Source organism: Melospiza georgiana, chromosome 24 (assembly GCF_028018845.1).
Source record: "Melospiza georgiana isolate bMelGeo1 chromosome 24, bMelGeo1.pri, whole genome shotgun sequence".
NCBI lineage: Eukaryota > Metazoa > Chordata > Aves > Passeriformes > Passerellidae > Melospiza > Melospiza georgiana.
This window is the reverse complement of record NC_080453.1, coordinates 8474275-8542119: the sequence shown is the minus strand read 5'-3', so window position 1 is coordinate 8542119 and position 67845 is coordinate 8474275. Positions and strand designations below refer to the sequence as shown.

Below are 67845 nucleotides of genomic sequence, written 5' to 3'. Positions count from 1 at the left end.
TAGCATTTCATCCTTTGCTAAGCCCATCATTTCCCCCATGTTTGCTTTGTGAACCTTCCAGAATAATTCCACTGAAATCCAACCATCAGCAGCCTGTGTGTCAGGGCTGGTCCTGAGCAGGAAGAGGGAAAAAATTCCACATTCAAAGTCAGAACTAAGCCTCCAGTGAAGATTTCCCAGGGGTAGAGAAGAAGGCTGAGGTTCCCTGCAGCCAGGATGGGGCAGCTGGAGCTGCTGGAGGTGGCAGTGCCAGGCTGTCCCTGGGCTCTGTCCCCTCCTGCCAGGGCAGGGCTGTTTCCAGTTCCTGGATGGCTGCACAACTCATCCCACAGAGCCCCAGCAGCCAGGGGAAGGAAGGGAGACTCTCAGTCTCAGAATATATATTTTTGTTTCATTTTGGGGCTAAGGGATGTTTTCTCATCCTCATTGACCTGCTGCACTTATGGATCAGTGGTTTGCTTTCCCATGGTGCCATCTGTACCAGGAATGCCCTGTTACAAGTTTTAATCTGTTTTTTCCTTCCTGGGCTGTGTCTGTGCCCAGCTCCCGGCCTGCAGCACTCACAGCTCTGCCAGAGCAGCTCTGAGAGCACAGGGGAGGAGCTGGGGTGACACTGCAGCACTTGGTGCCTTCTGTTGCTCCCAAGGGTTTCACAAAACCCAACCAGCTGCGCTTTCCTCACAGTGCATTTCCTGCAGTGCCCTTCCCCAGGAGGGCAGACACGCATCCCTGACTCAGGGAGGGTTGCAGGGTTTGCCCTCCTGCGCTGAATCATTGCTGCACGCAAAGGGAGCAGTGGAAAATGGGGGAGTCCCCTGGGGATCCTGGGAGTCACAGAGAGGGGTGGGTGAGACACGATGCCATGAATGAGAGCCAAAGTCACCCCAAAGCATTGCACAGAACCCCAGAGTGACTCAGGGTGCAAAGGGCCACAGTGGGGCCAAGCAGGGTCATGCTGAAGCCCATTGCTCAGCATTGTGTCCAGCTGGTTCCTGGATAAGAATATTTGAATATTGATGCTCCACGGGAGCACACCAGTGGGAGAACACGGGCACAGCTGGGTGATTTACCCAAGGATAAAGGGCACTCCTTATCAGTCCTCTGCAGCAGCACCATCCCTGCCTGCACCCTAGAGGCACCACGAGGCTCCATCCACAGCAGGGTCCCAGAGCACTGAGGGTACAACCCTGTCACACACAGTCACAGTCCTGCTCCTGCCCCTGGGCCCCCAGGCAGAGGCAGAGGCTGAAGGGGCAGGAGAGCAGAACCGGGGTGTGCTGTGCCCCCTGTGCGGTGCCAGGATGCTCCGGGAATCACTCCAGGAGTTTTTGCTGTTCCCCAAGTTTTCAGCCGCTGTGGCTTGGAGAAAAGCGCGTTTTGTTTGCCAGGCAGCGACACCTCGTGGCATCGGCCACCCCAGCGCGGGTGGGGACAGCGGCACAGGGTGGGGACAGCGGCACAGGGTGGGGACAGCGGCACCTCGGCCCTCCCGGGACAGCCCCTGTGGCGGAGCGCAGAGCCCAGCGCGGGTGTCCCACAGGACAGGATGGTGACCATGGTGATGTGACGGTGATGATGGTGATGTGATGGTGATGATGGTGATGTGACGGTGATGATGACGATGGTGATGTGATGACGATGATGACAATGATGACGATGATGATGATAAGATTCCCCTCTTGTGAACGCTCACTGAAAATGCCGGTCACCTGGAGGAGGAGCTGCCCGAGGGCTCTGAGGCAGAGCCCAGTGAGTGTTCCTGGAACGCTCCCGCTCCTGCCCGGGCTGATGGGGAAGCACAAGAGCCGTGCCTTGGTTGTGGCTCTGCAGTTTGGGTGCTGAAGGGGAATGGACCCTCCAGACCCTTCACTTTGCTGTTTTCCTTAAAAAGGATTACAATTCTTCTTTTCACAAGAAAATCCATAGAAATTAAACGAAATTAAATTAAACAGAGGGAGCAAAACAGCCAGGGAAACAGAAACCCGCGGTGAGAGGAAATGGAGATTTTGGGAGGAAATGGTGACTCTGACCCAGAAGCTGCCACTCCCAGGTCCAAGGGTTGCCAAGGGCTGTCTGCTGGGCTGGGAGAGTTTTCCACCTGGGGAAAACTCGGGGAAATCCCTTTGTCCAAGCTGCTGTAACTGCTGTAAAGTGAATTCCCTGATCCATTCCTGCTCTGATGGCTCAGGCCTGGGTGCCTGTGGTGGAGGGCAGGAGAGCTGAGGTGCCAAACAATCCCTGCTCCAGGGATTTCCCCTTCTTCTGCAGCGGCACAGCCATTCCAAGCACACACCTGGGCACCTGGCAGCATGGCAGAGATCCAGGTCCTTCCATGTGCCCACATGGGAGGGGACAGATCCCTGTCCTATCTCTGCACTTTACCCCCCCTCAGCTGTAAAGTGCAGTAATTCCCTAACTCCCAAAAAACACTGTGCTAACATAAACCAGGAGCAACTCTTTGATCTCCTGTAAACAGCAGGCCAGCAGAGTCTCCCATCCCACTGTTGTTATTGTTGCTAGGTTATTAATAGCTCTCTCCTGCACTGAAACTTTATTTAAATGCTGTTAATATTTCACAGCCACGCAGGTAAGTGCCAAAGGCCACAGTTTCACTGAGGAGTCTCCCTGAGATGTCTCACAGCCCTGTGCCAGGGCTCACTGGAGGGCGCAGTGCTGCAAGTTTCACCTGTGCTGTCCCTCAAAATCCTCCCACACCTGCTCCTCTGCCAGGCACACGTGCCGGGCTGTACCAGGAAGAGAGGCAGGGCGCATGTGTGCACTCCTGGGTTCCTCAGTCCTCTGCAATTCACACAGGAAACACCAGAGAATGGGTGAAGGAAAAGCATTTGTGTCAAATGGGAAGTTCTGCTTTGTCCTGTGTGGCTGGAGGGTGGGAGCCCTGATGGCTCTGTGTGTCCTGCAGCAGGCTCGAGGTACGTGAACACCTGAGTGTTACTTTTCTTTTCATTATATGGCTTTGCTGGTAGGAGGAGAGAGAAGTTTCGATCAGTTTAAATGGGAATGATTCACATAAAGTGGAATATTCCACGGTAAAGAAGCGACAGTTTAAAATCTGTCTGTGGAAGGTGTCTTGCTGAGGGCTAGTGATGGGCATGGTGATCTACTGGAAAAAAGAGGGGCAGGAAAATACACAGGACAAACCTGCAGCTCTGAATTCCTGATGGGATCTGCCCTTGGAGGACTGGATTGAATGAGAAGTGTGGGACAGCTGTGTCTGCCCTGTCCAGGGAGTCAGGCAGAGTTTGTGGGTTGTAAACCAGTGAAATGCAGTGAGAGCACAGGGAAAGCAATTGGAAATCATTAACCAGATTGTTCATACAAACTGATTCCTAGTTCTAAAAGCTGTTGAGATGAAGATGCTTTATGAGAGACAAGGAAAACATTGCATCACACCTGCTGCCAGAGCCAATTTCCAGCCCTTAATGAAAGGCTCAGCCTCAGACATTGACACCACCTCAGTGAGAACCCAGTGGCACCTCCTGTCCCAAAGATACTTTTGAATCATTCACATATTTCCCCTTTTGACCAGGTCATGTTCAGCTTCTCCCTCCTCAAAACGTGACCCTGCTGTCCAGGGATTTTGCCATGATTTTGACCTGGGCTCCAGGGGAAGGCTCTCCCCCAGATGTGACCTACACTGTGAGGTATGAAAGGTAAGAGCTCCAAAGCATGTCAGATCAAAGGGGTGGCACAGGGACAACTGCTGGGCATCTCTCCTGATTAATGAGCGTCCTAATCATCAGTGACCTCCCACCAAAACAAAACATGATCCAAACTCTGAGTCCCACTTGCTCCCACCCTCCCAAACCCTTCCTTCTCTTGCTCTGTAAATCCCAGCAGAACGTGTTTCATATTTTGGTGTGGTTGTTCCTTCCAGCCAGGACCGCCTGGACAAATGGAGGAAGGTTCCTCACTGCAGGAACATCCCCAGGTCCTTCTGCAATCTGACTTGTGCCCTCTCCAACCTCTACGTCAAGGTGCGGGCTCGGGTGAAGGCGGTTTGGGGCCAGTCCCAGTCGCCCTGGGTGAAATCCCAGTTCAAGGATTACTACTCAGATGGTGAGTGCCTGCCAGGTGACAGCCTGGATGGAAGGACAGACACACAGACCACACCCCACAGGGGTCCAGGGGCTTTATGGATGGCAGAGACTTGAGTGAGCAGGAGCAGTGACAGGCTGGGATCATTTGAGGATGAATTTTGTAGCAAATGTCAGAATTTGTTCATCAGCTGAGCAAAGTGGCTCCCAGGATGTTTTACAGAGGTGTCCTCTGTGGCTGTGGCCACTGTCCCAGTGGCTCTCTGGGGTGTCCTTTGCCTCCCTCTTATCACAAGATAACAGCTGGAAGTGAGGACCAGCCATCCCTGCTGAAGGTAAGAGCCAAGGCAGCCCCATTCTCAGAGCTGCTCCCTCCATTGCAGTGGAACTGGCTCCCCCTGTGCTCACCCTGAAGGTCAGGGACAACTCCATCCACGTCAGTGCCTCCTTCCCTCTGCCCACCTGTGTGGAGAACCTCACCTGGAAGTATGACCTGAACCTCTGGGAAGCAGGATCTGAAGACAAGGTCAGTACCAGTGGCTCTTTTTAGATGAAATGGAGGAACTGAAAAAGCTTCAAAGTTCTGGGCAGAGAGAGAGGGACTGATCCAGGGCCTGGAGGAAATGAACCAGCCAAACCAGAGCCAAACCAAAGCCAGAGATAAAAAGTAGAAGTGTGTGATGCATCCTTATTTTTTGGTAGTTCCCTCTTTTTATCAGGAAGGGGAGTTTACACTCCAGTCAGTCTAAAGGGCTGAGGTTTAAAACAACCAATCCTGGTGCCCCTGGCAGCATTCCCTGGCACAGCAGAGCCCAGCACTGCTGCAATCCCCACCTGGACCCATCAGCTCTGGGGGGATGTCACACATGGGGCCACACAAGGGATCCATGGGCTAAGGTGGTACAGAAACACCACCCCAATAATGAAAGAATCACCTCTCCAAGCCTCTGCTCTGTCTCTCAGCAGAAGAAATACGAGGGTTACTTCAGGAAGGACACAGTGACCATCAACACCACTGCCCTCAGAGGCAACTACTGCTTCAGTGCCAGGGCTGTCTATGAAAGCATCAACGTGAAGCACAGTGAATTCTCCCAGCCTGTGTGTGTGCTGTTAAACCACAAAGGTATGGCCCTTCTCAGGACAGGATGTGGGAGACATCCAGTGGGATGAGGGAAAGGCAAAGATTTCCACTAAAATCAGGTTTTCACCACAAAAACAAAGCTTCCTGCTAAAAGGGACTGGTTGGATTTTCTGGTGAGTGATTCCTGCTTTCTGTAGAAATAGTTTCATTTTAAAAGCCTGAAATGTTTTCTGAAAACTCTGAATATTGTATATCAGTGTAGAGCCCATAACTCCTATAAAAATACCACTCACAAGAGATTATTTCTGTCTTTTTCATCAGCACAGTGGAAGTTCCCACTTCTGGTTGTAATCCCTCTGTTGGTCCTCCCCATCTTTGTGGCCAGTCCCTTCATCTGCTGCCTGGTGAAGCAGGAGGCCAAGCAAAGGAAGATGCCTCAGGTTCTGGTATGGTCCAAATTCTGGAATCCCCTCCTGGCCCAGAGCCTTGCTGGATTTCAGAGGGTCACTGGGGAGGAGTGGGGGGTTCTGCACTCCTCAGTTTTACATTTGTAATTCCCATTTTTGAAATAACCTTTCTGACATCCAGATTTTTCTTTTGGAAGCATCACAGGCTCACTGTTTGATTCCTTCTCCCTGTAGGATTTCTCTCAGTTTAAAGCTGCTGGACCAACCTTCCCCCTGGGGCTTGGTGAAAAGGAATTCTGCAGTGATGATCTGAGCTGCTCAGAGGAGCCAGTGCCTCAAAGGAGGACAAACAGAGCTTTAGGAGGACACCAGCTGCCATGGAGGGCTTCTTTCCCATCATCATCATCACTGTCATCATCGTGGTCAGAGGATGAGGAGGAGGAAGGCAGCAGCACTTTGATCCCATACCATGAAATGCCTCGGTATCCAAAGAGAGGTCTCAGCTCTCAGCCAGCCCCAGCAGCTCTGGGGGAAATCCTGGATTCAGGGTCTGGAGATCTCTCTGTGGCATCCGTGCTTGACCTCAGAGCCCTGGGTTTCACCCTCCTTGCAGAGAGGAAGGGTGAGAGGGACACCTCGGGGTCCCAGGCACACAAGGAGCCCTCCCTGTACCTCTGCTCCTCCTTGGACAGGATCTCCCTCGCTGATGTGACGTTCCCAGGAGCCCCAGAGCAGGGCCAGGACCATGGACACGGGGACAAGAGGCTGGGGACGAGCCCCCTGCAGCCCCTGCTGGGGGGGATTGGTGCTGAACCCCACGAGCTGAACCCCAGGAAGGTTCCCCATTCCTGCAGGGGTTACCAGGAATCCATCCCTGATCCCAGCAGGCAGCTGCTCATCCCCCTGTGGACACTGCAGCTGGCAGAGGATGAAGGCATTGCCAGTGACTGTGGCAGTGACAGCTTCACAGAGGGGACCCCTCCCGGGCCCACAGTGCTCAGTGACGCTTTTGGGACTTCAGGTACAGAGGGAAAATGTGATCCAAAGCTGCAATTCCCAGGCTATGAGCACTCACATTACTTGGGAAGGATCTGAAGTGCCCAGCAGGTCTGGGCAGTGCCTGGAAATCCTGGGGAGCTCCAGATGTCCAAGCAAGGACCCTTGAACAAGGACAAAAACTGATGTCTGACCTATCAAGGCAATGGCTTTAGGGACACAAAAGTGCAATTTATTGCTAAGTCACCTCTGTGCTGTCACTGTCAGGGGTGGGGAGGCAGGGACACCTCTGAGGGAGCCCCAGCAAACAGACCCACTGCCTGTGGGTCACCTCAGACTCCAGAACAAGGGCCTGAAAATGCAGTGTTGTGCCTGCACATGCATCTGGAGCACATTTTGAATTGCTTTGTATCACTTTTGCTTCCCTGTAAGTCCAGAGCTTGAGTGGAAGTTCCTTACAGAGACATTCAGCAAGATCTGGTTTTTGTGGCAGGAAGAGTTCTCCACCTCATCCTGCAGAAATCACCTTCTGTGTTCCAGCAGAGGGAACTGAAGCCAAAGTGTGCAGCATGTTTGTTTATTTATTTTTTATTTTATATTTATTGAACTTGAAATTCTTCCTGCTGTGCAGAATGTCTGAGAGCAATAATATTTTTATATAAATCTCCATGTGTACGTGGTTTTGTTTTCCAGAGCTACAAAGGGGGACTGCAGCTCATCCTGAAAAATAATTGCCTTTAAAACAGGACCCCATCCTGGGCTGGAGTGGAATTCTGAAATTCCCAGCCAGGTCACTTTGGTCACTACTGAACAAAGAATGCCAGAATGGTTTGGTGGGAAGGGATCCTGAAGTTCATCCCAGGGCACCCCTGCCATGGCAGGGACGCCTCCCATAGTCCCAGGCTGCTCCAAGCCTGTCCCTGGCACTGCCAGGGACCCAGGGGCAGCCCCAGCTGCTCTGGGCACCTGTGCCAGGGCCTGCCCACCCTCCCAGGGAAGGATTTCAGTCCGGTATCTAATCTAGATCTCCCCTCTGGCAGTTTACAGCCATCACCTTTGTCCCATCACTTCATGTCCTTGTAAAAGCTTTTTATACTGCAGTATGAAAGGGAGCCTTTGTGTAAAGGGCTCACAGGAAAGCAGAGCAGTAAAAGAGAGAGGGAAACACTCCCCAGCCATTCTCTGCACGCAGGGAGAGGGCTCAGATGAGGGGAGGCTGTTGATGGAGGGTATGAAAGCTGAAATCCTGTGAGAAGCAGGAATAAAGAAGTGAGGGGTGGTAGGAGGGAGTGGGAACTGCTCTGCAGCAAGATTTACTCCTTGAGGTCCTGAATGAAGTCCAAAGGAGAGGTGGGGAAAGGATTCACCAGCTGGACTATTCCTCTGTCCTCTGCAGTGTCCTTAGGTTCATCCTGCATTGTTATCCCTCCAGTTCATTTGGAAAGACACCGATGATCCAAACATAATCACCACCCAATTTCTTGTGCAATCCAGGAAAACTCCCCAGGGTTTGATTTACAGGAAGCTCTGAAGTTGAGTAACGTCTGCAGAATGCTTTTGGCATGTCCCAGCTCTGCAAACCCAGCCTGGGATCAGCTCCTGCCTTGTCCAGGGGCTGAGGGCCAGGCTGCAGGCCAGGGGAGCTGCACAGGAGGTGGCAGCATCCAACTCCTCATTTCCTCTCAGCAGGGCTTGGAGCTGCTTTCCTCTGCAGAAGGGTCAGTCCTGGCCACAGCACAGTGCTCCTCTCCCACAGCAGCTGCTCCAGGTGTTAGCAAAGCATCAGGGAATCATTTCCTTGGAAAACACCCTGGGGATCATCGAGTCCAGCTGGGAACCCACCCTGGCCCCAGGGCCATGTCCACACACGGAGGGTTCATGCCCAGCACTCACAGGTTTGGGGCACTCCCCACACACTGTGAGGAAATCAAAAGTTTGAAAGATAAAACCGTAATTTTAAACTTGAAAGTCGAGTTTTGGACATCTTCAGGTCCCCAAAGATTCAGAGAGGTGTTTCCTGGGCTATTCAAAAGGAGACATCTTGTTAGAAATAAGGGCAGAGGTAAAGTTTGGAGTTCTGTTGTCAGAACTGAAGGCTCAGGTGCACACCAAGGCTCCCCAGCTCTGCCCCATCACCCAGCAGGAACGTGAGGGAAGGGAAAACAGAAATACTTTTATCAGGCTGTTCAGGAAACACCCTAACAAACTGTTGTGCTTAATTAGACACTGGTGCATAGGTGTGTCTGCTCTGACAAACCTGAGGCCTCTGCCTTTGTCCAGGTGAGCTGAGAGAGACAAAATGCCAGTGATGCACCACGGCAGGGCTGAAGCACAGAGCCCTCCCACAGCCAGGCAGGGCAGGGAACAGAAACAGCATCAGGAAATGCACAGAGGAGGAGGGAAGCAGAAGGGGTTTGTGAATTCCATCACATGTTTGGTCACAGGATAGAGCAGTGAAATCAGCATTCAGAAGCACGCAGGGTTTGTTGTTTGAAAACATAACATCACCCTAAAAGCTGCACACGTTATGGGAAAGGGACTGTATCCCTTTCTTCCTGTCCATACAAACTCCCAGTTCTTATCACGTGGATTCAGTAACAGAACTTTACACTGTAAACAGCCACAAAAATAAACATTGCAGGTGTACAACAGTCCCTGCAAAAAGCTGTGGGACAGCGGGTGCCCCTCCTGTGGAAAGGCCACCACTCTTCTGCCTTCTGCCCACATCAGGTGAAAAACCCCAGTGCTCTGGCTGACTTTCACTGTAAGAAAGTATTCAGGAGTAATTTTGGAGGAAATAGGTATTGAACCAACCAGGTGCAGAGCTCTAAGTTTCAATGTCTGGAGTTGTAACAAGCTCAAGTTACTCGACCAGAAAAGCAAACCTCAAACCCCAGGAACCTCAGGGAGGGCTTTCAGGCAGGAAGCTCTCAGCAAAAAGGTATTTGGCTCTTTTTCAGGAGCTGGGGATTTTCTCAGCCTCTGGCTCGTGCACCTTTGTACAGTCAGGTGTGCACTCCTGCTGTCACTCTGCGGTGTCACACATGCGCAGGGCTCCGTGCAGAGCCAGGGAAGGCAGGACAGGAGCTCTGCTGTGCTCTGTTACTGAGCAACAGATCCAACCTGGCCTGGCAGGACAGAATTCAGCCAAAAGGTGATTCACCTGCACACAGGAGCAGCTGCCTGCTCGCACAGCCCAGCCTGCAGAGTCATTCATGAAGGGATTTCTGATCGTCCTGGCTGGAGTTTCGGTGCTGGGTAAGTCCTGAGCTCTGCTCTGCTGTCGCTGGTTGTGGGATTCTGTTTGATCCTGGAGCCTGCTCTTCACTCCTGTTTGCTGAATTATCACCTAAGAATGAGCTGGTGTCTGAGTTCTGAGTTCTCTCTCCTTGTGGTAACTCCCATGTGTGGCTGGTACACTCGGCACTTTCGGGATTAGTAGGGAGAGGGAAAGATTCCTTCACTTCAAAGGGTTTGTCACTGTGCTGGGACCCAAATCCTACAGCAGAGAAGGATTTTCACTGGTGTCAGGGGCCTTTGGATCAGTCTCCTCATGGCTTCAGCACAAATGAACACAAGAACAGTGCTGATTTTAAAGGAGGTACAAACAAATAATGGGAGCTTAAAATGAGGGAGTCACCGGAGAGTGGATGGGTTGGAAGGGACTTAAAGCTCATCTCATCCCACCCCTGGCATGGCAGGGACACCTTCCACAGTCCCAGGGTGCCCCAAGCCTGTCCAGCCTGGCCTCAGGCACTGCCAGAGATGGGGCAGCCCCAGCTGCTCTGGGCACCCTGTGAACTATCAGGGAACAATTTCTCCCTGATATCTAATGTAGCTCTGCCCTCTAAAAGCCATTTAATCCTACCCCAGATGTGACAAGCTCACTGCTGGCTGAATGAAGGATAAACCTGCTCTTTCCAGACCCAGCTTTTCAGCATTCAGCCCTGCCATTCATCTGCTGTGTCTGGCATCTCCTCAGCCCAAGGGACTGTCACACTGTGAAATATCCTGGATTTCCCCTGCCCACACTTGACTGTGCTTGTGTTATGCTGCTTTGCATAAGTGTTCCAGCATGGATAAATGTGGGAAGACAGATTTCCTACTCCTGATAAGACTGGGGTATTTGTGACTCAATTTTCAGGGTGCTCAGACAGGGGATCCCACTCGTCCATACCCACACTGCTGCTCCTGAGAGCCTGGCATGAGCAGAGGCAGATGTGGGGCTGCAGATGAAGCCAGGAGAACATCTGGAGCAGGCAGCAGCTCATTTCTGCACCACTTCCCTGCCCAAATGCCACACACAGCACTGAGAGGGGATCTGTGCCCTTCTGCCTCGCCCTCCTCCATCCAGCCAGCAGATTGAACTGCTCACACCCAGTGCTGGTCCTTGGGGGAAAGCCTGGAGAGAGGATCCAGCTGGGATTTATTCTCTGTTCAGTGTGATCCTGTCCAAGGCAGCCCCACCCCAGGGCTCAGTTTGCCCATCTGTGCTATTTTCATTTGCTCATTTTTCACATTGTTCACTGCAGGCTGAAGCCCTCACATGCCCCAGGTGTTTATCAGTGCCACAAACCCAGAGCTGAATAATGTATAAACTATTTACTTTTGAGGGTCTGCCCATAATCTGAATTCAGAGTTTATAAATCCTGAACTTAGAAACTCTTGTGGATCAGCCTTGGAAAATTTTGCTCTGTGTTTTCTCATGATAAGAGACACAAAACCCTTGAGGGCTTTTCTGCAGCAGCTCAGAGCCAGTTTGCTGCAGGAGGGCCATGGTGGGGTCCTGCTGTCCAGGGACATGTTTGCAGGGACAGGTGACATTGCTGACCCCAAAGGAAGAGCAGCAGGGCTCAGAAAGCAGGGAGCTGGGCTGAGTTGTTTACTGTCACCCTGGCACACCCAGGCCAGAGTCCAGACACTGGGTGTCACTCTGTACAGGCACTTTCCATCCAATAAAACATGGAGCACGAGAGCAGAATGAAGCCACATCTTCAGGAGGTGACACTGAGCTCTGCATGTCACTCCCTTGAGCAGGGGCAGAAAGCAGAGACATCCACAGACCTGATTCTGGGCTTGAAAACAGATTATTGGTGTTATTTTATCACCCATATAAAGGCTCTTAAAGAAACTGGACTAGAAATTCAAGGATTCTCTTTCTGATTTGAGTTTTCAAGTTTTTGAGGCTTTTCTGTATAAATTCCTCGTTTCTTTGGGATGAGTTGTCTGCAAGAGTGTGATGTGAACACAGTTTGAAGCCTTGTTCTGCTCAAGCTCCTTCTTTTCAGCCCAGATTTAGCAAAATGCCCCAGGATCCAATTTTTAATACAAGTTTCTCCGCTCCTCCAGGAATTGTGACTACAGAGAGATCATCATGTCTGAAACGTGCAGCATTCTCTTCCACAAACTTTGAGAACATCCTGACGTGGGAAACAGAGGCAGATATTCCCCCCGGCACTGTGTTTGATGTCCAGTACAAACAGTATGTGAAGTTTGCTTCTTTTGGGCTGTTCTTAGGGGTCTCAGAGAGAGAAGGGCCAAGACAGAAAAGCTGATGTGGCTGTTTCTCCTGTATTGTGGTTCATATAATGGTTCATATAATCCTATGAATATTTTAGGATTATTCAAAGTGGGAGATGATGCTCATTTAAGCAAATATTTTACATCTTGGGTTGTTTTGCTCCATATTTCAGGATTATTCAGAGTGGGAGATATGATGCTCATTTAAGCAAATATTTTACATCTTGGGTTGTTTTGCTCCATATTTCAGGATTATTCAGAGTGGGAGATATGATGCTCATTTAAGCAAATATTTTACATCTTGGGTTCTTTTGCTCCATTTCTGAGCTACTCTTGCCTTCAGCAACTTCCTTCTCTCTATTCCATTTTGCTCCGTTCCTGTCCAACCAAACGACCCCAAATCCTTGTTTTGTCCTCAGGTATGGAGAGAAATCCTGGCTCAGCAAGCAGGAGTGCCAGAGCATCACCCAGCTCTTCTGCAACCTCAGCAGGGAGACAGAGAACTTCACGGAGCACTTCTACGGGCGGGTGCGGGCGCGGGGCTGCTCCTCCAGCTGGGTGCGCTCCGAGCGCTTCGAGCCCCGCAAGGAGAGTAGGTACCAACCCCAAACTCCTGCTCCTGCTCCTGCAGGGCAGCATTTCCCCACAGCTCAGACCTGCCAGGCTCTGTGTTGCTGGGGGGAGTGAAGCCTTGGAGGTTTGGAGGTGAATGAGGAATGGGCAGGGTCTCAGCTGGGAGCTGGGGGTCAGAGAAAGGAAAGGCCTGGTGTGATGGGAGGGAGAGCTGCTGGTGACAGGAATGGAGAAATGAGTAAGGGACATGATGGGCAGCCTGAAAACAGGGAGTTCAGCAGCTGTGAAATGGGAACATTGGGATAAGAATCCATTCCAGTGGGTACTTGGTGTCCCAACCCCAAAGTGAGCCCTACTGCAGACACAACACAGCCTCTGGGGCCTCATTGGCCCTGTGGATTAAACTTCCCACTGAAAAATCACCAAGAACAATTCCAGATGGCATCAGCAGCCAATGGCTGTGAAGAGCCTTCAGACTTTGGTGCTTTTGGCACCAAAAAAGCTGTGAGAACTTGGATTAAAGCCCTTTGCTGCGCTGGGTGTAGCATGTGACTGTCACAGAGACCAGTGCAGGCACAAAGCCCTGTAAATGTGGTGTAGGATGGGAACTGGGATTTGAGCTGTAACCTGTGGTGGGATTTCAGCCCTCACACACACAGGAAGGAGGACATCCTGCACAGGGGCAGGGAACAGGGAGCTGGAAAAGCCTGGGATGAGAATTCCTGGGCACAAGAACCCCAAATCACCTCTGTCTGCAGAGGCCTGACTGCTGCCATGCTCACACAGCTCAGGCCCATTTTGCACAAACAGAAATGACATTTCAGCGAGCCGGGGTGTGTCTGACAGCACTGACAGAGCCTGCTGTGCCTTCCCAGCCATCATAGGCCCCCCCCAGGTGGAACACGTGCCCCAGGCCCGCTCCATCAGGTTCCTGATCCGGCCCCCCCTGACGCCCCTGCGCGGGGAGGACCAGCAGCAGCTCTCTGTGGAGGACATCTACAGCAAATTCGGGGCTGTGGATTATCACCTGATAATATTCAACCAGAGGACACAGCAGCAGGTAAAGCACGGCCTCGGGCTCTGGGATGCTGTAAATCCCATTTCAGATGAGATGGAAAAGGATCTCAGTTATGGGGGAGATTTCTGATGTACAAGGGAAAGTCTTGGAGTCTTTAACTCTCAGGACAACAGGAATTTGAGGCTTTCTTCTTAAATCCAAAGGACTGTCTAAGAGTACTGTATAAGTAGCAAAAAGTAAAACCCTTGGTGACTAAAAATTATTTAAGTAATTCAAGTCTTAAGAAACTGAAATGCAGAATTAAATACAGAAATAATGGAAAACAAACTCATATAAATATGATTCAGAAAAAAGCAGAGTTCCATACATACAGAGTAATTCTAGCCCTGTAAGACCACATTAGTAAATAATATTTTATGCTGAATTTTGCAATCTGAATTGAAGAAAATTTCATCTTGCCCAAATACAGATTTTACCTTTCTTTTCAACAGTGGACAAAGAATGAGCACAACAAAGAATTTGAAGTTTCCAACTTGGACCCAGACACTGAATACAACGGGACAGTTTATATCTGTCTGCTCCAGAGAAGGAGCAAACCTCAGGTGTTTTGGGTCAAAACACTGGCAGGTGAGGCTGCTAACTGTGCTGAAAGCTGAAAAGTCCAGATGGGATATTGGATACACAAAATGCATTGATTTTCAGCACAGAATGTTTTAATAATTAAAAAATTAATTCTGTGAGACTAAACCTGTGACATCACTAGCTAATTGTGACATTTTTCTAATCCAGCTCTTTTTCCATTTGTTCTTTCCCCAGACAAGACGTGGATTCTCTACTGTCTGGTGGCCCTGGCCTTCTGTGCTGGGCTGGTTTTTGCTGCCACTGCTTATGTGAGCTACAAATACATCAAACAGCGCAGTGCCCAGCCCAGGGCCCTGGTGAGTGCCCTCAGCCACTGCAGCTCAGCCTGCAAATCACAGAATCCTCCCTGCCTGGGGCTGGAAGGGTCATTTAGTCCATTTAGATCCTGTATGGGATCCACATCTGTCACTGTCCCAGGTGTTCCCAGCCCCAATGTCCAGCCTGGCCTTGGGCACTGCTGGGGATGCAGGGGCAGCCAGAGCTGCTCTGTGCCTCAGCACTCTCTGAGTAAAACATTTCTCCCCAGGATCCAATCAAACCCTCCCTCCTTCATTTAAAGGGTTAAGGAGCTTGCTCTAGGCAATCACTGCAGATTCCTGGTATTTTAAAGTGCTCAGAACCTGCCTCAAACTGAGCCCCTCGGGTTAGCCAGTTAAACCTGGGGCATCCTAAATCCCCAGTTGCCCTTGAAACCCTGGGATTCTCCCCTATCCCTCATCTCCCACAGCAAGAACTGGGTTTCATGCTAATGAGCTCAAGGATTTTCATGCTATTTTCATGCTGCAGGGCTTAGGCCAAATCTTGCAAAAGTGAAAGCAGGAGATTTTCTTCCTCATGTTTCAAGGCTGCTCAGTTGATAGACAATGAGAAATGTCTGTATTCCTGGGAATGGTGATTTTCCAGCAGAAAAAAAAAAAAGCAGCAGAGCTCTTTTATCAGCAGAGCAGATCCCTGGTGGCTGTTAGTGGATTTTACTGACACTTCTCCAAAGAAAATGCTACAGTAACTACAGCAACCCTTCAAGGTCACAGCTTCTTGGTAATAACTCTGCTCTTTGATCTCCTCCACCAGGACTTCAGAGGGATTCCATCCTTCCAGCCTCTCACCCTGACAGTGGAGCACATCATAAAGCCCCTCAGCTTCTCCAAATCTTCCTCCTTCATCCCTGAAGTGCAGCTGGCCCAGATGAGCCAACACCTGGACTGGTCCCTGGAGCCAGCACGTCCCTCCTGTCCCTACCAGCAGCAGGTGGATGTCCCAGCAGTGCAGCTGCCCCCTCAGCCGTGCCAGGTGGAAATGCCAGCTGCCATCACTGCCTACACTCCTCAGAAAGCCGAGCAGGGCATTGCTGCTGCCCCAGGCAGCTCCAGCCTGGCCCTGACCTATGGACTGTGCGTGGAGGGCACGGACAGGAGCTCCCAGCCAGAACACAGGCTGAAGGAATCTTCTCCAGACCTGAAGGAATCTTCTCCAGATGGTTCTGAGGATGGAGAGCTCCGAACCCACGGGCTGGGAAAGAGCTGCAGCCACTGGGGTTACAGAGAACAGCGGCCAAAGGTGGCCCTGTGGAAGAGCAGGGACAGACTGGAGTCAGTCGTGATCCAGGGGAGCCCTGGGCAGACGCAGCTGCTGCTGCAGAGCGAGGAGCTGCAGGATCCCGAGCGGGCGTCCCTGCTGTCCCTGTCCCTGCTGGAGCAGGGGGGATGCTACCGACAGCAGGCAGCCGTGCCCCTGCTGCTGCCCGCGGGGAGAGCTGCCCGGGGCCGCGCCGCACAGGAGGAGCTGCTGCTGGCACCGCTGCTGCTCTCGGTCCGCACCGGGAGCCACGGGGAGCACTGGGAGCTGCCAGAGCCGTGCCCAGCCCCTGCAGCCCCAGCGCAGCTCCCAGGGACTGCAGCCGTGCCAATGTTCCCAGCAGCAAAGGGGCTGGAGCTGGGCTGCGCTGAGCTCGGCGTGTCCCCGGCCAGCAGCCCGGACGGGGACGGGGACAGGGACACTCCTCTCACCATGCTCTTCAAGGATTTGGACCTCAAAGTGCAGTGGGATGAGGAGAGCACGGAACTTTATTAGGATGAGTTAATGGTATTTAAATGCAGATGATGTTTTCTTGTATGAACCAGAAGCAATGCAAACCCACCGCTGGTCCTGGCTGTATGAACAGAGCTCAGGGCTGTCACCCTGCTCCACTGTCACCCTGCTCCATTGTCACCCTGCTCCACTGTCACACTGCTCCACTGTCACCCTGCTCCACTGTCACCCTGCTCCACTGTCACACTGCTCCATTGTCACCCTGCTCCACTGTCACCCTGCTCCATTGTCACACTGCTCCATTGTCACACTGCTCCACTGTCACCCTGCTGCATTGTCACACTGCTCCATTGTCACCCTGCTCCCCTGTCACCCTGCTGCATTGTCACACTGCTCCATTGTCACCCTGCTCCACTGTCACCCTGCTCCATTGTCACACTGCTCCACTGTCACCCTGCTCCACTGTGACCCTGCTCCATTGTCACCCTGCTCCACTGTCACACTGCTCCATTGTCACACTGCTCCATGGTCACACTGCTCCATTGTCACACTGCTCCACTGTCACACTGCTCCATTGTCACCCTGCTCCATTGTCACCCTGCTCCATTGTCACCCTGCTCCATGGTCACACTGCTCCACTGTCACACTGCTCCATTGTCACACTGCTCCATGGTCACACTGCTCCATTGTCACACTGCTCCACTGTCACACTGCTCCACTGTCACACTGCTCCACTGTCACCCTGCTCCATGGTCACACTGCTCCACTGTCACCCTGCTCCACTGTCACCCTGCTCCATGGTCACACTGCTCCACTGTCACACTGCTCCATTGTCACACTGCTCCATGGTCACACTGCTCCATTGTCACACTGCTCCACTGTCACACTGCTCCATTGTCACCCTGCTCCATTGTCACACTGCTCCACTGTCACACTGCTCCACTGTCACCCTGCTCCACTGTCACCCTGCTCCATGGTCACACTGCTCCATTGTCACACTGCTCCACTGTCACCCTGCTCCACTGTCACCCTGCTCCATGGTCACACTGCTCCATTGTCACACTGCCCCATTCGGTGCCTTTGCTGACAGAACTGCTCCCTGTTACACTGCCATACTGCACCTTTGCACTTAAACACGGGTCTTTATTTCTGCATATTCTCAAATTGATCATGAATTGGATTACCTTAAAAGATCAGAGAAGATTGTTTCCAATCCCAGATTCAGTTTACTGAAAATCTAGCAAAATTCCCACACTGTATGTTCTCTTTACCAACACCTAAAATGGACGTGGCTCCCTTTGAGGAAATTCAGGTATGCAAACCTAGAAGTATTTAATGTACCACGGTGCAGTAAAATAAGTAAATAGTTACTGGTGTTCTACCCTTGGATAAATGACTACTGTTACTGGTGTTCTACCCTTGGAAAAGAATATTCCACCTTCCTGGAATGGACTTTGCCTTCAAAGGAGTCATTGAAACTGGGTAACAGCTGCTGATGCAGCAGTTCTGTGATATTTGTCCCTGTCCCCTGTGCTTTTTAATACTTGTACAAAGATAAAGCCTTTTGTAATACCTGGACAAAGATAAAGCCTTTTTCATCTCAGCACAGATTAATGCAGCCTTGGCCTAGTTCTGAGCTTTCTCAGCTGCTGCTCTGCAGCAGTCACACATTCTGCTCCTCCCTGAGATCCCCAGGGATGAAGGACCTGGGATCACACTCCAGGCAGGGATGTGAGGATTGCAGCACTCCCAGTTCAACCCTCAATCTCAGTTTATCCCAATCCCAATCCATGCACCAATAATCCACCCAGGAGCCCAGGGAGGTCTGGAGCTCTCCCTCCCACCCCTCCCTGCTCCTGGCACATCCTCCAGAGCTGCCATGACCATTGTTTGGGAGTCAAAATCCTTGGAGCACCTGGACCTCCACCAAAAGGAAGCTAAATTCTAATTCATTGCCAGAGGAGGTGATTATTTTTCATTCAGAGGAAAGCACAGTTCAGCCTGTTCATTTGCACTGCTGTGGTGAAAAACGTGTCTGAGGACATTGGTTTTAGAGAAGTGAAAGCATTTACAGGAATAAGCAAGGCCTGACTGGTATGGGGAAGTATTTACTCAGAGACCAATCTGACCAGGGGTAAAATTCAGCTGCTCCCACTCCAAGCGCACTTGGGGCTTTTCTCAGCCCAGGAAACCTGAAGCTAAAGGTTAAATTCCACTATTTTGGGGTGATTTTGCAAATAAGCCATAGGCTCATGAAGTGAAGATTTTTGATGATTCAACCCAGGATTTAAGGAACAGTCCTAGAAACTTTCCAGGCCAAGGTTCTGAGCTCCAGCCCCAACAACTGCTGAAGGGCCACAGCCCTGTGAGGCCAAAAGGGCAGAATTCCAAGTGTGCTGGAGAATGTGAGGGTACCACAGACTGAAATACGTGCTTGGCTTGGGCAGTGACCAGCAGGACATTCCCAGGGAGCTCCCTCCATTCCATCCAGCACCAAAGGTCTGTGGAATGTGCTTTGATCTGGTTCCTGTGCTCTGTGCCCCGAAAACAACACACAGAGAAATGCTGCAGCTCCTGGAGCTGTTCCCAAGGGCTGGGAGACACCAGGGGTAACATTTTTTTCCATGAAACCCCCCTGGAGAGGCATTTAAAGCCAGTGATGCCAATTACCTTATTCAGAGTTGCAGATCTTGTGTCAACACTATTCCCAGTGATGCCATGCAGGGAATAATCAACATTTTGGGTGGTGTTGTGAAACACAACCCCCAGCACAGGATGGGTATGGGCAGAGTCGTGTGGAAGGGATGGGGGCCTTGGGAGAGCATTTCAATCTGCTGCTAAAATGATGTTATTTTCTATTTTTAAAGCCTTTCCAAATCCCTCTGCAGAAGCCCTGCCACGGGGTCTGATCATGCCCAGACTGTAATGAATGTCTCATCCTGCTGCAGGACAGGTGGGAACTGAGGAGAGCCCAGGAATGGATTTTTAGAATGCACAGAGGTGCCCAAAGATGCAAAGTGTCCCCAAGCTGAGACATCCACCCCTCCTTCGGGCCCTTAAATACCTTCAGGGCTGCATTAGCCCTGTCTGAACGAAAGGCAGGAATGATTCCAGCCCCAGCCCATCCTCCCAGCAGCTCCCCTGCCCAGAGATCACAGCAGGAGAGCCCTGTCCTGCTGCAATATCCTCGACTTCCTGCTTTCGTCATGCCTTAGTCAATATTGATTTTTGAGGCCTGGATGTTCTGAGCTGAGGGAAATTGATTCTCGTCTCATGAGTCACCTCCTAAATCTAACACACTGATCATCCCTTCTCAAGCTGTTTCTCTTTGGAAAACCTTGGAAAGAAATATTGATGCTGTTGAATTTTCCTGGAGCAAGGAACACATCATCCCTGCTGACCTCACTGCCTTCCTCTGCTCTGTCACAGACACATTTTCTGAAAAATCCTTTCCTTAGGATTTTTATTTCCTGAAAATCTGAGAGGCCTCAGGAACAAAATGCAAACATTGATTATCTGCTGCTGTGGAATGCAACAGGTGCATCTGGGATTGGTCTCATGTGCTTGTTTCTAATTAATGGCCAATCACAGCCAGCTGGCTGGACTGTCTCGGTCAGTCAAAAACCTCACTGTCTAACACAGGTGATAGGTGTTGGGAAGTTATTGTAAACATTGTACATGCAGTTTTTAGTATAAAGACATAACACTGCCCCAGGGACAGGCAGAGTGCCTGGAACTGTCCTGCTGGGTGGACCTCGTCAGGGCAAAGAAAGAATTTTATAGATAAGATCCAATAAACAACCCTGAGACCCAGAAATGAAGAGCTCTGACTCCTTCAAGCTCCAGGCTGGGAAAAGAGACTTTCCAAGTTTTCTCAGGGTCACTCTGAGCAGCTACAGATGCCCCACTGGGCAATAAACGCTCCCCTTGCCTCAGGCAGCGTGTGTCCCCAGCAGATGTCACACCGGTGACAGGTGAGTGCTGCAGCTCAGTGTCACAAGGCAGCAGAGCAGCAGGTGGCAGCTGTAACCCTAGAGCACAGCATTGCTCTTTGTCTCCCAGCTAAATCTGGGAGCTGGCACTGCTCGCTCCCCTCCCCAGGGATCCCTGCCCAGGGCTGAGCTCTGCAAGCCAAGGATCCCATTCCCCCTCCCTGCCTGTTCCTTTCTTTTGGCACTGGAGGGTGTTTGAACACCATGAGAAATCACTGGTGAGTTTTGAACAAGCTCTGGGAGGAAAATCTTACACGAGGGACAAAAGGAAAGCTCCAGGTTCTGGAGACAGAATGAAGGAGTGCTCTCAGAATCTCAGAATATCCTGAGCTGCAAGGGACCACAGGGATGATTAAATTCAGCCCCTGGCCCTGCACAGACACCCCAACAACCCCACCTTGTGCTTGACAGCACTGTCCAAGCCCTCCTGGAGCTCTGGCAGCCTCGGGCTGTGCCCATTCCCTGGGGACCCCCCAGCACCCTCCGGGGGAAGAACCTTTCCCTAAATCCAACCTAAACCCCCTGAGGCAGCCCCAGGCATTCCCTCAGTCCTGTCCCTGCTCACAGGGACCACAGATCAGTGCCTGCCCCTCTAAATAAAATAAATTTTGTAACAGAGGGTTGATGTGACAAAGTGAATGAAATTATTAATTTTAAGCAGAGTAGATGATAATTACACCTTACTTCTCATAATGCAAAATTCAGGGAAGCACAGGATTGGCCATGGATTCAAAACCTATGGAAGGGAAGTGCTCCTTCCCTTTGACAGCTCAGCTCACTCCAAAGTGCTTCAGACTGCCAGTCCAGTCCCTCCTGTTTATTCTCTCCTAGGAATGTCACAAACACAGCCAGAATGTCACAAACTCAGCCACAAATGAACTTCACAGCTGAAGTCTGGTGCTGATCCTGCTGGGTTTCATCTTTGTTGGGATGGTGAAGCAAACAAGATTCCTAGAAATGGCTCCTTGGTGCTGTGCCAGATTTAATGGTGGAATTAATTCCCACAAGAAACATCACCTGCTCCTCACATTGCTGGGAGGGTTTTCCCCAAATGCTGGAACTGCAGGACCACCTCAAATAAATGGAAATTCATCAGTCTCTGTTCTCTGCCCCAAACTCTCAGACACCACCATGGGCTGCTGGACACACAAAGCTCCCCTGCTCTGAGGCACCAAGCCTTTGTTTGCTGGAAGAAGGAAATAAAAGAGTCTCAGCCCACCAAAACCTGCGAGCTGCGGGAGCTCCTGGTGCAATCAGAGCCTGCCAGGATTTGCCTGGAGCTGGCATTCCCTAAAGAGATGCCAAAGCAAATGCTATCCCTCTGTCAGGCAGCAGTGGCAAGGTTACCCCCAGAGCCATTCCTGGCCAGGGTTAAACTCTCCAGAATTCAGTTCAGATGCTCTGTGAGCTCTATCCCAAAGGAGCAGAGCACACTGCAGGGCTCTGGACTCTGCAGGCACCTGTCCCTGCTCAGATCCCTTGGCCAGGCAGTGATTTGGCAGAGTGGGGGTGCTGTGGGCACTGAGGAGCAGTGAGTGTCCCCATTGTCCAGGGAGGGCTGGCAGGGCTATATTTGACTGCAGGATGGGCACTCCAACATGGGGAACATTCTTCTGGGGAGAGTCATCCTCGTGTCGCCACCAGCAGAAGGAAACCTCCTTTGTCCCCTGCCTTGCCTGGAGACAGGGGCTCTCCTGCAGCCTTCACTGGGTGAGTGTGGTTTATCTGTAAATAAACTGCTGTTTGTGCTGCATTTTGTAGGATCTAAGAGCAGCATCAGTTGTTTTGTGTGACAGCTTTGCACTGCAGAAGTAGATTATGCTGTGTGATTGTATCTGCTTTAATGATTGTTTTTCCAGTGTTGTTATGAAAATCCTGGTTTGCTTCGTTTTCTCACCAGAATCTTCTCTGCTTTACTGCATGTTTAGAAAATAATCTGCATTTGAATTGAAAAGTGTAGGTTTTAACAGTGATTATAAAACAATGAAATTTGTTCAGGGAAAAATAAACCCCATTATTTAGTAAAAATGAGTCTGTATCAGTAATTATTCATGAGCATGGAAACAAGGCTCTGATGCCCAGGATGACAGGACTCATTTGCAGCTGAAGCACTTCTGAAGACAGCAGAAACTATGAAATTACAATGATTTTTTTCCATAAAAGCCTGCTTCATTTTCTTCTCCTTTTACTTGTCAGCATTTGTTGTTTTTTCCAAAGTTAGTGCCCACAAAGCAAACATTATCAAGATAACTCTGTATTTTCATTTGCACGTTGGGATATTTTGCATGTACCACAACAACCCTGCTTTTCCATGGACTGTTTATAAGAAATTTATTTACATCAACAGAAAACTGTCCAAGTTAAAAAATTGTACAAGAAAATTATACTGGGAAAAGCTGAGGGTCTGTATTTTTATCAGGTTCAGATTCAAAAGCAGCAAAGCTCAAATCCAGGTGGAAGATGTGCCAAGGGAAAATTTCAGTCATGGAACACGAGCTAGGGAAAGATTTGCAGCTATGCTTGAACAAATTCTATTCAGCAACAATTACATTTGCAAAGCTGCTTTTCCAAAGTAACCCGAGCTTTGAGAGCCTGTGAACGTGCCAGGGCCAGGATCCTGCTGGGTGGCTGGGATTTAACTGCAGGACAGGGACACCAGGAGGGATCCAAAATTGCCTTTAATGCCCAGCCATTAATGAGAGGCTAAAAGCAGAGAGCTGTGGGTCCCCAGAGCAGAGGCTGGGAACAGGATGGGAGCCAGGAGTGCCAGGGTTTGCTCCTGTGTCCCACCTGTGCACTGGGATTGCTCTGGGAAGCTTTCCTGGTCACTCCTTGGGGAAATCCTGCTGCTCCTGAGCCATTCCTTGTCACTCCTGGGGAAATCCTGCTGTTCCTGAGCCATTCCTTGTCACTCCTGGGGAAATCCTGCTGCTCCTGAGCCATTCCTTGTCCCACCTGTGCACTGGGATTGCTCTGGGAAGCTTTCCTGGTCACTCCTTGGGAAAATCCTGCTGCTCGTGAGGCATTCCTTGTCACTCCTTGGGAAAATCCTGCTGCTCCTGAGCCATTTCTTGTCACTCCTGGGGAAATCCTGCTGTTCTGAGCCATTCCTTGTCACTCCCGGGGAAATCCTGCTGTTCTTGAGCCATTCCTTGTTCCACCTGTGCACTGGGATTGCTCTGGGAAGCTTTCCTGGTCACTCCTTGGGAAAATCCTGCTGTTCTGAGCCATTCCTGGTCACTCCTTGGGAAATCCTGCTGTTCTGAGCCATTCCTTGTCACTCCTTGGGAAATCCTGCTGTTCTGAGCCATTCCTGGTCACTCCTGGGGAAATCCTGCTGTTCCTGAGCCATTCCTTGTTCCACCTGTGCACTGGGATTGCTCTGGGAAGCTTTCCTGGTCACTCCTTGGGAAAATCCTGCTGCTCCTGAGCCATTTCTTGTAGGCTGGCATTTGTTTTCTCCATGATTTTTCATCCTTTCCCTAAGAGCTCAGCAGAAACATGTGTTCCCTCAGGATGTAAAGGACTGGATCAAGCATTTTTCTCTTGGAGAGCTGAGCTGGGACTGCTCTGAGTGGGCATGGGGAATTACACATTTGTACATGGGGAATTACACATTTGTACTGGGGAATTACACATTTGTACATGGGATGCATGGGACAGAGCTCTGCTTCAGCACCCTGGTTTGGTGAGAGCTGTCCCTGCCCATCAGATGGGCTTTAACTTCCAACCCAAACCATTCCAGGGTTCCTGATGAGATCCTGGAGAAACAGGAACAAAAGCTGCCTTTTGTTGGAGTGACTCCATTCCTGCCCCTGATCCCACTTTCCACAGAAGCATCCCTCTCATAGCATGGATATCAGAAAATACTTTTATATCAACCTTCACTCCCAGGCCCTGAACACCAAAGCAGAACAAGGACTTTAAAAGATTCTGTTAAAGTCTGATTTGAATGTTTCAATCTATTCCAGCAAGACAATTTGGCTTTGACATCTCACCATGGGAACCAGAGCCTTCTTCCACCACAGAGAGGAGGAACAGAAGGAAGAGAGGAAACAGAGCTTGGAAATTACCTCCACAACCAGAAAAAAAAGGTTTAAAACCAGGTAAGCCCCAGAGTCAGGGACAGGCTGAGTCCATCAGGTGCAGACAGGCCTTTCTACACATTCATGGATTTGCAGAATGCTGAGTTTGTGAAATGATGGAACATTATCTGGGTTCTTTTCCATGAACCTGCCCCTGGAAGTGAGGAAGAGGAGACCTTCAGCCTTTCAGACCTGTCGATAGCAGCTGCCCTTGCCTTGACCTCTGAGACAGCCAAGTAAGTCAGGAGTTATTGTAACTCCAATATAACATTGTGGGCAACACCACAGCTCTGCAGCAGGGTCACAGCTCTGCAGCAGGGTCACAGCTCTGCAGCAGGGTCACAGCTCTGCACCAGGGTCACAGCTCCCAACTTATTCTGCTGGAAGCAAAAGAGCAGGTTCAACCCAGAGGTTCTTCCTTTAAAAACACCAGGACTCAACTAAAATGCAGGAAATTAAATGATGCTGCCATGTGATAATGAGGAACATTGCCCTGCTTACATGCAGGGGTGTGAGAGAAACCAGATTTTATAGGAATAAATGGAAAATACTGACAGATTAATTAATGAACAGTAACAGATGGGACTCTCCCTCTTTCCCAGAAAATTTCAGCCACATCTCTCCTCCCTTTGATCCTTTTCCCAGCTTCCTCCCCAGGACCAGAAGTGGCCAAACAGTCCCCATGGCAGTCTGATCTCTTCTGGGAGTGCTGGTTCCTGTGGGGATAATTCCCTGACATTCCTACCACACTCCATCAGCTGGTGTTTCTGTCCTTACCACTTCTGATCTAACAAAAAGTGTGCTATCAACAAAAAACACCCCTAAAAAAGAGAGGAAAATTTTTGTCTTGACTTCTGTTGGCTTTTATCATCATGCAGTTCCAGGGAGTACAATCTGAGAAGGGAAGCTGAGCTCCTGGAGCTGGAACAGAGGGGGCAGAAGAGAACTCGCTTTGGGAATGACACGGAGAAGATGGAAGAGGAGCTCATCAGGATCTGCAGGCAGCTCCGAGTGAGGGCTGACAGGAAGGGGCTGCGCAGGAAGGTCAGAGCAGAACCCTGGGCTGGCACCAGGGGCCAGCAGGGCTAAAACTGTGATCCTACTAAAGCAGGTGATAGGACAACCCCAAAATCTGGCACCAGGGGCCAGCAGGGCTAAAACTGTGATCCTACACCAAAGTAGGAGTTAGGACAACCCCAAAATCTGGCACCAGGGGCCAGCAGGGCTAAAGCTGTGATCCTACTAAAGCAGGTGTTAGGACAACCCCAAAATCTGGCACCAGATGCCAGCAGGGCTAAAGCTGTGATCCTGCACCACAGCAGGTGATAGGACAACCCCAAAACCCCTCCAACCAAAGGCCCTGACACGTTACCAGAGGTCCCTGGTGCCAGAGGGTTTGTGTGAGAGCTGCCCCCTGCCCTGCCCTGCCCTGCCCTGAGCAGTGTCTCCTGCCCAGGCCCTGCACAAGGCCTCCCTGCAGAAGGAGCTGCTGGAGCTGCGCGCGGCGCGGGCGCCCCTGCTCTGGATCCCGCTGCGGGCACACGGCGTCTGGGAGAACATGGATGTCACCCTGGCATGCACCGTCCTGGGGAGCCCCCCGCCACAGGCCACCTGGTACGGCACTGCCAGCACAGCCCTGCCCTGCCCAGCAGGGAGGGACAGCTGCAGGGGGCACAGAAAACACCTCAGGGGTGTGGGAGCAGCAGGGACATGGGGGCCTGGAGCAGTGACAGTGCCATGGGATCCTTCTGGGACAGGGATGGTGCTCATGGAGGTACCCTGGACATCTCTGTAGGATCCTTCTGGGACAGGGCTGGTGTTCATGGAGGTACCCTGGAGATTCCTTTGGGATCCTTCTGGGACAGGGCTGGTGTTCATGGAGGTTTCCCTGGACATTTCTGTGGAATCCTTCTGATGTTCATGGAGGTTTCCCTGGAGATTTCTGAGGGATCCTTCTGGGACAGGGCTGGTGCTCATGGAGGTTTCCCTGGACATTTCTGTGGAATCTTTCTGATGTTCATGGAGGTTTCCCTGGAGATTCCTGAGGGGTCCTTCTGGGACAGGGATGGTGCTCATGGAGGTTTCCCTGTTTCCTGAACACTCCTACAAGGCTCATTCTGGGACAGGGCTGATGTTCATGGAGGTCTCCCTGTTTGCTTTTCCCACAGGTAGACTTGGATTTAAGTCTCAAAAAGCAGAATGTCCTTTCAGCACTAAATCACCACAAACATGCCCCAACAAGGCCTGGCTGCCTTGTACACCATGAGAGTTTCAGCATAAAGTGCTGCTGCTTCTACAGCTTGTAAAATACAACACAACTGTCACTTACTCCCTTTGTCTATTAACCAACCTCAGGGGGAGAGTGTTATGGACTGGGCCTGAGTGCAGCACATTCCATAAATACCAAAATAAATGAAAGATCACCTCAAAAGCCCAATTTGCACAGTGTCTTTTGATCAGTTTGAAGTGATTGGCCCTTCCTCCTCTGGAAGGTTTAAGTGTGCAAACATTTGCATTACTAATGACTGGTGGGCAGCAGCTCTGCCACTGTGGGAGCTCTGCATGTCCTGTGTCCTTCCAGAACGACCTCCCTGAATTATTCAGAGAGCAAACAGAGTCTGAACCTCCCACACATCCCTGGGAGCACAAGGAAGAGACATCTGTGAACTCACTCACAGGAGCTGCAGGGCAGGGGATGTAAAGGCAAGGCTGAGCAGCCACACAGGACCATGGAGGGCTCTGGGTTTCATTGCCAGACTGGTTTGGATTGAAGAGGGAGATCTGTAAAAGAGGGAATTGTGTCTGCTTCTCTTTCCTGTGGTGTTTGATGTGGGTCCTTCCCTAACAGAACATTTCCTTCTCTTCCACCAGGTATAAAAATGGAATCCCCATCGATCTCCGCCGAGCCCCAGCAGGAAAATACAAGATCCAAAATCAATTTGGGATGCTGACCCTGCAGATCAGCAGGTAAGGGCTGTGCCCTTGGCTGAGCTGCTCCTTCAGCTGAGTGAGACCTGCTTGCCCTAAATTCCCAGTCTGTGGATGATAAACAAACCCAGTAATTCTCCTGGAATCTGACCTTGCCTGCCTTTAAGGCTGTTGTGTTTGAGCTAAACCTTTGCCAATCTGCACAGTGGTTCACAAGGTTTAAAAACTCTACACAAAACCAAACAAAATTAAATTGCTTAATTTATTCTGCTCCTCTTTTCATGTATCAGCAACATGTTTTCCTTCAGGGTAAGGAATGCACATTAAGCACTTCATGAACAGACAAAAATGTGATTTGGGATGGATCAGTGTAATCAGAACAACGTTAGTTCTGATCTATGAATTATCAGTGATAGACAAATGCAAATCTTCAGTGCAATCAAGTGTTCCACATGCCTTTTGCTTCTTCAGTACTTAAAATGTTTTCCTTCTGGGTCCCAAGAGAAAAAATTGATGATGAAGTACCAGAAATGCTTGTAATTGAAAGGAAAAGCAGCTCCTGGATGAAAAGCAAACACCCCTGGGATTAAAGGGGAACCCCTTTGAATTTGTCCTGTGAAATATGAAGGAGGGGAATTTTTTTTTTTTTTCAGATGTTCCATGGAAGATTCTGCTGAGTACAGTGTGGAGGTGAAGAATCCGTATGGTGAAGCTTATTCCTTTGCTACAGTGCTTGTCAGGAGTAAGTACAAACATTCCTTTGGGTTTCAACTCCCCAGTGCTGCAGGGTCTTCCAAACATTCATTACTGGATAGGCACACACAGGCACTCTGGAAAGGACAGAACAGCTTCTCTTCCATGGTCACTTCTGGGCCCAGCCAAAGGTTTTCCTTTCAGATTCCATGTGGACACAGCTGTCCTTTCACTGGGATAAAATTGTACTAAATTTAGGAGCTTATTTCTTCTATGAAACAGCCCCACAGTGGAACTCAACAGGCTCACAGAGAGTCTGCTAAAGATAAGCAAGGAATGGTTCCCCAAGAGCTGTGGCTCTCAGTGGCACCTCTCAGGGCATTATTGCAGAGAATGTCACATTCTTCCCTAAAATCAGTAACTACCAAGGGCAAATGCAAGATTTTCATCTGGGATTTGTGTTCTTAAAATAACTGGCACAGACTCCACAGATACAAACTGTGCACAGCCAAAGCCAGACGTGGGGAAGGAAGCAAATAAACCACCAGCACATAAAAGGGAAATAATCTCCAGCTTTAGGAAATATGCAGAGCAGTCTCACAGAATCACAGTTTAGCTGTTCATATTTCATCTATTTATATCTAAATTAAAATTTTGTAATAAAACAAATGGACAGAACAGACTTACAGGCAATTGTAGACAATGACACCCTTCAGTGGGACTGACAGAGCCCTCTGCCATGGGGTGTGTTGTTATCACACTTATTTTCACATGCCATATTTTGATCTGAACTCTCTCTGGGATGCAGATCTCACAAGGAGACTGTGACTCCAGGACTGTAAAAGCAGTGTATTATCACATCTTTCAAGGCCTTTAATTAAACAATGCCAAAATTCAGCATAACTGGGAATATGCAGCAGGCATTTACCAGTTCTAAAGGGACACCAGCCCAGAAAACCTTCATTGCATCCTTCCCAGATCCCTCAACTGCCCCTGCCCTAATGCAGGACAAGTCACCAGGAGGTTCTCACAGTGGGGCCACAACAGGTGCTGCCCTTGGCCACCAAGCAGCAGCCTGAGGAAAAACCCCATGCCAATAATAACCTGCTCCTCTCATTGCCTGTGGGACCTTTAGGATCAGAGCAGGATGAGGAGGGAACAGGGGCTGTGGCTGGCACAGAAAGGCCTGGCTGGGACTGCTCTCCTCACCTCTGAGGATTTCATCTCCTGGAACATTCATGGAACAATTTCTCTGCAGACACATCCCCAGAGGCTTGTGAAGGGCATCAGGGGTCACATGAATTGAACTTTTAGCCCATGGTGACACTTTAAAGGTTCAAATCAAGGCTGGCTCGAGGGAAAAACAGTTTGCTGAGCATCACTGGGTGTTATTAAGATGATAAACACTCCATGAGATTTGCTAAATGTGTTTTCCTCTTCTCTTATAGAATATTATGGAAAGGAATCAGGATTTGATTCAGAAATATACAAAAGTGAGTAAATAATGAATGTTATTATTAATTATTTTTATAGCCTGATGCACTTGGATTATTTTTTCCCTGAGAGCTTTTCCTGTCAGCCTGACTGCACAAGTGCAAGGCTCACTCTAAATATATGACAATAAAAATACTCCAGGAGGAAGGCTCTGAAGTCTCTTTATCATGCTGACTTTCATTCCACAGGATCCCTTCTGGCCAGAGAGGCAGACTTTGCTTTTCCACTGAAACCCTTATTTGCAAGAGAAAAGGAGCCTTTCACCCTCTCCTGTCACTTCTCCTCTGATTTACTGGAGCACCAAGGAGGCATCACCTGGTTCAGAGATGGTTTGTAGGCAACAGCTGAGTTTGTGTGCATTTACCTCTGGGAATGTCCCGCTGGAATTCACAGCTGGGATTGAATGTTCACAGACAAAATAAGAAAATTATTAAAATCCAGGATTCCTGAGCTGTTCTCAGCTCTGCTCAAGCTACAGATGTTACTATTTAATGTTTGTGTGTAATGTTTTGGGGGTAATGACATTCCTGTTCATAAGAATATTTGAAGAGCCTTAGTTTGAAAAGCCTCCAGTGGTTCTCCAGGGAGAAAAACTTCTGGATTCTCTGTGTGTTCTGCTTGGGTCTTTCTGTGGATCTGAGTCCACAGCTGCAATCTGGAGGCAAAAAAATAACACCAGGAATGCCTTAGAGACCCCTGCTGCCATTCTGTGCTTTTTGAGGCATTTGGCAATAAATATTGCCACTCCTAACCAGGCAATCCAGGTGAATTTCCTTCCCCTTCTCTGCTGCACAGGGGAGCTGCTGCAGGACTCAGAGGGCCGGGAGCTGAGGTGCCAGGGCCGTGAGGCCTCTCTGACAGTGCTGTGTGCTCACAAGGAGGACGAGGGCTTCTACACCATCCGCGTCCCCTCGCTGCACGGACACAAGGAGCAGACCACCTATGTGTTTGTCAGAGGTACCTGCAGATCTCCTTTCCTGGGGCCTTGGCATAAAGAATTCTCCCCCTCACACACAAGGAAACAGCTCCTAATTTTGTGTGTGGATACAATTAGCACAATGACCAAATCTTATTTTCGCTGATGATTTCAGTATTAGAAAACTGTGTTACTGGGATAGGCCTTTAGACATTTAAAATTAATCTCCCCAGTGAAAATTCTGGAAAAGAACAGAAGCTCCCCCCCTCACGTGGTGTTTTGCAGATGCTGCAGCACTGACAGCTGGAGCCCCAGGATCCCCCCTCAACGTGAGGTGCCACGATGTGAACAAAGACTGCCTGCTCCTCTCCTGGGTAGCCCCCAGTGATGATGGAGGAAGCCCCATCCTGGGGTACCTCATTGAAAGGTCTGTAAGGCACCACTCAGAGCTAGGAACCCCCATTTATGGTGGCAATGGAACAAAGGAGGGCTGTGTGTCCCTGCAGGTGTGAGGCTGGCTCGGAGCAGTGGGTGCAGTGCAGTGCCCAGCCTGTCAAGGGCTGCAGGTGCCCAGTGCTGGGCCTGGCAGAGGGACAGACGTACCAGTTCCGTGTCAAGGCTGTCAACAAGGCTGGCACCAGCCACCCCTCAAGGGCCAGTGACCCTGTCACCACCCAGGACGCCAGCAGGGATAAGAGAGTGACAGGTTGGTGCCAAACCCTCAGAACCACGGGGGGCTGCAGGAGTAACTGAGTGCAGATTGTCCAGATCCTCCCCATTGCCACAAATGTCTCTGCTGAGCCCATCTTGGGATCATTCTGAACAGAGAAAGCTCAAAGTGCCATAGTTTGTGACATAAAATGTCTGTAATTGTGCACAGAACCAACGAGCCAGCCCTGGGTTCTGGCACCTCCTGTGGGTGGGTAACTCTGCCCTGTTTGTCATTGCAGTGATCCCATATGACCAGGGCAGGACCATAGAAATATCCAAGGATGACCTGGAGGGTGAGTTCAAATCTCCCCAAAGTGTTTGTCTCCTTCTTTATATTGAAGAATCTTCATTTATAGTGGGAGAACAGAATCCACTGTAAAAGAACTTTAATTTTCCTGCCACATTATCACTAAAGCCTTTTCTGCCTTCCCACAGGACACATTAAAATTCCCTTGCCACCCACCAATGTTCATGCAAGTGAGGTCAGAGAGGATTATGTGGCTTTGGCCTGGGATGAACCAGATCCACGAGGCAGAGAGCCACTGAATTACTATGTGGAAAAGGTAGGAAAATAATATCACACAGAAGGGGAGCTGCAGAGAACAATTTCTTTCTCAGCTGGGACATGATACAGGTGAGGCCATTCCCAGTTAGGAACTGGGGAGATCCAGCCTCAAACCCAGCTGGTTCAGCCTCTCCACCCCACATGTGCCCTGAGCCAAGGCCCTGACTCTGACACAGCTCAAGGACTAATGACTGACAAGCCATGGACAAGGAATTTTAACACCACAGAACAGTGGCAGAATTGTAACAGGAAGAACTGAGAATACCTCACTGTCCTGTTCCCCACTAATCACTCTGTTGGTTAATTAGCATCTTCTGCCCATCTCCTTTCACGCATTCTTATTTCTCACCTCCTGTAGCAAAGGCGCCCTCCGCTGCCAAGGGTGAAAACTGTGGGTACATCCACAAGAAATACATAATTTATGGGTTTAGTTTGTGTTTTGTTTGGAGCTTTTTAAAATTCCTTTCCTCCAAAGCCCAGCTTTGTTATTGGTCAGGAGGGGTTTGTGCTCCCTTTAGGAGCTGTAAATCATCTCCTTTTCCCTTGCAGTGTCTCGTGGGCAGCAGCTCCTGGCAGATGGTGAACCTGGAGACGCCAGCGAATTCCCCAAGATTTGCACTCTTCGGGCTGGAGAAGGGAAAATCCTTCCGGTTCCGCGTGCGTTCTGTCAACAAGTTCGGCATCAGCGAGCCCTCGGTGCCCAGCGCGCCCGTGCTGGCCGGGACGCCGCCCGGTAACGGGAACGCTGCTCTGCCGCGCCTGCAGCAGCCCTGCAGGGGGGCGGGCTGACAGCAATGGGGGGATTCTCTCTAAACCTCATGGCTCTAACTCCTGCACCGGCCCTGCAGGGGGATGGACTGCCGGGAATGGGGGAATTCCCTCTAAACTTCATGGTCTGAACTCCTGCACCAACCCCGGAGAGGGCATGGGCTGCCAGCAATGAGGGCATCCCCTCTAAACCTCATCATTTTAACTCCTGCACCAACCCTGCCAGCAATGAGGGCAACCCCTCTAAACCTCATCATTTTAACTCCTGCACCAACCCTGCCAGCAATGAGGGCATCCCCTCTAAACCTCATCATTTCAACTCCTGCACCAACCCTGCCAGCAATGAGGGCATCCCCTCTAAACCTCATGGTTTTAACTCCTGCACCAACCCTGCACAGGGCATGGGCTGCCAGCAATGAGGGGGATCCCCTGCCCTGCCCACACTCCCCTCTAAACTTGGTGCTCTATGGTTACACAGCAGTACTTTGATATAAGGAAATCTCTTGAAGCCCTAAATCCTCCTTTAATTGGTTTGCAGTTGGCCAGGGCAGTGTTAATCTGAGCAAGCAGTGAGCAGGGAATTACATTTAATGGAACAGGAACAGTTGAAGGCTGTGTTGAATCCAAGGATGCTTGCAGCGTGGTGTGAGGGAGGTGACAGTGTGCAAGGAATGACAGGAGGCTGCAGCAGCCCGGGCTGGGGGCTCAGCCAGGACAGAGCCTCTGCATGGCTGCTTTGGCTTTGGGGTGTTTTCTCCCTGGACTGAACTCACACAAAGAGGCCACAGGCTCATGTTGGTGTTTCTGTTCTGCAGAGGGATGAGCACTGACTCTTTCTTTGTGTATTGTCCCACACTGAAGCTGCTCCAGGGTTCACTCAGAGATGGAAATGCAGAGGGGAGCAGGTCCCAGTTCAGGGTGGAGCCAAGGACAATCAAGATTAGCTTTGTTTTTCCTCTGCTTCAGAGGAGTTTGTGTGGGGAGACTGCAGAAATCAGTGGGAGAGAAAGAAGTCATCTGGCAATCCCAAGCACAGATCCTGTAGAGCAGACCCCGTCCATGGCATTTTGCTCTAATTCCACTGAATCCCAGAATGGTTTGGGTTGGAAGGCACCCCAAAGCTTATCCATAGGCAGGGACCTTCCACCATCCCAGGCTGCTCCATCCCCACCCAACCTGGCCTTGGCCACTTCCAGGGATGGGGCAGCCACAGCTTCCCTGGGCAACAATTTGAAAACGGTGCTCTGGAAAAGGTGAATAAATCAAACAGCCCAACTCATTTATAATACTTTGGGCTTTTTTAAATTACAGATTTTAACCCTGACTACTTTCGTCTGTGTTTTTTGTTTCTTTCCTTTTTTAGCTCCTCCATCTCCACCATCTCAGGTTCTGGCCTTCAGAGACACCAGGACATCTGTTGTTGTGCAGTGGGACAAGCCCAAGGATGGCCCAGAGCCCCTTGGGTATTACATCTACTGCCGGGAGACGGGCACGGAGCAGTGGCAAACAGTCAACAACAAACCAGTGACAGGGACTGAGTGAGTGCAGCTCTGCTCCGCTGAGGGAGGCCAGGGGCCCGGCCTGGATTCCTCTGCTTCTGCCTGGAGTCGTGTTTCAGATAAAAAAAGACCTTCCTTCAGTCCCCACGCACAGGCTGGCAGGCACAGCAACAGCAGGGCCTCGGGGGGTGGGGGGATTCAGGATTGCTGCAGGCCTGAGCCAAGGCTGTGTGCTCTCCAAGGGATGGGCTCTACAGCCCCACTGAGCCTGGGCTCTACAGCCCCACTGAGCCTGGGTTCTACAGCCCCACTGAGCCTGGGGCTCTCCAAGGGCTGGGCTCCACAGCCCCACTGAGCCAAGGCTGTGTGCTCTGCAAGGGCTGGGCTCTACAGCCCCACTGAGCCTGGGTTCTACAGCCCCACTGAGCCAAGGCTGGGGGCTCTGCAAGGGCTGGGCTCTACAGCCCCACTGAGCCTGGGTTCTACAGCCCCACTGAGCCAAGGCTGGGGGCTCTGCAAGGGATGGGCTCCACAGCCCCACTGAGCCTGGGTTCTACAGCCCCACTGAGCCTGGGGATCTCCAAGGGCTGGGCTCTACAGCCCCACTGAGCCTGGGGCTCTCCACGGGCTGGGCTCTACAGCCCCACTGAGCCTGGGGATCTCCACGGGCTGGGCTCTACAGCCCCACTGAGCCTGGGGCTCTCCAAGGGCTGGGTTCTACAGCCCCACTGAGCCTGGGGCTCTCCAAGGGCTGGGCTCTACAGCCCCACTGAGCCTGGGCCACCAGCAGAACCACATTCCATGGGTTTGCCTGTTTTCCACTAGAGTAAGTCTGTGCCAATCACATGCAGAATTTACAGTCACTCTCCAGCTGTGGGGGTCACATGTCAAGCAGAAAAAGTCCATTAAAAAGTCCTGTTTATCTCCCTGCCCATGGTGACTCATCTCCATCTCATCCATACCCACTGTGAGTTATCTGCAGCCTTTTCATGTGACACATTAATTGGTAATGACTAATAATGATTTTCCAAGAACCAAACCTTATTAAAGTGTGTTGATGTCTGCTTCAGCACTGTTTACCTGTGCACAGGCAAACACAAACATATTCATTTGCTCTCCCAGGTTTACTGTTCCTGGGCTGCAGCCTGGAAAGGAATATGTGTTCTGTGTGAAATCTGTCAGTGATGCAGGACTGAGTGAGAGCTCACCAGAAACAGATCCCATCGTTGTCAGGCCAGCAATTGGTGAGTAGTGACCAAATGAAACCCCTCCAGCCCATCTGTCAGGCACAGCCACCACTGCCTGCTATGGTGACAGTGGCTGAGAAACAAAACAAAAGGGAACTCATTTTCCTGTACCCTGCAGCTTCTGCCATCAATTACACTTGCCAAGCGTGGACAGAGTTAATTAATTAGCACTTTGTCCTAGCAGCGTGTTACATTTGTGGTGTTAATTTGGCTCTGGGTACAAGTGACCATTTTAATTGCTCAGTTATGTGATGTCTGGAAACCAGCATTGGGAATTTCTCAGGGAAATTATAAAATCCTACAATCACACCATCCAGGACCTAACCCTCCATGTTCCCACTTTATCATCCCACTGCTGCCACCTTTTCTGCCACACAAACCCTAAAGCACCAGGCAAGGGACCTCCATAGGCACATCCAAGGGTTTTGCTGTGACTCCAGATGAGAACGTGGACGTTGTGCTGACACTGCTGTTCCGTCTGTCCCTGCTGTTCCGTCTGTCCCTGCTGTTCTGTCTGTCCCCCTGTGCCCAGCCTGTCCCTCGGCCCCTCGTGACTTTGTGCTGCTGCACTGTGGCAAGGCTGAGATGACCATTGGCTGGAAAGCCCCGAAGCACAAGGGAGGAACAAAGATCCTGGGATATTTCCTGGACCAGCACGAGCCCTCTGAGCCCGACTGGCACGAGGTCAACGCTCGGCCGATTCCTCGGCGCGTCTGCACGGTATCCATTGGGGCACAGCTGAGAACAGCTGCACCAGGGCTGAGCTGGGCTGTGTCTGCTCCTGCAGTGCCCTGCTGAAGTGACCAGGTCTGCCCTCTGCACCCCCAGGTCAGCAGCCTGCAGGAGGGACACCTGTACCAGTTCCGTGCCCGTGCCATGAACAGGGCTGGAGTCGGGGCAGTGTCTGAGCCCAGTGACCTGTTCAGATGTGAGGAATGGACCATGCCAGAGCCAGGTATCCCTCGTGGAAAACCATCCAGGAAAATGGCACCAGCTGAGTTTGTAATCTCCTCACTCATCCAAGGGGTTTCTGCCACAGAAATGGCTGCTCCCAGGACAGAAAAGCACAAAACACTTCCAGGGGTGTTCTGATGTTGTTCATGCGTTACACAGACAGAGCACCCAGGTATTTAAGTATTGTTTCCAGAGAATGAAGAATCAGGATCTAAACTCTAAACCCCCTTTTCTTTACACCACAGCAAATAGCATTAAAGCAGCTGGTGATGCTATTTCATAAACCTACCCCTAATTAGCATAGAAACCATCTCCTACAGACGTGCTACCCCAAACTGTGCTCTGTGACCCCAGCCCAACTGCAGTTTCCCTGCTCCCTCTGTGCCAGGCCCTCCTCACGATGTCAGGTGCACTGAGGTGAGGGACTGCTCCCTGCAGCTGCACTGGGAAGCTCCTCTGTACCTGGGGGCAGGGCCGGTCACAGGGTACTTCATAGAGCTGTGTGAAGAAGGCTCAGAAGAGTGGAGACAGATAAACAAGCAGCCCACAGCCAGCACCCACATGAAGGTCTGTACCTGCCCTGAGTGTCCTGGTGCTGCTTGTCCTGCTCTGACACTAATTCCTGGCTCTGTTCCCTGCAGGTGTCAGACCTGGAAACAGGCAAGTGCTACATTTTCCGAGTACGAGCGCTGAACAAGGCTGGAGTTGGACCCCCCTCACTCCCCTCAGACCCTGTGGTGGCTAAAACCAAACCTGGTATGGAGCTACAAGCCATGGGACTGGGCCAGCCTGTAAATAAATGTATGATATGGGTGAAAATGTGCTTTGTGATGCATCAGCTACTTGTTCCACAGCAAGAAACACCCTCAGTAAAACAAAGATGATCAAATCAAGCTGCCCAAATGAATTAGCTCTAACTGTGCTCTGTGGTTGTGTTCTGAGTTAGATGTGCAGAAGCTCAGCCCTGGTCTGGTTTGGTAAGGAGTGTTTGGTGGGTTTTTCACACATCCAGGCACAAATGAAATTGAAGTCGGGGTGGATGAAGAGGGTTTCATTTACATGGCCTTTGAAGCTCCTGAAAAGAATGACTCCTCTGAATTTATCTGGTCAAAGGACTATGAGGGACCTCCAGATCCTGACCGAGTCCAGATTGAAGAGAAAGGCAATAGGTGAGTATTTAATGCACACTGAGAAAATGAACTGGTGAGTAAAGAACATATTAAACACCAAGGAAAACCTGCAGCCAAATGTTTCCCTGTCCTTTCCCTGATTCCCAGCCCTGGAGTCCGTGAAATGGGTTGGGCAGTGCAATCTGGGAGCAGCTGCCATCCTGTTCCCAATATCTTTATATATTGGCTCCTCAGAGTCATTTATAAATTCCAATAAGTTCTACATTTCATGGGTGTATCAAATTCTATCCCAGGAGACATCATTTCTGAGGAAAATATATAATTTTTGCTATTATTCTTTTTACTTCTAGATCAAAGCTGATACTGAAAGAGCCCTCAGAGAAGGACCTGGGTGTGTATTCAGTGGAGGTCACAGATGTAGATGATGATATCTCTGCCAGCTGCACGTTAACAAAAGAAGGTAAAAACTGATCATTGCCAAAAAAAAACTAATGTGCCCTCATTTTCTAATCTTAGATGTTGAGAGGAAATTTTCCTGCAGAAGAATAGTGAGTGACTGATGTCACTTCATGGTATCACTAAAAAGATGTTTCCCATTCCTTGAAGGCTCAAGGGCAGTTTCTTTTACAATCCCCTAAGGAAAGATTCCTGCAAAGTCATTTTTCCACTGCAGTTCACATTTCACATTTGGCTACACTGTCACAATGATTTATAACTTCTTTAGCACGCTCCCTGAATTGATCCAACCAATGTTTTATTCAGATATAGCCGACAATTCCCTTCACCACCTTTTCTAGTCCTCCCCATTACTGAATGTTTTACCTTCTCTTTGATGTAATGTTCATCAACAAATTAAATTAAGTTGATACAATTAATTTGTTTTGGCCTAGTGTTGACTTTTAACTCTCTGCATTGCAGACCTGGACAAGTTATTGAAACGCAGCCACGAAATCAGGAACCCACGTAAGTTGAAGCAGCAAAAAGCCACGAGCAGGGGCCAGCCTGGGAAAAGGGAAGCCAGCAGAGCCCTGGCTGTGCCTGGGATTCCCCTGGTGCCTCTCTCTGCCTGCCAGTGATCAAGCTGATATCTGGCTGGAACGTCGATGTCCTGGAGAAAGGGGAAGTGAGGCTGTGGCTGGAGGTGGAGAAGCTGTCCCCGAACGCGGAGCTGCACCTGATCTTCAATGACAAGGAGCTCACCAGCACCCCAGTAGGTTTTGTTCTGCATTTCATCCTGGCTCACTTCCCCACTCTGAACATGGCACATTCCCAGTTTTCCAAATTTCTGATGGGGATTTTGAACTGAATACAGGCAAATCTGATGAATTCTAAGAGCAGATGGAAGAGATTTATTTCTCAGTCCAAAGCACTGGAAATAGCCCTGTGTGTTACAGCACCCTCCAACCTCCTCAAACATCCACAAAAATGTTCAGGCCTCCTCCTTGTCCTCCCATATCAAATTAATATTAGAACATGTAAAAAATACTTGGAATGAGAGGAGCAGAGGAGAGAACAGTTGAGAATGAAGCACAAATATAAATCATGGGCTGTCAGCTCAGTGCAGAGCAGCAATGCCCAGATAACAACCAGGACCCCCAGAACAAAGGACGGGTCCAGGCCAGAGCAGTTCAGAGCTGTCCGTGCCCTGTTGGGGGGGTTAAATCAACATGTAACAAGTTTATCCAAGGCTTTATCTCTTCTAAAATCTGTCTCCTCTCCACTGGAGAGCTGACAGGGATCTGCATATTTACCAGGCTCGTTGCAAGGACAATATTTGCTCAGAGCAAACAGGCAGTGAGGCAGTGATGATGTTTGTGTTCAGGCACCTGGCACTCCTGGGGGCAGGAGCTCAGTGGTACCTGCACCTCAGCAAGAGGGGGAAATATTCCCCACCCTGGCCAAGGATGGAACTGCACATCACAGACTGTAACCAAGTGCAGCACTCCCATGCCACTGGAAATCACAGATACTCTGGTTTCAGCTCTGTAATACCCATGAGGGAAGGATGTCTTCCTCATCCTGTAAAATGAGGGGACTTTATAAGGATACAGGTACAAAATAACTGCAATATCTGCTGTGCCAGGAGCAGCTCTGCTGTGGAATCTCTTCAGTTTCTCCTATTTCCTCTGTTTTACACAGACACACAAAATCAACTTTGTCAAAGAGAAAGGCCTCGTGGAACTGATAATCCAGGATTTCTGTGCTGATGACAAAGGGATGTACACAGCCCAGCTCAAGGATGGGAAAGCCAAAAATCAGTTCACCCTTGCTCTCATAGATGAAAGTAAGTGAAATTCAGAATCAAATATAGACTGCCATGCTCAGTGGAAACTTTGTGAGGCACTTAAGGCCCCAAAGCATTTCCAACAGTTCTAATGGCACACTGGGAATGGGGAGAGCAAATTTTAGCCCAGATTTAAAGTCCAGGAATCATTTAAAAAATTTTCTGAATCTCTCTTTACCATTAATTAAAGCTTTTAGTCTTATAAATAGGTGCTTGATGATAAAAGCAGTCTGCTGAAGTGGAATGCTTAGTTCTTGCTTCCAAATATTTTACATATTAGCTTGCAGTGCTGAACTGTGCCTTGGCAGCAGAGTGGGGAGTGTGCAGTCATTTATCTCAGGGCAGGATCAGGCTGGAAATTCAATGTATTTAGCAGCAGGTTCACTGCACTAAAGGTAATAAAGACAAGGAGGAAATATCTCTATTGCAAAGGAAATATCCAGTAATGGGGGGTTGTTAACTTTGTCCTTTGCTGTTCCATAGCTTTTGCTAAAGTGGCAGAAGAAGCTGATGCAAAACGGAGACAATGGAAGAAAAAGCAGGGTAAGGTCAGCCAAAGGCCAAGGATTGTCAGAATGAGGCCAGGATGGCAAAAGCCAAATGGATTTATTTCACTCCATCATCTTTTCAAACACAGTATTCAAGCTGAGGTGACACTAGGATAGACTCCTTGTTTTCAGATACTTTGCCCTGCCCTTAAAAATCAAATAATGAACTAGTTTTAGCCAGGCTAGGCAGATTTATCAGTGGAGATCCTCTGCATCAGTGCTGTGGCACTGAACACTTTCAAACCCTGAAAACTGTCCAACCTGAATATACATTCTGTAATTAAGATCCACTTGTAAAAACCAGGATTTCTAGCTAAGTTTGTAAAGATCCATGCATTCCACTTTCACCTCCCACCTATGGTGGTGAATAAAGAAGTTTATAAAACAAGTTCATTGCAAAAATACTACAACTGAAATGTGATACCCTGCTAGTGAGGATAAAAATATTCACTTGTTAATGACTGTGACAGCACGTTATAAATCCAATCTCTTCTCAGCTGCCCAGTATGGGATGAAAGGATCTGAAGTAATTTATTTCAGTTTCCCCTCCCTGCTCTCTGTTCCCTCGGGAATTCCAGGTGCACTGCGGGAATCCAGCACTAGATGGAAGCATTCCCGCAGGAAACTCGGCACAGGCACCATGAGAGAGGTTTCATTTCTTTCCAGGTCCACATTTCATAGAGAACCTGACATGGAAAGTTTTGGAGAGCTGTGAAGTGCTCCTCACCTGCAAGGTAACAGAATTCCTTCAGCATCAATTTTAGGTGCAATTTTCAGAGGATATGAGCAGTGCAAATGCTTTGCTGCATTTTTAAGGAAATGGTTTCTTTTGGGCAGAAACTTTAACAAAGAAGGGAAATTCTCAGATTCTGGAGTAATGTAAGTGATGATTCATATTAGGACATCCAAGAATTAAGAAATCAAAAGGATTTTGACTTCTAAATGTTGGCTTCAAACAGGCAACAAACCTGAGGAAGGACACCAGCTTCCAGTGGTTCTTCAATCACAAGGCACGAGCTGGTGGAGTGTTTGATCCACAGACTGGGATGGGAACTCTGCAGATCCCAAAGGTGAAACATCAAACAGCTCAGAGGTCCACAGGAAAATGGAAAAAAAAAATGGGCTGATCTTATTCATATTCCATGTGGGTTCTGGGTAGTGCCCACTGAGTGACAGAGACGCTGAGAAAAGCCAAAGAGGAGAAACTTTTAATGTTACAGTCAGGCTCTGAATCTGAATTCTAGTGGAGTTCATGGCAGGGGGTTGGAACTAAACAATCTTTGAGGTCCCTTCCAGCCCAAACCAGGCTGTGATTGAAGATCCTAATAAGAATTAAGATGTTTTTAACAGTGGGTGGCTGTGCAAAGTTTAACACATCCTGAGAGACTGAAAAGAGCTGGTTTCACACAGGGACTGAGGCAAAAGCTGAGCTACTGAACCCCAAACCCAACAGCTTCTGAACCAGACCCCCCTATCCTTTCACAGGAGCTTTTGGGACAAATTTCCCCTTTTCCCCCCTCATTTCTGCTCAGTTCAACCAAACTGATTGGGAAGGAATGAATCTCAGCTTTTCCCCTTTTCCAAATCCTGCCCTGTTTCAGTGATAGGGGAGATTTCTCTGGGAGGGGTGTTGTTTGTTTTGGGGTTTGTCTGGGTTATTTTAATCAACATTACACATGCACACACGTATTTGGTAGGTAACCAAAGCAGATGAGGGCCTGTACAAAGCAGTGGTTTCAGATAACCGAGGAGAGGACTCCACCCAGCTGGACCTCACAAAAGGAGGTGAGAGAACTTTGGATCACACAATAAGACACATTCACACCCCTTTTGGGATTTAAACGCAAATATCCTCACTTCCTACAAAACCTACATGTCCTATGTGCTTTTATAGGAGTTAAAAGCCACACTAAAATATTACTGGTTGAATTTAAAGAGTTTCCTGCTCTACATGCTGATGTCATTTCCACCTGCAGTCATTTCTCCAGCCAGGGCTGCTTTATAAATTCTGCCAAGCCCCACAGATAAAAGCTCAGGGATGTTTCAGTCACTCCAACCCAGAATCAATCAGGAGGTTCTGCTGCCCAAGATTAAATGCTGCCCCGACATCTGGAATCCATCATGTGAACCTGGTACATAAATCTCCTGTCTGGGAGGCACATGCTGAGTGGGAAGGAAGATAGGAGCATCTAAATTTAGTAAGAAATGCCCAGCATCTGAAAACAAATGAATCAGAGGCAAAACCTCCATTCCCAGTGAGCTGTGCCACAGAAAAATACAGCAAATAACCCGTGGGTATAAACCATCCCAACCACGGTGAAATTCAGTGGCAGATTGGAGGTGGTTTGCTGTGATTTGTATTTATAGACACTTCAATCTTTGTCTTTCAGCCTTTGAGGAGCTTCTGAAGGAGCTGTGCAGGATCAGTGGTATGCGAGGGGAGAGGTGGGAGGGCACAGCTGGCCCTGGGTGTGGAACCAGCCCAGCACCATCCCCTCCCTGCTCCTCTGGCTGGGATTTTGTCCTGGACAGGGAAATCTGGGAATTCCTCCTCAATTCCAGTCTTTATTTTACACCACCAGCTCTTTCTGCCACACCTCTGAAAATCCAGCCCACTGAGGAGGGCATCAAAATCTACACTGAAGTCAAGTACTACACAGACTACATGAAAACCACCTGGTACCACAAGTAAGTCCCCAAAAAATATTTGCAAAGCTTCTGGAGCACTGTTCTTTCTAACTGTTTATCCAAATTTAAACATTTGGGCCTGAGCCCATACATTTTTTCTGGTTTTGTCTGAGTAACGGCTGAAATCCACAATTCACTCCCATCCTGGAACAAGTCTGGGAATTCCAGAGTGGAAAGTCATGTTATTTTTATGGTAGCACTGCAGAAATATTTATAAGTGATCATCTTTCCTAGAATAATAATGATGCTGCACTTATGGTACTGCTCAGTTACAGCCTCCTTGGTTACAGACAGAATTTTTTCAAACACTTCATTTTTACTACTTCATGTTTTCCTAAACCACTCTCTTCCCCCACTCTGAATAAAAAATATTCCCAAAATTACAAAATTCTTCCCAAACACCGAATAATTTAGCCTCATAATGTCTTCCTAAATAGAGAGCTGGTGTTTTATTAGATACCACCTACACATGGAGATAAGGAGGTGAACTTTTAATAACACTCAAGGGCTACATCCTTACAAATATTCAACATCTAAACAGGATTTAATCCCTTAAATAACAACTAGGAGGTCTTTTGTAGAGTATATGAAGCTCTGGCAAACTGCCTCCAAGTGCAGCCCCATGGATTTCCTCTCTCCATGGAATGAATGCTGACTCCCACTGGAAAAAGTGATTTCTCAGCTGTGCTGAAATGACAGAAGTGCCATCACTTGCTCACTCAGGGAGAAGCAGCTGGAGAGCCGGGACAGGAGCAGAGCTGGGAGCACCATGAACCAGCTCTGGCTGCACATCCTGGAGCCCGGGGAGGCCGACAAGGGCAGATACACCCTGGAGATATTCGATGGCAGCAGCTCCCACAGACTGACAGCAGACCTGTCAGGGCAAGGTGAGCTGAGTCACCCCTGAGCTGCTTTCCAGGAGCCCTCAGAGCTGGCCAGGGATTGCTCTGCTTTCTGGAGCTGGAGCTGATTTCCATGTGCAATCCCTGTGGAACTGGGCTGAGGGGGACAGGGAAGAGCCCACAGCAGCTCTCACGAGGAGAGGGGAAAGGACTGAAGCCTTTAGGGAGCCTTGGCACTGCTGGGGAAAGGATGAGAACAGGGCAGCTGCTCCTGGGACGTGTCCAATTCCTCCCCTGGACATCAAATCTCACAGGTGGCATTTTGGAAAAGAGAACTTCCAGGATTACAAAAGCTTTTCCAAACTGTTGGAGGTTTTTTCCTCCTCTAAACTTCTCTTTGGGAAGAGAGAACTCAGTCCCACTTATTTCAGTACACAAACAGAGCTGTGATTCCTTAAGGCAGGGGCAGATACCATCTATGGGATAATTGCATTTATCATGCAATCCCAGCACTGGTAACAATAACATAATGCTAAATCTAATGAGTCAAACAAAACTAAAGGCAACTTCCCTAAAACCTTTCATTCCTGCAGCTTTTGAAGATGCCCTGGCTGAGCACAAGAGGCTGAAGTAAGTTCCTCCTAAATATTTTCACAGCTAAATCTATTTTGAGTCTCACACTGTAAATTGTTCATATAATGGCTAATAAATAAAACCACAATCATTTTCTCTCTCTTTCAGGGAAGCAGCAATAGCAGAGAAGCGTAAGTAAACGAATCTCTTCCCTTCAGTGAAACACAGCCAGGTTTGCTGATTAGAAAAACTAAAATGTTCTATTTGTTCATTCCCAGGCCGTGCCAGAGTCGTTCAAGGTCTGCCAGATGTTGCCACCATCATGGAGGACAAGGTGATATTGAGTAACTCCATGAATTCCTTGCACAGACACAGAGGGATCAGTGATGGGGAGGAAAGATCCTTTTGTACCCTCCTGTGCACTGCCAGGGGTGGCAAGTGCTGCCCTGCTGGGTCACCCTCACTGCCAGACCCTTGCTGCTGTCCCCCCATCTCACAGGATTGGACTCTGAAGGCCTTTAGGTGCTGGGCCTGATTCTCCCATCAGCCCAACTCCCTGCTTTCATTTCTGAGTCACATTTCCCTTCACTCAGGCAGCACAAACCCCCTGCAAATAACTGCAAACTCACCCTGTGCCTGTTTCAGTGCCACCTCACAGCACAGGCAGCTGTAAAAACCAGTGAGACAAATATGAGTCAGGCCCAGTGCATTCAGGCAGGTTAATCCTGATTGCACTGGAGGAAATCAGGAAAAGGAATATCAGATATCAGTGCTGGAATGTCACCAATGCAAATGTGAGAACTGATTTTTATTGCTCTTAATTTAAATGATGTGTGGATGTGGCACTTGGGGATGAGGTTCAGTGGTGGCTGAAGAGCTGGCCTCAACTTTAAAGTTTTTCTCCAACCTAAATGATGCTGATTCTATTCACTGAATTTCCCTGCACATTTACAGCTCCACAATCCATTTCTGTTCTGTGAACTGAATTTCCCTGCACATTTACAGCTCCACAATCCATTTCTGTTCTGTGAACTGAATTCCCTGCACATTTACAGCTCCACAATCCATTTCTGCTCTATGAACTGAATTCCCTGCACATTTACAGCTCCACAATCCATTTCTGTTCTGTGAACTGAATTCCCTGCACATTTACAGCTCCACAATCCATTTCTGCTCTCTGTTTCACCACAGACCCTGTGCTTAACCTGCTGTGTGTCTGGAGACCCCTACCCAGAGATCACCTGGTTCAAAAACGAGAAGGTCATCGAGTTTAAGGACAGATACAAGATGGATGTGAAGGGCTCAATGGTCACAATCACCATAGAGAGAGTCTGCAATGAAGACACAGGAAAATACAGCATCTATGTCAAGAATAAATATGGCTCTGAAACAGGGCAGGTCACCATCAGTGTCTATAAACACGGGGAGATCCCAATAGGAACAGAGCAGGAAGTCCCAGCTGGGATTGCCACAAAAAAGCGTAAATGAATTCATTGTCTCCTTGAAATGGAAAGGAATTTAACTCCTTCAGATGCCTTTTGGTGTCTCTGTGTTTATTGTAGCAGTATTTCAGTGGTTTGGCAGTTGTTATAGAACAATTCTGGGGTGTGTGTGTTTGTGTGTGTGTGTGTGCTCACACGTGTGTGCACTGCATGTTCACCCTCCAGACAGACTCTGCCCTGGTAAATCTGTGTGGGGCTTTCAGTGGAGGGGTTTTGTATTAAATCTCTACATGTGACAGATGTTCTTGTAGCCTCTGTGCATGTGTCATTAAACTCAACCCCTTGGTGCCATCTCAGCAGTGCTCTGAGTATATCCATTATGAAATCACTCCACCTGTGGGTGCAAGGGAAGTCAGGACATGCTCCACACATTAAAATGACCCTGCAAATCAGGAATTCTCACAGGTAAATGTAGTCACAAATCTGGCTCTTTCTTTGTAAGCCTTCTTTAAAATTACCTACTAAAAAAGGGTGGTGAGTTGGTAAGAAGAAGCTGAGCTTGTGAATTGTGTCTCTATTTAAATAGAATGAAAAGTTAACTCAGAGAGGTCACCCACCCCTAGGATAAGGCTCTGTTTGAATTAAGCAATCTAATTGCAAGGCACATCTAATGAAAGTCTTCCAAAATCAACAGTCAGGCCTGCACAGACAGCAAGGAACTTCTCAAGGGCTGGAGTGAGTGAAGAAATCCTTGTGTAGTTGGTGAGAAGAAAAAATAACACATCCTATTTGCTTCCTGCATTCACTCTCCCAGCAATGTTCCCTCTTTCATCTTTTATCTTCTATTAAAATAAAAAGTAAAAAGAAGCTGAGTTTAATTCAATTCCATTAGATGCACATCACTGACATCTGCTGGATAAAGTCATCACTCATGTCCCACTCCAACGTGATTTTGCCTGTCCTCAATGGGAGGCCCCCAATTTTAAAAGAAATAGAATGATTTTATTCATTCTATTTTATTCATTCATTAAGGTTCACAGCAGAGAACATTGTTATAATTAGGGAGTTCCTGCTGTACAACACAAATCACCTTGATCTACTGTAACTTTATCTGAAGAATTCTACCCAAGACACAGAGAATGTGTTAAACACTGAAGTTGTGAATAAAAAGCAAACAAATGAAGCTGCACTGCAACACTTTCCAACAAGGCTGGACACGAGGTCAGTACCCCACAACAAACACAGCACCCCAGCCCTCAAGGTGAGAGCAGCATGAACGAGAGGTTATGATCATTAAGAACAAATAACTGATTAATGATTGCTGTTCCCAGTTAATAATTAGCCCTCTGCCAATCTGGGCTGGCCCCTGTGCTTCCATAAAGAGCATCCCCGTGGGCAGGGGCAGCCCTTGCTGTGTCCCACCATGGCATTCAGTGGCACCTGGAACATCTACGCTCAGGAGAACCTCGAGGCCTTCCTCAAGGCTCTGGGTAAGTGCCTCCTCCTCCTCCTCAGCCACTGCCAGCACAGCTCTGACTGCTGTGTTCCCATGGGTTTGTCCTTTTCCTTCTGGGACAAACTGCCCTGCTTGGTTCAGTCTGTTTGATTGCATTTGGATGGGAAAAGAAGCTGAAAGTGATAGTAGATAATATATATAATATATATAATATATATAATAATTACATGTAATATATATTATCTACTATCTACTATATAATATGTAACATATAAGATATAATATATAACATATAATATATAATATATAACATCATATATAACATATAATATATGACATATAATATATATTGATGGAGAAATGTTACAGGTAACCCCCAAAGAAGAGTTGTTGTGTTGACTATGTGTGATTTATAAACATATATAACTAGAAAAAGCCATCAATGATTTATTCAGCCTCCCAATTATTGTACAGAAGCCCTTCCTGCAGCATAAACCCTGTCAGTAATCTGGGAATAATTAACACCTAGAAGTGGTCAGAAACCTGGCAGTGCTTATCAAGTGTGATAATGTCAGTAATCTCTGGGTGATTATAAATCTAATCTGAGAGGATTAGGACGTGCTACACCAATAAATGTCCACTTACCTTTGCCAACAAAAGGTTCCTGTTGGGGTTTTGAAGAGGAAATAGGAGATATTCAGGAGAGGAAGATCCAGTTCCAGTTGGCTACACCCATAAATGTGCACTTACCTTTGCCAATAAAACATTCCTGTTGGGTTGTGAACAGTAAATAGGAGATATTCAGTGGAGTAAGATCCAGTTCCAGTTGGAAAGCCTGGTCTGACAGCGTGACAAAACCAACCCCTCTGCTGGTGACAATGACACCTCCAAATCATGCCAGGGACACCCCAAAAAGGGAGTGTGAGCTACTCCCAGTGTTCCAGCTCTGACTGGACAGATAATCCCCCAACTCCCTGGGAGAATAAAGTAATGCACACGTGGTTCTTTCCATGGAGAATCATCACCCCATGGGCAGCCCTTAGGAGAAGAAACTGCATAATGTGACACATCACCAGATATCACACCAAAACCTAACCAGACTGGAAGGAATGGAACAAAAAAACATAGAGAAGAGGGGAATCCAAACCAGGATTTGTCTTTTAATTTGGACATCACCTTCCAATACTGGTTTGGATTTCTGTGCCTTTGTTGGAAGGCACAATTTGCTATTTTGCTATTTCCATAACAAAAGTCCTGTTTTGCCTGTTTTTGCAGGGTTGCCAGATGACACCATCAAAATGGCCAAAGATATTAAGCCTGTTGTTGAAATACAACAAAAAGGCAATGATTTTGTTGTGACATCCAAAACACCCAACAAATCTGTAACCAACTCATTTACTCTGGGCAAGGAGGCTGACATCACCACCATGGATGGCAGGAAGCTGAAGGTAAAGCATTCCTAGAACAGGACATCTTTATTTATCCCTAAACCTCAGTTTGTGTGTGAGTGGAATTTGTTTGTACCAGTTCAATTTGCAAATATTTCTACCACTTTAACAGAAATGTTCTTAAAACTCCTATTCAAATGTTCTCCAGTTCAAATTAACAGCTGTCATTATGTAACAGGAGTGTAATTTATTTCCTATTAGTCCTCTCCTTACTGGAATTGAATGCCAAAATCTAATTTTTAAGAATGTTTTTTAAATGTCCCAACAGTGCACTGTGAACTTGGTCAATGGGAAGCTGGTGTGCAAATCAGACAAATTCTCTCATGAGCAGGAAGTAAAAGGAAATGAAATGGTGGAGGTAAGTGCAAATAAGTGCAAATAAAGGCACTTGCAGAAAAATGCTGAAGGAAAAAATGTTGGCTAGCTCAGAGTGTTTACAGAGTGGATAAAGACTGCTCTAAGCAGCACAAAAAACTGCAACTTTTCCTTCATGCAAATGTTGTACATATATTTTAGTGTTGTACACATATTTACAGGCAGGTGCTGTGACTGTGTTTTCTTGTGGACTAGGATGGATTTGTGCATGAATTACAGACACTTCTGACACTCAGCTATAAAAATGTGTATTTGTCTCCACAGACTATAACATATGGTGGAGTAACACTTGTCAGAAGAGGCAAGAAAGCCTAAAGACAGATCCTCCTGTGTGACACCTTTCCATACCTGAAATAAAGTGCACTTTCCACAAGGTGTGAGCTCTGTTTTATCTGAACAAACAGCACAGGAAATCGTGATGCTTTCTGCTCTCCTTTCTCACAGCAGTCCCTTGTTACAGGACTGTGTTTTCCCCTCTGTCCTCAGTGACAGAAATTTGCCTCCCAGACAACCCGACCTGGATAGATCACACAGCTCCAGCTCAGCACAGTAATCCTTGGGAGCAGCCAAAAGCTACAGAAATGCTCCTTGATTTCTCACACACAGACTGAACACACTCAGCTTTAGCTCCTGCTCCTGCTGCAGGTTCGTTTTTAACCAACCCCGTTCTCTGTGACCTGGCCAGCACAGAACAATCGGGCATTTGTTGGGCTGATCTGAACCACATGGCCCGGCAATAGAAACAGCAATATTTGAAAAGCTGTGAAGCACTCAGCAGTCATTAACAACAGGGATGGCTGTTCTTAAACTCAATTACACAGAAGTGCAATTAAGAGGAAAGAGAATTAAACATTCTTCCAATTTGCAATGAACTCTCCCAAATGTCTTGTCATGGCCCAAGTCTGTGAGGCTGAAGTAAACCAGACTTTGTTCACACCCTGTGTCTCTATTAAGTATAAAACACACAGGAGATTGTATCTTATTATTGTATCAGCAGCCCCATTTCACAACTGAAGTCACTGCAGATTTGTTAGAATTGGTTTTAGGTGCAAGACCTCATGAATAAAGCTGTTGGATTGATAATGCCATTTAAAATCCTCACGGGGAGGTTTATCCCAGTGAAGAGTGCTGAGTTCCCATCTCCCCATGCTAGGAGAGCAGTTTGTGAGGGGAGAAGTTGTGATTTATTACCAACACAATGTGATACAAGCAATTTGGGAAGTGTATTCTCATTCTGGGATAAGGCTGCTCTCAGGGGGAGTTTCAGTGGCATAAAGGATCATTGTGCTCATTCTGCTTCCCAGGCAGCTCCAATGCCAGGCACAGCCCTGCAGCAGGATGAAATTCCATGTGAGTTCCACAGAAATAAGATCAGCAGCACAGAAATCGGGGCTGGTAAAGCTCAGGGAGGAGGAGGAGGCTGCTTTAAAGCTGCTTTAAAGCTCTGGTGCTGCAAAAAGTCACCCAAGAACTCAGCACCCTTCTCTCTGGGAGTTGCTGGGGAACTGCTGCAAACACACCCTGAAACCAAACCAAACACACGCTGTGGTTTTCCAGCAGGAAATTCACAGAGTGCTGCAGGTCTGGAACATGCAAGACACCTCAGGTTTATTTCTAAGCCAAGGCAGAGATCCTTCATTGCTCATTGCAAACCCGTTACAAAATCATTGTTGCAGATACCACACACTAAAAGCACACTGACCTTATTTAGAACTTCAACTCATGCCAAGTCATTCTAATGGCTAAAATTCTAAAAAATTAAAAGAACACTTCACCTGGCTTTCTTCACAACTGCAATGACTTCACTTTTCCAGCAATGGTGCCAATCTTTCCCATCCTTCTGGCAATGTCCTTCTGCCACAGGGCACCCCAGATCTGGGTGGAATATTCAGTGCAGGTCCTCATGTGAAGCAGTCAAACCTGAGGGATTCTGATCAGACTGAGATCTGTGTGCCATGGCCCAAAGGAATGAACATTCCTCAATGGCACAGCAGCCTGGGATGGCAGCTCTGGATTCACTATGCCACAAAAACAAATTTTCTGTGCATTTTTCTGTGAAGGACTCCACTGGAGTATTTATAATCTAACTTGGATCTTGTTCCAAGTTTTGATTCCAAATCTGACAAGCTCTGACAAGGTATTCCTGGCAGCATGGATTCCTATCCATCAAAGTCCACTCTCTGGTAAATTAATTGTTTTCAGAATGTCTGTAAAATGTTTTTTTTTTTTTTCTTTTTTGCTCTGTGCCAAGCACTCCCACCACAATTCCAGTCTCTGATGTGCGTTCTTGGCTGGATTTTTAGGTTCTTTTAATGATTTGTGTGAGCAGATCTGTGTTTATATTGCACAAGGTAACAACTCGACCTGCTGCTTGCATACAGAAAGATGCTAACTGTAAATATTTAATGCAAAAAACATGATCAGAGATCCCCATCCCTTCTCTGTTGAGTCCTGCACACAGACCCTGAACATAAAACCACACAAATTCCATTTTTTTGGGAAGTGTATATGTCTGCACATCTCCTGTGTTAGTGACTGAACTTCATCTGCCATTCAAACTTGAATCATCTGTCATTCAAAACCTGTAAAAATCAGGCACTTCTTCATGTGAGATTGCCAAGATATGAACAGCAATGTCCTCCCACCAGTTTCCATTCATGAATATTAAAAATAAAGATGAAAATACACTGGTGGCAGACACCAGGGCTGCATCAGCTCCAAGTCTTTCTGTCCCTGCAGGAGTTTGCTGCAAATCCCTCACATGAAAATGCAGACACTTTTCACTGAACTCTTCACCAAACCCTGTGACTGTGGGGTCAGATGTGCCTTTTATCCACCTTTCTGTGAGTCACACATGAGCGTGGTGAGAGATCATCTCTCCACCCACCAACTGGATTGTTTTCATCACACAAACAGCTTTAACGGAGAGGGCTGGTCCTGTGCAAACAGCCTGGTGACAACTCCTGGGGCTCAGCAGGGCAGTTGGTAATGGTGTTCTCCACAAAAATTGCATTAATTACTCTGTGTGCAACAATAGTTACACACTCCAGAGAGACACCGGTCATTTATTTCAGGGTTGCACAGTTGGGGCCCTGTGGGATTCCACAAATTGAGCTCACCGATGATCAAAATTTATTACTATTTACACATTTTAGCAAACAAAGGAATTAGTGTGCCTTGGCCACAGGTCACATAGTTCTGAATTTGTTAATTATTGGTTAGTTATTCTGTTGTTTCTCATGCTAATTAGTCCCGTTCTCTCCTTTTGGGCCAGTGGTCTGTGGGTTGGTGGTCATGACCTGCCCCTGCAGATGTAAAATTACATTTACCCAGTTGGAGGTCATTTCAGCACCGTCGCCGAGTTGAGTTTATTAGTTTCTTCCTTATCTTGGGAGCTCTTGCCAGATGGCCCATAAATTCTGCATTCTTTGTGTCCTCTATCAGCGGGCATCCTTTTTTCTCGAGCTTTATTAAGCTCCCCCCAGGTCTGAGATCATCGAAACATGTCCAGCCCTAAACTTTAACAAGGCAATTCTACCAATCTGTTATTCTAACACAGGCACATCACTTAGAGCTCGTTAGCTGCCGTTTCACGGGTTACATCTCCCTTCTTGTTGATTAGGCTAGAAGGCATAAAAACGTCAAACATCAAAGAACACCTTTTCTTAACAGAACTTATCCATACTCCACATTTTGCAACAGCAATGCCACAGGACAGCGATCCCCTGAGCCTCAGGAAGGGCGTTAGAGCCCGAGGCGGTGTCAGTTGGACGCACAGGAGGGAGGCACGGCGCCGTGAGGCGGCCGCACAAGGCCGGGCCGCGCTCTCCCCTCACGGCGGGGGCGCAGCCGCCATCTTGCCCCGCGCGCGCTCCCCCTTCCCGCTCTTTCGGCGGGAAAAGCGAGGGGGAGGGAGGTGAGGAGCAACGCGCATGCGCGGCGCGCGCCGGCGGGCCCGCGAGCTCCCGCGCGCGGCCGGGGCGCATGCGCGATGCCGGAGCGGGGCAGGATTTTGGCGCCGCGTTTCGCTCTCGCCGGAAGCCCCCCCGCGAAGTCTCGCGAGAGGCGGCGCGCGGGCGGGCGGTGCAGCTCCCCCAGGGTCGCCTCAGCCGCTCCCGCCGCGCCCGGGCCGCGCTCGCTCCTTCCCTCCCTCCTTCCTTCCTTCCCTCCTCTCCTTCCTGCCGTCCGCCCCGCCGCCGCCGACATGTCCCGCTACCTGCGGCCCCCCAACACCTCGCTCTTCGTGCGAAACGTGGCCGACGACACCCGGTGAGTGGGGGCGGAGCGGGGGCTCGCGCAGGCTTTGGCGGGCTCGCTAGGCCGCGGCCGCGGGGGTCCCCTCACAGCCGGGGGAGGGGAGGGAAGGGGGCGAGCCCGGCCCGCTCCTTTCCTCCGCCTGGCTTCTCCCTTCTCCCTGCCCTGCCTTCCATTTTCCTCGCGATGCTGCTGCTCGTTCCCCGCCTCTCCACGCGGCTTCGTTTCCAAACAGCGTCCAGGCAGAACAAAGCTGGGCCGCAACAAAGTGAAAGTCCCGCAGCCCTCGGAGCGTGTCCGGCGGGATGTGGCACCGGGGCCGTGCCGGACAGCCGCTGCTTTGGGATGCTCCTCTGGAAATGCAGGATTGCTGCTAGAGGGGAGGAAATGGACAGTTTGTGCCCAAAATTCCTGCCTGGCCGGTCCCGTTAGCGGGGAGCTGCTGCCGGTGCAGGTGGAATGTTCGGTGCTTGTTGGGTACCGGGGCCTCTCGGGACGCTCAGTCCGGAGCCGAGGGAAGCAATGCTTGGTCTCCGTTATAATCCTGTGGTTCCGAGAGCCTGTAAGGACTAAACAGTGAGAGAACTTCTCGTAGGGAATTGAAACAACAAAAACAGCGTTGCACAGGTTCTTATTTATTCTTTATATGCTTTTAGTGAGCTGCTGGTTTTCTTCATTTCACTTGGGCAATTTAGTGACCAAAAACACCTTTGATGTTTGTTATTGTTTGTGGAACATTTACACATCGTCCTGTGGGCACAATGGAATGGAATGAAATTAAACTTTTTATTTTTTCCCATGAATTTGTTCATTTTTCCAATAGTTTATTTTTACTTCAAGAAGAGCTGAGGATGATTGCTTCCAAATTCTTTACAGTAATGTGGATCCTGTTGAGGATTCACCTTAAGCACTGAGTTCTTGGAGGTGATTTCCTTGTGAGATCTCCCCTTCTGCCAGCACTGACTGTGCAGATTTGTTTCCCAACTGGTGCAAGAGAAAGAAAAAAATACTAAAAACCGATAGTGATTGTCACATAGCACCTCAATGTGGTGTTGCATCAATCTTCTCATGCAGGTTTTTGTCCTCAAAATAAACGTGAGCAGCTGATGTGAGTGAGAAGCCTCTGTTGAGGAGAGGCTGTTCAGGGGTGGCTGCAGCTGAGCAGTTTTGTCTCAGCTCTCTAAATCCAACTCTTTGGAAAAGCTATCCCGAGGGCATGAGTGGCTGCTCACTGGGATCTGTCCTTTTTGATGTGGTTGTGAGTATTGATTATTTATGGAAATGAGTTTGGGTGACTGGTTTGCTCTCACAATGTTTATTTGGATCTCATAATTGATGTTTATGTGTTGCAAAATCACTGTCGAGGTACTTGAATAATAACAACGATAATTTAACAATCCTTTCTTTCCTTTCTGCCAGCCTTGGCTGCGTTGAATGAAGTGGTGTGCATCACTTCTCAGTTTACATTTTTGTTTTAGGTTGTGCTGAAGGCTGGTTTCAAACTGCCAGGGTGTGCTTGAGCATCCTGAGTGTTCCAGGAAAGCTCTGTGTGCTCCCAGCACTGCCCAATCACTTCTTCTCCCCAAAACTCCGCTTTCATCCTCCACCACACGCTTCCAAACCCCGGGGGTGCCGGTACTAAGTGCAGATGTGATTTTTGCCTGTTCAGGCTGTTCTGGGGGGTGTTTGTGGCGCTCAGGCGGTGCCAAAGCCACATCAGGTGTCTGTGGTGTTGCAGGTCCGAAGACTTGCGCCGGGAGTTTGGTCGTTACGGGCCCATTGTTGATGTTTACGTTCCCCTTGACTTCTACACTCGCCGTCCCCGAGGATTTGCCTATGTTCAATATCCTTTCTTCAGATGCCTCATTAGTGAGGGGTGTTGAAGTTTGAAATTCAAGTTTGTGTAAGAGGTAACCAATCTCCGTGAAAAAGCAGTTTATTTTGTGTTGTATCTAATAAGTGTCTTACTGATGTCGTGGTGTTGCGTTATTTTTGAAGATTTAACTTCTCTCAATTGTTCTTTGCCTTTTTTGCAAAACTTAAATCCAGTAATATAAAAGCTTGCTTATGCCACTGAAATTAATACTATATGATTTAATTGAAAATTTATCACTGCCTCAGAATTGTCTAGCACGTTTTTATTATCACTGGTGTGTAAGTAAAGTTGTGCTTAGCAAAATGTGGCTGCTATTCATTGTTAATTTAACAAATGGAAACTGGAATCACTTGATCAAAATCAGATTGTGTAAAAAATGAGGTGAACTTCTTTCTTTAATATTGTCCCCTAATTTGCTGTCCTCTGTTGTTGCCTCAGAATGTAAAGCTGTACAGTAATGGCGACCCCAAAGAGAAAGCATGAAAGAACCTTTAGAGTAGAGTTCAACAATTAAGGCAAGTAGACAAGCCAAAGACCTCTTAAGGATCAGGCTTGAAGAGAAGGGAGAGTTTGGGAAAAGAAAAAATAAAGAAAAGCTGGAAGAAGGACAAGCCATAATGGGAGACAAAGCTTCGCTTTATCTGCAAAAGGGGGAAAAGGTTGTTTTTCAAAGTTAAAGATAAAGCCATCTGTCATTTTTGGCCAAGCATCTCATGACAAGTCCTTCTGACAAGCACTTAAAGAGTTAAAGGTCAAGATGAAGTTGAATGGTGGCCAAGATTAAAGGAGTCATACCTGATGTATCCTACAGAATAACAGTTTTTCTTCTGTCTGTCATGTAAGCAGTAATTTGATGAATTATTCTGGTTTAGTCCATTGACAAAACCTGTAATATTTCTCTTGTGAGTGCTACTGTAACTGTGGTCTGAATGAAATGGAAGTTTCTCTCCTGCAGAGATGATGCTGCTGAGAATTGAGTGGCCTGGAGGGGAAAGGCAGCTCATTGTTTTGGGGCCCACGAGCTGCAATTAGGGGTGTAGATTCCAGCATTAAAACAAATGTCTGTCACTGTACCTTGGCCCTGAGTGGCACTGCAGGGCTCCCAGTGTCTGCTCCTCTCTCACACTGGGGAGGCTCTCTCTGCTCACAGGGCTGTGACATGGCATCAGTTAAACCCAGAATCAGTTGTTTAAAACGTAAAGGAAAGCTTTATTCCAATTCCTAAGTTAATAGTTAATATTTACTGTTGGTATTTCCAACATAACTTAAGAACTAGGGCTTAATTTTAATAAACTCAATGTAGTGGAGAGAACTAAATGACCATTAACAAGTGTGTTTTGAAAGGATACCTTTGTTTTCTTTGCATAAGTACAAGTGGGAGAAGAAAAAAATTTGCGAGTATCACATAGCAAGTGCTTGCTGATGGATAAATTCATGGTCATGTTACAAGATTTTAATTTTATAACAGGAGTTCTCAGCTAGCTGGTGGTTAATTAAAGAAAACACTAGTGTGTAGAGTAGCATGACTAAAATACTTTAAACATGGCTTCAAAATGAGAAAATAACTTGAAAACTTTTATTTTAAATACCAAATGTGTTAAACTGCTCAAACTGCCAAGTACCTTAACACTGGCCACATTTGAAGATGTCCGTGATGCAGAGGATGCTCTCCATAACTTGGATCGCAAGTGGATTTGTGGGCGGCAAATAGAAATCCAGTTTGCACAGGGAGACCGCAAGAGTGAGTGCCTGCATTTTATCTCCTCTCCCTGCATTTTATCTCTCTCTGGATTTTATCTCTCCCTGCATTTTATCTCTCCCCCCATTTTACCTCCCCGATTTCAGCACCCAGCCCTGCACGTGCTGCTCCTTGTTGTGATGTGCTCCTATTGTATATAAATAGCACATGGATGTTCTGCCTTTCATCCAGTGACTGTTAATGACTCGTTTAATTATAAATGGATAACTAAGTACAGCAGTCACCACAGTCGTTCTTCAGAGCTTTCTGTGCAGCTCTGTGTGATTTCCCGGATTGAGGTAATGTCTTCATTTTCATTTGGCTTCAGGATAAAAGCCAGTTTCTAGTTATCTCAATTCAAGGTGGAGCAGAACTTTTTATTTTCTGAACAGATAAATGCAAAGAGAATTTGGGTCTTTTACATCTGTTGTTTGTGTGCATAGTCATAATTTGCAGGGAGATAAAGATTTGTAAAACCTGGCTCAGCCCTGTTGGAATAAACCAGGACTGTAACACTCTGTGGCTGGAAATAAAGAGACCTTAAAGGGCTTTAGTTACAGCTCTCAGAGAAACAACCTGACTGTCCAGTTTTCCCTCAGGTCCTCACAATTATCTTTAATGGAGTCAGTGGAAATTCTACCCTCCAAAGGACAACTTTCTGCCCTGTGTATAAACATTGGGATTTCTAACAAGTTTCTGAGCAAAATTAACTAAATCCACCTTAGCGTGTTGCAAGCAGCACCAAAAACTTAAAATTTGAAGCTGTTTAGTACAGAGGATATTTGTTCCAGCATGTTTAAATACTTGGAGCATGAATTTCATACAAAGGAAGGATAGCTGTGCTGCTTAGAGGAAATACAGTGGAAGACTAATAGGTTCATTCATTCTTAATTACTTTAATAACTAAGCTGCAGAGTGAAAGTGAATTGTTTTATTGAGGGGTTCCTTTTGGAATCAGACTTCCCTTTGTGTGGCATCCACCAAAGCCTTTGTGTAAGCTGGGCCTTTAATCATTGCAGACAGCTGTGGATCAGGTGTGATGATGGTGCTGTGCAGCCAGGAGAAAGTGTTTAATTAGCTTTCACTCGTTGGGTAAATTCAGCAATGTCAGAATGTGTCAGTCATGGGTCTGACCTGCTGTACCAGTTTCCAGCTGGCCTGAAATCACCTTGGCCAGCTCTGTGTTTTGCTTTTATGGAGCATTAGTCCTTTCTGACTGGTTTTGAGGGGGCTTTTTTTTGTTTGTTTTGCTTTCTGGATTTACAGTGCCCCCAGGGCTGCATTAATTTGTGTCCAGTGGCCCAAGCAGCACAAAACAAATGGCACAGAGCAGCCTCTCACCTGTCCCACAAATGAACCTTTCTGCTCAACGCCAAATACAAGGCTCAAACCTTGAGGGGAGAAAGTAGGGCATCATCTTCACCTGCAAATCTTGCTGTTTTTCCAGCACCAAACCAAATGAAAGCCAAGGAAGGGAGAAACCTGTACAGTTCTTCTCGTTACGATGACTATGACAGATACAGGCGGTCTCGGAGTCGCAGCTACGAGCGCAGGCGGTCGAGGAGTCGCTCCTTTGATTACAGCTATAGAAGATCCTATAGTCCCAGAAAGTAAGTGTAGTGTGTGGGGCTGGCCTCAGCTGCACAGCACTGTGACTATTTCACACACCACGCTCACTATTTCATTGTCACACTTTGCAATAATCTTTTTTTTCTATCGTGGGAGTAACTGCTGGGAGTTGTGTACCTTGCATGCTGCATCTGATCAGGAGTAATGAATGAAACCATTCTGTGCTGCATTGGAGAGTAGCTAAAAGCAAATGCACAGCTTGAAAGTAGAATGTTTCGAGTGTTTGTGTGTTTACGTAGGTATTTGTCACCGTTTACTTTTTCTGATGTACCTTTTTAGCAGTAGACCTACTGGAAGACCTCGTCGTAGCAGAAGCCATTCGGACAATGATAGGTAAAAATCCACTTTTTACACCCTTTCAATTGCAAGCTAGATCACTGTATTCCTTTAACTATAGGTTTAAAAAAAAAGTTTCTCCTGCAAAAACGGTAAACAATTTTTGCTGTACTAGATGTGTAAGAATAGTGTTTTTACATTCAAATCTCCTCTCTCCCCTTTATTCTGCTAGGTTCAAACACCGCAATCGATCTTTTTCAAGATCTAAGTCCAATTCAAGATCACGATCCAAGTCACAGCCCAAGAAAGAAATGAAGGCTAAATCACGGTCTAGGTCTGCATCTCACACCAAATCTAGAGGCACCTCTAAAACAGATTCTAAAACACACTATAAGTCCAGCTCAAGATATGAGAAGGAGTCGAGAAAAAAAGAACCAGCTAGATCCAAATCACAGTCAAGATCACATTCTAGATCTAGGTCAAAATCCAGATCGAGGTCTTGGACTAGTCCCAAGTCCAGTGGCCACTAACAGTGTATCCATGTTGGTTTAGGCATGTAAGATTCATTTACACACAGTTAAGTTTACTTAAATTATCAGGAATATGATGTTGCAACAGTGCTAAAAAATATTTTCTTTGTCAGTTTTCCCTGTAGCCGACAATGGTTGAAATTAAAACAGTGTTGAGAAGCCACAGAGAGAGAGAGGGAGAGAGATTGTCCGTTTGGTTAAATGTCATGGGCAGCTACTGATTTGGTTGTGGTGTCTCTATGTATATTTTTGTAAAGATTTGCATTTTTAATGCTTAGATATTTGGTGATGACTTGATTGATCGTAACTTGCAACATTGTCCTTTTACAAATGTCACACCCGTAGAGAAATTGGTACCAGTTTGTGCTGGGCAGCTAAACCAGCTGTTTGACTGGTTCTTCAACTCTATAAACTTTGTGAGGAAAAGGAAAACTGGACAGCTGTAGTGCAACACTGGCTGCTGGGAGATCAGCCTGGCAGTTTGTTTCCATGGCTCCAGGGCAGGTTTTGGTGTTCTCCGTGCCCACCAGCCCCAGCAGGTTGGCACAAGGAGCTCTGTGGAGGGAGATTTGGGAGATTTCTCTTTAGCCTGCTGTCTGGAGAGATGGTACTGACCTTGCATGTACGACGTGGGCAGAGAGCTGCTCTGGGAGCTCACTCAGAGCCTCGGGATAGAGGAGAGGCTTCACTGCCTCTGCCCTGGCTGCTGGTGCTGAAAGTGAGGGGAAAACCCACCTTGAAATGGAAAATATAATTCACATTTCAGCAAACGGCAGAGCAGCTAAATATTAGGTTGTGTGTACATTTTATGCAGTTTTTTGTATCTATTCTCAGTTTTAGTGAGCAGTTAACCATAAAGTTGCTTAGTTTTCCTGCTGTTAGATACAAGTAGATCGTTTCGAGTTGTGTGTGTACAGTATATAAGAACTAAACTTTTATGCCAATGACTCCTGTGGTTAGTTGGTGTATTCATAGGTATCAAACTGTAGCCATCTCCCTGGGTTACCAGGCTTGCTTGCTTTTTACACAGCAAAAAAGCAGTTGGTCAAGCAAGCCTGAATCACTCCTTCCTCAGAATGGATAGTGGTTTGGTTAAAAGGTTTCGTTTTCCTTCAGAACAAATGTTTGAAGTTGGATATGAACAAGAGCTGCATCTCTAGTTATGTAGTTTATCGTTAATACAGTATATTTAGAAAATTGAACGTGAAAAATAACAAACCCAGTGTGTACTCTTACCAGTATTTCTCTAGAAGGCAAGGTCCTTTGTTATGGAAATGGCTTTTGGCATTGTTTTTTTTTCCTCTTTGCCTTCAAAAGCCACCATCAAACACTTAAGTGTTTCTCGCTGTCTGATGTCTGTAGCATATAAAGACATTGATTTCCAAAAGTTCCTTTTCAGAGAAATGTTTAGGGTTTGGGTTTAGTGTTTCAGCTGGGCCTTTCCAGAAGCGCAGGTGGCTTTGGGATCTCGTCAGCGGAACGTGCTTAGGGGTTGATCCTAGAACCTTTGTACATTTAATAGTATTTCTAACTTTTTCTTTACTGTTTGCAGTTAATGTTCATGTTCTGCTATGCAATCATTTATATGCACGTTCCTTTAATTTTGTAGACTTTCCTGGATGTATAGTTTAAAAACAGCAAAAAGTCTATTTAAAACTGTAGCAGTAGCGTGCAGCTCTAGCAGAGGAAAGTTGTGGGATTAAACTTTGTATTTCCTTTCTTATAGAGGCTTCTAAAAAGGTATTTTTATATGTTCTTTTTAACAAATATTGTGTACTACCTTTAAAACATCGATGTTTTGATCAAAATAACAAAAGACCCAGCTTATTTTCTGCTTGCTGTAAATTTAGCAAACATGCTGTAATAAAAAAATGAAGGAAATACTGATCCACTGGAATTATTGTAGCATTAGAATTTGACTCCAGAGCATGGTTAGGAGTAGAGCTATGCATCCCTTATGGAGTAAAATCCTTACTATGGTATTTCAGTAAGAGCAGGAATTATTCATTTAGTGTCTGAATAAATAATGTCACTTCACATTTTTGAAGGGGTACAAGACAAACTGAGAACACTAAGCATAAATTGCACTCTAATATATTGAATTTTCTTTGCCATTAACTTTCATTATTGCTGGATTGACTTGCCCCATAGGTTATAATTCAGATATTATTAGCCAGGTTATGAAACTTACTTGAAAACTATGACTGAAGGTTCATACAGAATCAAAATTATGGTATCACCATAACAATTTCTAATTGCCATATCCAAACTGGTGCCAGCAGTGGTTCTGTGGGAGGTGGCAACAGGGCTGGAGCTGCCTCCTGGCCCTGGTGTGTGCCCAGCTGAAGGTGCTGCCCTGAAAGACAAAAATCCTCTGTAAAGCACTGAATTGCTTTCATAAACCCACTGTCACCCTTTCTAAGCTGAGCTGTGATGATTTCTGCTTTAGCAGCACAAACCCCACTCTTTTCAGCTTTATAGATTTATACATATATAAATATAGTCTTCATGACTTCCTGCTGCTTGAGAGGGTCCTGGTGCCTGCGAGGTGGGGAGAGCGGGGCTGTGTCTGCCAGGGCCTGCAGGGATTGCTGGGCCTGGTGCTGCTGCTGCTCCAGCTGCAACTGGAGCTGGAAGGGGGGAGGAGGGAGGAGAAATCTCCACGTCCAGGCAGGGTAACAGTAACTGTTCCTTAACTGTTGTGTCAGCATGTCCTTATATTGTGTGCCTCAGCGTTTATGTATAGCACAGTTTAATTTTTGTTTTGAAAAGCCAGATCATTGCAAGTATAATGTAGTGTCTGCCAGTTCTGATGGTTCTTTCTTTCTCTCCCAGAGGTAGGACTAAACTTTGACTTGACTTGTGTATATGAACAAGCCAGAAAAGCCGAACACAAACCCACGATGTTTCAAGAGTGCATGAATAAAGATGTTGTCCTAGTTCTTGCTCCCATGGAAAAATTGTGAAGAAGCTGTTCTGTGGGCCTTTCAGTTGGGGACGAGTTAGCAGGATGTGGCCAAAAGGGCAGGGAATGTTTATGCATTCATGCAAATCAAGCCACAGCCCATCTAGATAACATCTCCCTTCCTTGATGCAGGTATCCCAGTCCTGCCCTAAAAAAAGCAGGAGCCTGTCTTGTGCAAGCTTCCTGCAGGTTATGCACAGCTGGAATGCAAGAACTTTGCAGGCTACAAAAGATCATGTCTAGATATCTTTCTTTTGGAGTCTCAAGAACGGTGGGAATTATGTTTTTCTGTGGTAAATCTAGATTTTGTCATTCCTGCAAAATTTGTAGAATTGAAGTAGCGTGTAAAAAAAAAACCTCTGCTGAAATTAATGGCTGTGCTCCAAAATATCTGCAGCGAATCGATTGGTGTCAGCAGTCATAGAAGGCTCTATTGGAACTTCTTTTTCACCTAAAGTCCATGCACCCAACTGGTAATTAAAAATCTTCAATTTAGTGGTTAAGTAGCTGGGTGTTTAATTAGGGACTCTGATAGACTGGTCTCTGAAAGCTCAATGTTATCCTTTCTATGTCTTATCAAGATGTTTAATGTACAGTATCATGGTTTTACTCAAAGTGGAATCTTTTGGTTTCAATGTTGTTTGGAGCTCTCTGCTTGGACAGAGCTTTTTTTCCTGCCTGTTGAGCCTGGTGCCAGCTGGGGCGTGCTCAGAGCGGGGCAGTGCAGCCTCACCCAGCACTGCTGCTCGGGCCTTGCCAGGGAAGTACAAAGGGATAAAATTGACACATTTTTAGGACATAATCACCCATTAAGAATTGCTGGTTTTCTCCATTTATCTTGTAACTTGCTTAAAAAAGTCTGTAGTCCATTGCTATAATTAATATTTGTCTAAAGATGCTCTTGCTGCTGAGACTATTGTAGGAAGGGAAGACTCTGTACCCTGTAGTGTGTTTGATGGGAGATGCTGATGTTTTATTCACCCACATCCTTTCTTCTTGAGTTTTGTGTTCCATCTGTGCAAATAACCCTGTGAATTGGGAATAAAATGTACAAGTTTTGACTATAACTTGAGAGCACCTTCTGACTTAATTAATCCAGCTGTAGTGTGTGGGAGACGGAGCCCCAAGCTTTTGGTTAATTAGTGTTAATTCTCCAGCCCTGTGTGCCCTAACCACTGCAAAGGCATGAAGAGAAGGCTGCAGTTAAAGAAACCTCCCTTGAGAAGGGAACTGCCAAAATGAGGTCATCCCACTTTTCCATTTCCATCTGAAAACAAAGAGATACTTTTAGGGGGTAAAAAAAAAAGTTTATTTATGTTTTGTTTCCAATTTGTACAAACATCATCAGTAATAGACAATTTGAAGTGGAGAATAGATAATTAACTGGGATACAGCTCAGACTCTGGTGAAGGTCCAGGTCACAACACAAGTTTAGAGACTGCCAATTCCGTGTGATTTGGAGCAATAATTTTGTAAACATTCAGCTCAGCTGCCACTGCATTTGGAATGTACAGAAAGACACCTCCAAACATTTCACAATCTGCAAAAGGCCCGTTCAAATTAAAGCACTTTTTTTAGTAATCCTTGTATTTTGAAAGAGCCCTGGTTGCTCCTGCTGTCACCCTGCAGCAGGATCAGCTGGAAGGTGACAGCTCAGGAGCCACCTGCCCTGGCCCTCTGCTGAGGGATTTAGGGATTTTAGCAAAGATTGGGACACTATGTTGTTTTACAGAGCATTGATGCATTTCACAAACAGAATGATTCCAATCCTTCAGTTTTATCAAGCACCTGAACCCAGGCATTTGCATTTCTTGTGAAACACTTGATTTGGAACATTTCAGTGCTTTTTCATCACCAAACACACTCCTCCTCTCCTACACATTCACAACAGGAGGATCTGGGATCTGAAACTCCAGCAGCTTTTTTTTTTTTTTTTTTTTTTTTAGTTTTTTTTCTTTAATTAAAAAAAATCTAAATAAGCATTTTTGCACTGATTTTACTTAAAAAATGAGATTAGAACCAAATACAATGTGCATATTCATTGCATGTGAAGTGCAAGGGCACAGCCACAAATGTCTTTTTTTTTTTAATTTTTTTTAAACAAAATATCATTTTTTTTAAACCAGGCCACGTACTCAACATGGTCATCTTACATTCAGCAGTTTTGTACTAAAAATACTTCTGTGCAGGAAAGCCCAGCAGAAATTTACATATGCTACAATGTTTTACATGTATTTACATGGCTCTGTCTTCCCTGTGAGAACATCTAACACCTGCCCCAAACTATTAATTGTTACAGGGGAACCAATTAACACCAAACTAAGGAACTACTCCACCTTTTTTTATAAAAACTGATACAAAACTGTGGTTTAGAACTCCTCAGTGCAGTGGGCACACAGAGGATTTGGGGGAGATTTTTTGGCAGTCACCTGGCAATGCAAGGTCTTTAGTTGGCACTCAGGGAGATTCCTGGGAAGCACAGCTGGGTCTGCCCCGGGAGTTCTTCCACACCCTTCCAGAACATTCCAGATGGGAGTCAGGGGCTTGAAACACTCACCCAGCACTGCAGGAGTGCCACTAAAGCTCACAGGGCAGGGCAGAGGATCAGCTGTGCCTCCCCGTGTGCCCAGGTGGAGGTTTCTGCTCTGCAGAGTGTTTAGCAAATCTCACCAGCCTGAAAGCAGCAAATCACCTGACTAAAGTTCTCAGTGCATTTTTAGTTTCAGTTCATGCTGCATTAAGTTAGCTAAAAGGTGGTTTTCTAACAATTCAAAGCCACAATTCCAATTTTGGCACACAGTCCCATTTATTCTTAAATACAGTAAATGGTGACTGCTCAAGATTTGATTGATTTACAAGAAAATATCTATTTCACAGTGAGGTGAACACAGCACTGAACTTTTGAGGTAAAAGATGAGGGGAATGTAAACTTTCACCCCTCTCCAAGTGACTAACTACATGCAGCAAGAACACCTGGTCCTGGCACACCTGGAGTTTGGAATAACAATGCTCAAATCTGAAACCCTGACAGTCGAAATCACTTCTGAAAATCACACAAGTTACACCTCAGGCCTGGACTTTCAGTAAGGTTTTGAGCTGAAATGTCATTATTTCCTTATCAGAAGGTTTAAAAGAAACAGGTACCCAGTGGCTTGGTGGCTTAGGCAGAACACTTGGGGAGGGTGGCTCGCTGAACTTGGCTCCAGCATAGTTCTGGTTGCTCTGAGGGGTGAACAACAGGTTGTGATTGGACAGAGCAGGATTCCAGTTGGGATTCTTGGGGAAGTGAACGTTGTTCTTCCCCCCTTTCTGCATGGCCTGCCATGCACCAGGAGAGGAGCTGCAGCCGTGGCCTCTTTCCTTCTTCACGTAGGTTTTCATCTGAGAATTGGGGTCTTTGCTCTTCTGCCTGTTTTTGAGTTGCTGATGGTTCTTGGTGGTATTTCTAGACTGGGGAACGGGAATGTTGTATCTTTCTCCACCGCCCATCTTCAACTTAAATGTCACCTGCAAAAACAAGAGCAGTCAGGATAAGTCTTTACTGCTTTTTTTTTAAACAAAGTATTTCAGAGAATGTTTAGATTTCAAGCAAAGGGACAAAAAACAAGCTAACCAAAACTGGCTCTAAACACACCGCTTCTCTCCTCAGAAAAGGTGTAACTGGAGAAATGGGACTGACAAAACCTTGCTCAAAAAAGGCAGAGCCAGATTTTATCAGTCAATATTGAGTGCTGAGACATTTAAATTCAGCCTGTTAGCACCTTAAGACTGGGCAAAGTTCAGCACTTCCCTGCTGGCTCTCCTGCAATGTTTATTTCCCCTCTCCCACCTCCATTTACCTCTCAGTGGTCTTCTCCGATTCCACACTCTCCAACTCTTGCCCCCTTTCTTGCTTCCAAGCCTGAAAGAAGAGATGCTGCCTTGTGCTGGACTCCTTCCTTTGGCTGGGAATAGAAGTTTTCATGGGCTGATCTGCTGTCTTCAGCCAGGGAGCCGAGCCCAACATCGGATTCTCGGCACAGAAGCTCCAAGGGAGAAGTCCTGCTGCAAAAAGGAGAAAAAAAATTCAATTCAGATTATGGAAACAATTGCTTCACTTGGGGGCGGAAAGAAGCAGAAATAGTTCAGACTCTGCTGTGTCTGTTTATATGTTAAAGACGACAACATCCTACAAACAAAACCCCAAAACCCCACCCAAAAAGACACAGCTTTGTCTTTCTCTATTTACGTAAAGTTCACCATATTTAGCCTATCCCAAGTAACATTTTGCTCGTGCTCTGTCTTACAAAGCATTTTAACAGACAATCAAGAACTACTGCCCTTTCGTTTTAGTAGGGAAAATATAAAGTACAACAGAAAGTACTTTGGGAACTGGGACAATACAGGAACTGCCCACATTGTCCAAACCTTCCCCAGCCATCACAGAGCTTCATTTGTCATCTGTCAGCTGTTTCTTTAACCTTCGTTAGCCGAGTAATTCCTTAATAACTCTTACACTAATGTCCTGTTTTGCTCATGGCTTGTCTTTCCTGGGATCTCTGAGATTTTAACCTTGACGCACTCGAGTCTGTTCAGCTCCCCAAACGGAGCAGCCCCCTGCCCATCCCTCCCAGAGCTCCAGAGGAGCCGCCCATCTCCATTTCCAGCTTCCGCCTTGTTTGGACTGCAACCAAAAGCCGAGATAACGTCACCGGCCCAGCTGCCCTCTTCTCCCGCTGACCGGAGCTTCTTCGCCTCCGAACTTTCTCCCTTCTCTCACCGACACCTGGGGGCAGCCGGGACCCCCCGTTCCCGCTTCCCCCACTACGGAGCACAACATGGCGGCGGCCGCGCCCGGCCCTTCCCGCACCGCTCCGCCCTTACCGACTTCTGTCCGCTGCGCTCGCCCACAAGCACGGACACACACACGGCCCTCCGGGAACCGACCCCGCGCTGCTCCGCCGTCACCGTCCGACCCCCGCCCCCAGAGCTCGCCTAGCTCCGCTCCGCACCGCCCCTCACTCTCTCTCACAAAATGGCGGCCGCGTCCTGTGCCGTTTAACACCCTCTCCCTCCTCCCCCCTCCGCGGGCCCGTGCGGCCGCAGCCAATGGGATCGCGCCCTCCGCGCGCTCCGCCAATGGGAGCCAAGCCCCGCCTGTTGCCAGGCGGGCCCGGGGCAGAGCGGACGCGGCGCGCGGGCGGGCGGGGCCGCCATTTGAATCCCCTCACGGAGGGCAGCGCGGGAGCGGCCGCCGCTCTTTGTCCCGCCCGGGCCGGCCCCGCCGCCCGGCACCGCCCGCGGGCCCCTCTGGCCCTTCGCCACAGCCCCCCGGCCCCGCTGCCAGCCCCGCCCCGCCCGCGAATTAGCACAACAAACATCGCGGGGAACGCCCCCGCCAGCTGCCGCTGGGGGCTTCAAAGAGGTGAAATAATTAACAACAACAAAAAAAAAGAGAAAAGCACAAAACACCCGGCTGTGCGATCGAGGGCCTTCGAGAGAAGGGATTCCGCGAACAAAGAGTGAAATCCGGCCCCCCGGAGATGGCCGCAGCGCTCCGGTGTCAAATGGACGGTGTCGGGTTTGTTGGACCCATTCCCCAGCCTGCATTTAGTTAAACTATTTAATGTTTAAATT

General features: G+C 47.8%; 6 protein-coding genes across 8 annotated transcripts; 5 read left to right on the top strand and 1 right to left on the bottom strand.

Annotated features, from left to right (window-relative positions):
• Positions 1 to 2770: 2770 nt before the first annotated feature.
• On the top strand, positions 2771 to 6641 carry IFNLR1 (interferon lambda receptor 1). The gene is made up of 7 exons (XM_058040329.1): positions 2771 to 2933; positions 3551 to 3674; positions 3899 to 4080; positions 4442 to 4584; positions 5022 to 5181; positions 5461 to 5585; positions 5781 to 6641. The coding sequence occupies exons 1-7, from the start codon at positions 2771 to 2773 to the stop codon at positions 6639 to 6641; spliced, it is 1758 nt and encodes a 585-aa protein (XP_057896312.1).
• Positions 6642 to 9757: 3116 nt separating this feature from the next.
• On the top strand, positions 9758 to 16365 carry IL22RA1 (interleukin 22 receptor subunit alpha 1). Its single transcript, XM_058040328.1, has 7 exons — positions 9758 to 9800; positions 11892 to 12024; positions 12482 to 12654; positions 13511 to 13695; positions 14145 to 14280; positions 14470 to 14591; positions 15367 to 16365. The coding sequence occupies exons 1-7, from the start codon at positions 9758 to 9760 to the stop codon at positions 16363 to 16365; spliced, it is 1791 nt and encodes a 596-aa protein (XP_057896311.1).
• Positions 16366 to 24314: 7949 nt separating this feature from the next.
• MYOM3 (myomesin 3) lies at positions 24315 to 45982 on the top strand. Of its 2 annotated transcripts, none has more exons than XM_058040327.1 (36): positions 24315 to 24421; positions 24562 to 24636; positions 25285 to 25444; positions 25857 to 26014; positions 27272 to 27367; positions 27982 to 28070; positions 29470 to 29514; positions 29704 to 29844; positions 30311 to 30472; positions 30717 to 30858; positions 30938 to 31137; positions 31382 to 31435; positions 31578 to 31705; positions 32257 to 32440; positions 33839 to 34013; positions 35097 to 35218; positions 35754 to 35941; positions 36050 to 36176; positions 36564 to 36742; positions 36817 to 36931; positions 37188 to 37344; positions 37656 to 37765; positions 38224 to 38268; positions 38379 to 38515; positions 39445 to 39589; positions 40073 to 40132; positions 40804 to 40871; positions 41097 to 41207; positions 41835 to 41922; positions 42528 to 42566; positions 42720 to 42825; positions 43549 to 43712; positions 44261 to 44297; positions 44409 to 44431; positions 44519 to 44574; positions 45432 to 45982. In XM_058040327.1, the coding sequence occupies exons 1-36, from the start codon at positions 24315 to 24317 to the stop codon at positions 45726 to 45728; spliced, it is 4290 nt and encodes a 1429-aa protein (XP_057896310.1). In that variant the 3' UTR covers positions 45729 to 45982. The 2 variants fall into 2 exon arrangements, with proteins under 2 accessions (XP_057896310.1, XP_057896309.1); XM_058040326.1 differs by having other exon boundaries at positions 25279 to 25444.
• A 1092-nt stretch (positions 45983 to 47074) lies between these two features.
• On the top strand, positions 47075 to 49334 carry LOC131093222 (fatty acid-binding protein, liver-like). Its single transcript, XM_058040334.1, has 4 exons — positions 47075 to 47172; positions 48414 to 48586; positions 48855 to 48944; positions 49226 to 49334. Exons 1-4 carry the CDS (start codon positions 47106 to 47108, stop codon positions 49274 to 49276), a joined length of 381 nt encoding a protein of 126 aa, XP_057896317.1. The 5' UTR covers positions 47075 to 47105; the 3' UTR covers positions 49277 to 49334.
• Positions 49335 to 53033: 3699 nt separating this feature from the next.
• On the top strand, positions 53034 to 63296 carry SRSF10 (serine and arginine rich splicing factor 10). Its single transcript, XM_058040242.1, has 7 exons — positions 53034 to 53230; positions 54954 to 55060; positions 56731 to 56832; positions 58277 to 58439; positions 58738 to 58791; positions 58967 to 59068; positions 62100 to 63296. The coding sequence occupies exons 1-7, from the start codon at positions 53166 to 53168 to the stop codon at positions 62116 to 62118; spliced, it is 612 nt and encodes a 203-aa protein (XP_057896225.1). The 5' UTR covers positions 53034 to 53165; the 3' UTR covers positions 62119 to 63296.
• Positions 63297 to 63514: 218 nt separating this feature from the next.
• On the bottom strand, positions 63515 to 67235 carry PNRC2 (proline rich nuclear receptor coactivator 2). Of its 2 annotated transcripts, none has more exons than XM_058040160.1 (3): positions 67093 to 67235; positions 66069 to 66273; positions 63515 to 65736 (listed from the first exon to the last, which is right to left on the bottom strand). In XM_058040160.1, the coding sequence occupies exon 3, from the start codon at positions 65716 to 65718 to the stop codon at positions 65296 to 65298; it is 423 nt and encodes a 140-aa protein (XP_057896143.1). In that variant the 5' UTR covers positions 65719 to 65736; positions 66069 to 66273; positions 67093 to 67235; the 3' UTR covers positions 63515 to 65295. The 2 variants fall into 2 exon arrangements, with proteins under 2 accessions (XP_057896143.1, XP_057896144.1); XM_058040161.1 differs by having other exon boundaries at positions 66069 to 66270.
• Between the last annotated feature and the right edge of the window lie 610 nt (positions 67236 to 67845).

Excerpts from the sequence above, each read along its gene's own strand:
- IFNLR1 (XM_058040329.1), top strand. The coding sequence starts at position 2,771 with ATGTGTGCACTCCTGGGTTCCTCAGTCCTCTGCAATTCACACAGGAAA. Across the intron at positions 4,081-4,441 it reads CAAGGATTACTACTCAGATG|TGGAACTGGCTCCCCCTGTG; the intron begins GTGAGTGCCTGC and ends CCTCCATTGCAG. Across the intron at positions 5,182-5,460 it reads TGTGCTGTTAAACCACAAAG|CACAGTGGAAGTTCCCACTT; the intron begins GTATGGCCCTTC and ends CTTTTTCATCAG.
- IL22RA1 (XM_058040328.1), top strand. The coding sequence starts at position 9,758 with ATGAAGGGATTTCTGATCGTCCTGGCTGGAGTTTCGGTGCTGG. Across the intron at positions 12,655-13,510 it reads CTTCGAGCCCCGCAAGGAGA|CCATCATAGGCCCCCCCCAG; the intron begins GTAGGTACCAAC and ends GTGCCTTCCCAG. Across the intron at positions 14,592-15,366 it reads GTGCCCAGCCCAGGGCCCTG|GACTTCAGAGGGATTCCATC; the intron begins GTGAGTGCCCTC and ends CTCCTCCACCAG.
- MYOM3 (XM_058040326.1), top strand. The coding sequence starts at position 24,315 with ATGGGAACCAGAGCCTTCTTCCACCACAGAGAGGAGGAACAGAAGGAA. Across the intron at positions 29,515-29,703 it reads TGATTCAGAAATATACAAAA|GATCCCTTCTGGCCAGAGAG; the intron begins GTGAGTAAATAA and ends TTCATTCCACAG. Across the intron at positions 29,845-30,310 it reads CATCACCTGGTTCAGAGATG|GGGAGCTGCTGCAGGACTCA; the intron begins GTTTGTAGGCAA and ends TCTGCTGCACAG.
- LOC131093222 (XM_058040334.1), top strand. The coding sequence starts at position 47,106 with ATGGCATTCAGTGGCACCTGGAACATCTACGCTCAGGAGAACCTCGAG. Across the intron at positions 48,587-48,854 it reads TGGATGGCAGGAAGCTGAAG|TGCACTGTGAACTTGGTCAA; the intron begins GTAAAGCATTCC and ends ATGTCCCAACAG. Across the intron at positions 48,945-49,225 it reads AAGGAAATGAAATGGTGGAG|ACTATAACATATGGTGGAGT; the intron begins GTAAGTGCAAAT and ends TTGTCTCCACAG.
- SRSF10 (XM_058040242.1), top strand. The coding sequence starts at position 53,166 with ATGTCCCGCTACCTGCGGCCCCCCAACACCTCGCTCTTCGTGCGAAAC. Across the intron at positions 53,231-54,953 it reads AACGTGGCCGACGACACCCG|GTCCGAAGACTTGCGCCGGG; the intron begins GTGAGTGGGGGC and ends GTGGTGTTGCAG. Across the intron at positions 55,061-56,730 it reads AGGATTTGCCTATGTTCAAT|TTGAAGATGTCCGTGATGCA; the intron begins ATCCTTTCTTCA and ends CACTGGCCACAT.
- PNRC2 (XM_058040160.1), bottom strand. The coding sequence starts at position 65,718 with ATGGGCGGTGGAGAAAGATACAACATTCCCGTTCCCCAGTCTAGAAAT.